Raw genomic sequence first — 72089 nt, forward strand, 5'->3', positions numbered from 1 at the left:
AAATTTTTACAAAGTACACGTTTCCATGTACTTTACTTAATTTATATTATTAATGTAAAACGATATTGGATGGTCTTTGCTAATTTAGTTTGCATTCTTCCTTTAGCTTTATCTTCTAATTTACTATTCTAATTTAGTAAATGTTAGTTAAATATAATTTTGATTTCTATCTCTTCCCCTATGTCATAGCCTCCATTCTTGCTCTCCCTTCCTCATGTTAGTCCATCTCTCTTTCTCTCTCTCTGTAATGATAACCCCTCTATCAATCTTTTCTCCATCAACTCATGATATGTTCCTCCTCTTCTCCTTCTCGTTCATCATCACAATCATCATCATCATCTCAAAACTGTATTAATCAATCTATAAGACTCTTTAGATTGATCAATACAGTTCTTATAACATATGACCTTTATGTACAAACAATAAACCAAATGGTCACAATCATTCAATAAAAAGTGGTAAGAACAATTATTCCAACTCTATGGGCAACAACGTAATCTCCATTTTCTCCTCCTCGTTCAAATATTAGCTTCTTTTTCATTCTTTACTCGTGTTACTTCTCTATCTCTCTGACTATACTCACAAGAAAGTAGAATCAACAGTTTGACATGAAACAGTCTAGAAAATGAACTAAATTTATTCAAGTATCAAATGATTTTGAATTACAGACAGCTTTCTCCAACGAGATGAAAAAAAATATCTCCCTAACCAGAAACTGGCAAAATAACTAAATGCCTTTCCCTCTTTGTAGTCTCTCATTCTTCCCTCTAGTGATGGAGGGTCCTTATCTACTAGGTACACACAAATGTCTTATACATAGTAGACGACCAGCTCTGCAGTCTGCATGCCTTTCTCCCCCCCTCCCCCCCCCCCCCCCCCCCCCCCCCCCCCCCCCCCCCCCCCCCGCCCCCTCTCCATCCATCGTCCAGTTTATCTCTACCTCGGATGGCTGAACAGTACCCCCAGAGTCAAGGCAGAGAACACCCATAAAATAATGACTACCGGTACTCGATTTCCAAGCTTGAGTCCCCTCCTTGTAGAAAGTCACGTAACACTTCTGTTGTCCATTGTGAAATGAGCTCTCTCGTAGCATCTACGTTATCTTCTGATTCATGGGTCATAGTGTTCGATGATGCTGCAACTGATAAATAAAAGGGAAAAGAAAATCAAATTTAAGTTTGTGACCAAAGAACCCTCATCACTTCTTCAACACTAGATCATGTAGCAGACGTGTATGCAGGGGGGAGGGAGTTTCGGGGGTTGAACCCCCCCCCCCTCCTCCAATTTTGTTTAGACTATGTGTGTGTGTGTTTTTGAGGAACCCCCCCCCCCTCACTTTTTTAATAACAAAAATAAATTAAACATTTTTTGTGCTAAAGGGTGACCCAAAAAGGTGACCTTACCCCCCACCAACTGAACAAATATCGGTCTCCCAAATTTCATATTTTCGGGGAAAAAAAGAAGGAAAAAAAAAGGTGCTCTTACCACCCCCGGCTTATTCACCGGCTGGCCGAGTCGTTGTGAAATTGACTGCGTGATTTTCAAATTTTACCCCCCCCCCCCCCCCCCCCCCTCCCCTCGAAAAAATCCTCCGTACGCCCCCGTCATGTAGATCCTCAAGTAGAGCTCATTGATATCAGACTATTATATTCAGATCCAGATCGAAAAAATCTATCGTTTTCATGGCCTCTTTTACTTTCTTAATCTTAGTCTTACATTTATAATTTCTAATTGCAATCACTTTCTAGCCTAACTGTCGGCCATTCTAGTAGACCCTATTCCATTATCAATTATAGGATCTAGAAAGTCTATTCATATTTCATGAGACATAAATCTCATATTACTGTACATTTCTACCTAAAACACGAGACGAGTGTACTTGAGCAGCTTAAAAGACAATCAGTCTACTTAAAATGCACACACATTTGAACATACGGGACTAGATCTAGGCCTACATTTACTAAAGTTGGATCTCGGCCCACTCTCATTACGTCGTATTATCAGCTTTATTAGTCATAAAAATGAATAACCACAAACTTTGGTTTTCTTACCGTACAAATGATACTGGATTGGAAGAAAATCACTGCAGAATAGCGGACTATGTACAAGATTATGATGTTGATTCGATAAGAATCCCGTTGTTTGCAACAGGACAGCTGATCACGGCGAAGGTGAAAATGGACTAGAATTATGTCCCGGCATGCTTTGCGATGAAACAACCGTGAAGGCACGTATTATTGGGGTTTTGTCCGATTTGAACGACGGTTTTGGAGGGTCAATGAATATTCATGAGCAATGACGTAAAAAATACGCCAACTACTGTTCGTTGATTGGCCATCGACAAAACGTTTTATGTATTAGGTCATGCATAAACATTTTTTTCATTCCCAGAATTCCCTACGATTTGAGCACGAAAATGGCGGTTGTATGAACTGCGACTTTCAAGTTATTCAATTACGAACAATGAAACATTTTTCTTTTAAGTGAATTTCTATTATAATAGAAGTTTGTCAAGTACATCTTACTTCTTAGTGAAGCAGAAAATCTTCAGGCGAACATTGACATCGAAGTGATACCCTATGATATCAAGAAAAGTAAGTAAAGATCCATTTTGTTTGAAGGTCTCTGAAATTATTGTGATGTGTTCGTCATTGCAGTGAGCGGCTCCCCGCATTGTCACAACGTATTACCCGGTTAACCCCCTACCCCATCCTCTTTTCTTTCTTCTGACCAAAGAATATTAACTGATTGAATGAACTCTAATTTAAGTAATATTTTAGAAACAATCAGGATTTTACCGTAGGTTATTTCATTAGAGCGCATCTCATAATTTTAAGTTCCGTTCATAGCTTGATTACCGATAGTAATCGGTCGTAGATGTGGATCTGTTGACGTTGTAGACTGCGCAAATGGCTCATTGCTAGTCCAAGCCGATGAGATCTCGTCGAGCAGAATGTGATTTTCAATCCGCCGGTGCTAGCCGGCTGAAACACCAAGAAGCGACTGCGTTTCCTGAGCTGGCGCGGCTATGACTTTACAGTGTGTTAGTGTTACAGTAAAGCCTAGATCTAGACTAGTATTCATAGCATATTCTAGCCTGAATTTTCTGTCTCTTTCGTTCGTTAGCCTCTGATTTGGGTAGGGTCGGCTCCTCTCTTTAGCCGACCCTACCCAAATCGGAGGCTAACGAACGAAAGAGACAGAAAAATTCGGGCTATGCAGGCCTAACTTTAGATCTAGCAGTTGCACTGTCTTAAGTAGATCTAGAAGTCTATAGAATTCTAGACCTAAACAGCATTTAACCCCGAATCTAGTATAGATCTAGGCCTAGATCTAGGGCTAGATTCTAGGCCTAATGTACTCTAACAAAAAATTCTAAATAGATCTAAATGCCTGATGTAGATTTCCTCTAGATCTAGGTGGATCAATGTGGAAGTTTAATATGGAGGGGGGGGGGGGGGGGGGGGTGCACAATCATTCTGTGCCCCCTTTTTAAGATGTGGCATAGCCATAGGGACGGGTCTAGATCTAGGTCCAGAGCCACCTACTAATAATATTAAAAATAGGCAATTAGATCTAGATCTATAGCTTGTAGCAAAGACTTCCAAAGCCATGGGTTTAGGCTCGTTTTTGATTCACTAGACTAGACTAGTCGTGCACATGTGTCATTATTGTGATCCAGGTCCAGATTCAGCTTAGTTTGAATGTAGATCTAGGCTAGATCTACCAACGACAACAAAAACAAAACAAAAAAGGTGTCTCTCCCCCCCCCCCCCCCTCCCCACCTCCCACTTCCCCTGATTTCGCTCTTAGTTATGTCATTGTGCCTTGTTTGAAATAATTAGTTTATTTTCAGGATTTTATGCCACTCCTTAGTTTTATGTTGGTGAGAATTCTGGATCCAACCCTACATATGACATGGATATTTCTTTCTCTAAAGGACATGAACAAAGTTATAAACAGATAACTTATGCATGCATTATGATATTAGCAGGAACCTTACTAAGTTTCTGTTTTCTTTTAATTGTAGATGCTATGGAACAAAGAAGCAGATAATGATCACAGAAGTGCAACAAAGAGCACCAGGACCTGATCAACAAATGTATCTAATCAGGAACAGGACACCTAAGACCTAAGTTGAACTTTGGCAAGGTATGTTTGTATGAAGTTCGAAAATATTCAGGCTGTAGAGTAAAGTACCCGGTAATCGGTCAGCTCCGGTTTTCGGCCAATTGGTTGGATACATGGTAAAATCACTTTAAAATACATCGCATAATAGCATAACACATATCCCACACATACCATACCATGCCAGTGTCACTGAAGAACCACATTTGCAATGAAAAATATATCCTAAAATATCACATTTTAGCGATGTAATCGGCGGTCCCGCTACCCAAATCTGAAAAATCGAGTTTCTTACGCGTGTATGTAAGAAATATGGGTACCATAAAATGAGCTTTATTTCAAGTATTTTTCAGATATAGAGCCCGATTTTGTGCTGGTCGCAAGCTCAAAAGTATCTCATCGCATGTATTAAATCAATGCAGCCGCACACCGCGACGCACACACGATATGTCTGTCTAATTCAGATTCCAACTTCCGATCACCGCTGTGCCTGTATTCGGTCAGGCGAGCACCCGGGAGCTCCGGCGTGGGATACCTGCTCCGCCCGCTTGTGCTATACATCAGCGCAGAAACGCACGGCGCGCGCGAGCGCTTCCTATTGACTTTGTACATGCGGCCGTAAACTGAAACGCTCGGCCGATAACCGGCTCCAAAACAGTGAAAATTGAAATGAATATTGTCATGGCAATTCGTGATTTTTTTTGGGATTCTTTTTTTGTTTAAATAATAATAATATTTGCTTCATGATTTGAACAAGAAATGATAATAAATAGGAAGTAAAGAGTCCAATAAATAGGATTTTGTCTTAAGTGGCCGAAAACCGGGTACTTTACTCTATATTATCTAAGCCCATGCGAACACCACACTCGACTTGGACTATATACAAAGATTTGGGGAACTGTCATCTTGTGTTGCATTATATCTTGTAATTCTCAATTATTCTCTAGCTTTTTATTTAGGTGACAAACTATGGTGTTGCTACAGTTTATTCTCTCAGCATATTAAAAGATGTACTCAAAGGTACTTTTCCTAAATATTACATTATATCTAACAAACTTTTGTTCACAAAAGTCTAGCAAATAATAACTTAAAATAAATTGGAAATTACTTTTAAAATAATTGGAAATACATTTAAACCTTTACTCTTCTCTTCAAAAAAGGCCCTATCAGATAGACATAAGTTTATCATTTTTTAATAAAATTAAAATGCAACACCACTTGTAATCTTTAGTATAGGATTTCTCGGTCACTTTCGTAAGTTGGCCACACAAATTCATTTTATGTTCATTCAATTTCGCCGATTCTGTCACCGCAGCTGTTATTTTTCGTTCAAATTCGTTTTTTAGCATTTAAATTCCTAAAACGATCATTCAAAAACATTTCATTTTCATTCGAATTAAAACGTGTTTCTTTTTCGTAAAATTTTCATTCAATTTAAAGCGGAACGATTCGCGATTACGTAATAGCGTCTTCCGTGAATTCAAATTCGTTTCTTTGCATACAGTTTCACACGTTTTGCAGACAAATTAAACATGTAAATCTTACCCAGTATGATTATATAGAACCCCGCAAGCTTAGTTCCATGCTAAATCCATTTCAAATTGTATGGGTTGGTAAGCAACAAACATGTTATTTGTCCTCACTATGGGTGTATAATTATGTATACCCTCTAAATCATCACCATTTAGCAACTGAACGATCATGTGTTAAGTAGATAAAAACCTAGCCACATCAATATAGAATAAGCATGGAACTATAAGCAAGAGTGTCTTTTTATGAATATGCAATGATATAAGTGCATGCATAGTGTGTGTTTACAGACTACGGTTGTATTTATTGGAGTGGCGTACCATAATGGTGGGGGGGGGGGGCAGGTATAAATGCTCTATACATTGATTTATTTGTAATGTTTTTTTTTTTTTTTTTTTGGATAATTTATTCGATGTTCGTAATATCTTTGAAGCCATTTATATTTGTGTTATTATATTTAGTCTGTATTGAACATGTTAAGAACAATCTATGAGTATCAGTTAAATCACACTCATAATCACATCAAAATCTGAATCACCATCACACTGAATCACAATCACGATCGTGATCACAGTCACAATTACCATCTCAGTCACAATCGTAATCACCATCTCAATTACAATCACGATCACGCTACACAATCATTAATGAGTTTGATACATTGTATTCTCACTGCGCGCACATCTCAATAACTCATGTCATGTGGACATAAACTAAAGAATACACGTATACAATATGAAATCTTGATTTGGTTATAATGTTAATGATCATAGTTACATCATGCATTACATTACCATGTTCGTCTACGTAATATCACTTCCAAAAGATGACCGAGTACGATAAAGTCCGTGATGAGAACATCAGTAAGATGATGTCCAATCTTATATCTAGAGTTGTTTAACCCTCTACATGTTGACGGGCAAGACATCTAGGCATGTTATATAACTCATTTGTTTAATTTAGATGAGAAACATGTGCATATACCATGTTTACCATAGGTTTCTAAATATAGGCGAATATGAATGAAAACTTTGTTATTTAGAATGACCCAAAGTGAAATTGAATGGTACGGACGTCCGATTTGCCATTGTTGACGAAAATGAATGCAAACTGCGCATTTGTAAGCGGTTGTTAAATTGAACGAAAAAAGTGCTAAATCCATTGACCGAATAAGTAAATCAAATGAAAAAAGTGTTATTTTGAATGTAATTAACACGCCGGCAGCTTTATTTCGCGAATTTGAATGAACTTTGTATCAAAACGAATGAAAAGCTTACGAAAGTGACCGAGAAATCCTATATTAGTTCATCTTCGTGAAAGGCTACAACGCCTTTTGAAGATTACCAGAAGAATAAGAAGAAGATATATCGAGGATCATGAAAGTAATCATATCTTCTTTTAAATGCGTGTACATGGAATATAGTTTTTTGATATTTAATCTTAAGTCAAGTTCTGACAAAAATATTAGGGATGCTGTACTGGATAGTAAATTGAAGGGGGGGGGGGGGGTTATAAAATTATGTAGTTCAATAGTAATACTGTAGTAATATAATTATACACTATCGCTCATAAAGTTGGAATATTTTTGTTTTACCCTAATTTATGGAATTATTTTAAATATAATTTAAAAATAATAGATCTAAATAATAATATACATTCTCAGATCTTATTTTTAAATTATTTATAAAATAATTCCATAAATTGGGGTAAAACAAAAATATTCCAACTAATAGTAACAATAATGACAATGATCATGATAATAGTAGTAATAATAATGATAATACAGATAGTAGTAAAAACAACAACAATAATGTCCAATGTAAGATAAAGTACTCATAAAACTCAGTATATACCTGTTCTTTACATAATAAAATAGCATGTTGATATTATTGAATATTTTTTTCAAAATCTACAGTAAACTTTTACAACTGAAAAATTTGAATTCAAGAGACAGCCCCCCCCCCCCCCCCCCCCCCCCCCCCATCCATTTGCCATCCTTTTGTTGATGTCATGTTGGATTTAAAAAGATCTTTATAGAAACAAAAAAAAATAAAAAAAAATAAATGAGTTCATAAATGTTAATAAATTAGTTGATACTGCTTAATTCTGTTCTTTTCATTTTCTTATTTTGTGAAATATATGTGATGATGCTGGTGATTATGATGATGTAGGCACTCTGTAATGATAATGCTGTATGACTGAGGTGAGATGGGGTCTGATGCAGTCTTGTGTAGAATTGAGTATGGTGTTCGACCTTTTGATGTTTGTTTATATCTGGTATCAGCGAGATAGATTTAACCATCTTTCCTAATGAGAGAAAGTGGAAATGTAACAAGAGAGTGGGCAAGACTAATGTATAAATACAGTATAAAAAATGGTTTACAATAAAGATGAGGGGGGGGGGGGGGGGGTTAAATAAAGAATAAGTCAATGCCAAAATGATGAAAGCATATAGGTAATTGGGGTGTGGATGGGGGAGGGAGGTTAATAGAGCCTATGGAAATGTCAATATTGGAAGGGGTCCCTGTATTGAAAATGTTACTGTTGGGGGGGGGGGGGGGCAAATTTCCCCAAAATCAGTGACGACGAATGCAAAAATTTAAATTTCATTGGGGATGGGGCACAATATGAAGAACATTGAAGTCGAGGTAAGAATGATTCATTATTTGGACACTTAAAATATTAATATATCACTTGTTAAGTCGGCTAAATGATCAGTGCAGTTTTTCTGATTTAAAAACTATTTAAGTTAATAAAAAAAAAAAAAAAAAGGGGTAAAAAATGAATTGAGGTACAACAGTGAAATGGGGTCATTATTTTTGCCTTTTAACTGAACTGAATTTTTAAAAATGTACTTTCCATCCTGGTGACAGTGAAGTTTGTGGCCCTAACTAAGTCAACCATTTAAAAGTTTATTACCCCCCCCCCCCCCCCCCCCCCCCCCCCCCAACACACACACCTCCACAACTCTGCATGACCTTTGTTCTACATTTATCCGGCCCAATTATAGCCTTTAGTCAAGGCACTCGTGCTGTATTTCCCTAAACGCGCCTGAATACATAGACTAATCGCGCGACGACTGTGATCTGTGGGACGAGGTGCGTCAGCAGCTCGGCCTTTACTAACCTGAGTGGTTGTTGTAGTTTATTTCTTTTGTTTTGTATTATATTTCCGCTCCCGAATCAGGAGATAATTAGATGCAAAGTATCTTACCAGAAAACCGGCCAAACCGCCCCTTCCAATCCGACGCACCAATCAGAGTAGACGATTCGAGAAAACTTCATGCATATTCATTATCAACATGTATAATCATAAATACATTTTTGAGCGGTTACAGAACGACGAAGGAGATCTCTTATCAAAGAGCCTTGAATATGCGGTCGAAAGGTTGAAATTATCATCTTTTAAGGAGTTACAATCAAAAGCTATAAAATCAGCAGTGAAAGGGGAAGATGTATTTGTTAATCTTCCAACGGGTTATGGCAAATCTGCGATTTTCAAGCCATTTCACTCCCAAGACGAAAATCCAATTGAATCCCCATTGAATGTCCCCATTGAATCCAATTTGGAGTAAATGGAAAGTGAAACAATGGGTACCCATTGAAACCAATGGGGACCAATTGCCAATTGGTTCCAATGGGGACCAATTGCCAATTGGTTCCAATGGGGACCAATTGCCAATTGGTTTCAATGGGTACCCATTGTTTCACTTTCCATTTACTCCAAATTGGGGACCAATTGCCAATTGGTTCCAATGGGGACCAATCGCCAATTGGTTTCAATGGGTACCCATTGTTTCACTTTCCATTTACTCCAAATTGCCAATTGGTATTGAATTGGGATTCAATGGGGGCATTCAATGGGGATTTTTTTTTTTTTTTTAAGGTCAGTTTTTATTCTTTTCTCTCTTGAAACAAATTATAATCATAGTACAAATTACAATCATCATATGTAACTCTCACTGCAAATGTGATGACATTATAAATCAGTATAAATGTTTGTCTTACAAACGGCTTCAAAAGAAACTTACATAGTTAGTTCCTATACATCATATTTGAAACAAAAATTCATATTTTCAAAGAAAACATATGCAGTTGTATAATCCAATTTTTTTTTGTTTTAACAATGTAGCAACTTATACTTCTTTTTATACTGTTGTCCTGAGAGAAAAGTTTTCTCTTTTTGTTAACCCTACCCTACCCGACCTTTCCCTTATCCCCATCCCCCCCACCCCCTCTTAACCGGTGGACGACTGGCTCTGGGTTCCATTATTGTTTGTCTAATACTCGGGTTTTCCCATTTAGAAAAATGAATAGTGAGAGTTCCCCTCATTGCTGCCAATTTCCTTTCTTCTACTTTATCCCCTATTATACTATTCTTTATTTCATTAAAAGAGGGTGATTTTTTAAGTTCTCTATTTCTATAAATCAGATATTTAACAAGAATTAAAACATGATTCATTAATTGATATTTTCCTTTATTTCTCTCCTCTTTCCCATACAGAATTTCCTCCAAACTACAGTTATGTATTTCAAAGTCTAAAAATCTCGTGCACATTTCCCACACTGATTGTGCAAATTCACAAGTATAGAATAAATGTTTATATGTTTCTTCATCTTTTTCGCAAAATGAGCATAAGTTAGTCGAGACAAGACCAAAACGGAAGAGGTGATGGTTTGTATATAATATATTATGTATAAGTTTGAACTGAAACTCTCTTAATCGACTGTTAAGTGTACACTGTCTTAGTCTTAAAAATATGTTTTCTATTTCCTTACAGGAAAAACCATAGTTCCTTCCAATTGTCTCAAAAACCAAAGGTTTAAAATCATCTTTATTAATTGTACATAAATTTGTTTTGATTTTAAATCAGCTATATTAGTTGTTTTCTTCCCCAAAGTGAAATCAGTTCCAGAATTATTTTTTTCTTCTCCCTTTCTAAAATTATTTTTCCAACAAACTGGTAAACAGGCATAAAAGTGCTTGATCTTTTCAATTTCATTTACTTCAACACCTAAATCGATAAAATGCCTGTCACTTTTTAGTTTACCTTGTTTTCCAGAATATGTTTTAATTTGTAAATTCCTTTGTCATACAACCTCTTATCGTATATACAACTTCCTTTATATCGAATAAGTTTATTATTAAAAATTACCACATCACCAATGTCTATACTCCTTATATGTCTCGTATTCACCCAATCTTCTAATAAATCCATATAAAATTGTGGAGCTGTCACTTTTAATAAACTTGGTATATAGTCACATGAAAATATCAAATCTCCACCCACGTGTTCAGTGACAAAGTTAAAATATTGTTTCCATTTCATGTCTTCATCTTTGTTTAGAAGTTTTTGAATCCACATAATTCGCTGCGATTTAACTTGTGCAGAAAAATTTAACATCTTTAACCCCCTTGGTTATAGTCTAAGAACATGGTGTTTCTATTGATTTTATCTGTTTTTCCTTTCCATATGAAATCAAAAGTTAATTCATCCAGTGAATCATAAACCCATTTTGGAACAGGAGTAAGTGACGCCCGATAAAGAACTTTAGAATAAATGTGCACTTTCAATAGTTGAATCTTACCCATGAGTGTTAAATCCCTTTGCTTCCAAAAATTTAAAAGTGTTTTTATTTTACTTAAGATTTCTTTATAATTTAGATCTTCTTTCTTGTGTTCATCGAGGGAAAAGAAAATCCCTAAAACCTTAAGAAAGTCAACTATTTCGCCAAAAGCAAAATCACAATCTAAACGTTGACATGAACCTAACCTTAATATTTTAGTCTTGTCGTTGTTTATTTTCAGTCCAGAAATTTTTTCGAAATCTGCAAATAATACTTTTAACCTATTAATTGATTTTTTATTGCGAACAAAAATTGTCATATCATCCGCATAAAGTACTAGTTTAGTTTCCTTATCTCCAAAATTAATTCCGTCCACCAATTTATCTATTCGTAATTTGTGTGCCATTACTTCAATACACAAGATAAAGAGGTACGGAGAAAGAGGGTCTCCCTGTCTTACTCCCCTTTCTACTTTGAAATAACCAGTGGACCCTCCTTCATTTAATACACAACTTAGAGTGTTCATGTATAAAACTTTAACCCACTTTTGAAAAGACGGACCAAAACCAAATGACGACAGAACTTTTTGAAGAAATTGATGTGAAATTGAGTCAAAAGCTTTTTCGAAGTCTACAGCTAACAAAAAACCAGATAAATTGTAACGGGATGTATGAAAAATAATATCATCTATAATGCGAATGGCCTCACCAATATTCCTCCCTTTCATGTAGCCCACCTGATCTCCCATAATGATCTCATTTAATACTTTCTTGATTCGCTTAGCCAAAATTTTTGTTAAGATTTTATAATCGACATTAAGAAGGGAAATGGGTCTATAATTTTTCAGTGAAAAGGGATCTTTCCCATCTTTAGCGATTAACGTAATTACAGCTTGTTTTTGAGACGATGCTAATTCTCCTAATCTATATGCTTCATTCAAGGCATCTTTAACTAAATCTCCAATATTCGGCCAAAAGGTACGATAAAATTCTGAAGAAAAACCGTCATTTCCAGGTGATTTATTCTGTTTTAATTCTTTTAAGATTTCTAGGCATTCTTTATTACTTATAGATCCTTCACAGTATTCTCGAGATTTTTCAGTCAATTTCGGTAAACCTTGAAAGAAACTATTATAACAATTATCCGAGCACTCGTACTCTACTTTACTGTACAACATGCTGTAAAACTTCCGGATTTCTTCAGTTATCCTTTTTTCATCGCAGCAAATAGCACCATCTGAGGTTTTAATTTTTTTAATAGTACTCTTTCTTTTGTTATTTTGCATTAATTGATTGAAATAACGCGAATCCCTTTCTCCGCTTTCGTACCACGAGGCTCGTGATCGAATCCTAATTCCTTCATTTACATAGCTATAAACTTCCTTTAATTTCTTTTTTGTATTTTCCAATTTTTCTAAAGTATCTGCATTAGTGCTTTCCGTCAATTGTTGTTCTAAACATTGTATTTCTTTTTCTAAATCTGTTCTTATTGTTCTTCTTTGATCAGCCAATTTTTTTGAAAATTTTTGTGTAAAGCTCCGAATTTTCATTTTTAAAAAATCCCATAACAACCTTTTGTCTTTTATTTTAGTTTGCAGTTCGTTTTTTAATTGACAAATTTTCTTTTTTAACTCTCTAACATAATCTTCATTTTCACATAAACTATTATTGAATTTCCAATATGACCCTTTTCTTCCATTCGTTTTATTGACTGTTTTGTCAAATAAACGTAAAAATATTGAATGATGATCAGGGGCAACAGATGGAATTATATCGCACTTCATAACCATTTCCTCTAGACATTCTGATATTATCCAGTAATCTAGTCTACTTTGCATAAAGGGATTGTTTTGCATACAAGTGTATTGCCTTTTTAAAGAATGCCTACATCTCCAAATATCCAAAAGCTGCAAATCTTCCATGAATTTTTCAAATTCTCGATTAAATCTTTTCGAAATCCTGTTTGAAGATTTCCCGTTATAATCAAATTCAATGTCCCTAATCATGTTAAAATCACCACCTATTATAACCGGGTAGTTATCTTTATTTAACTTAGCCAGATTATTACGTAATTTTCGAAGAAATTGCAATTGATCACTCTCAAAATTTCTTGTTGGAAAATACACATTGCCTAAAATCAACCTAACACCTTGAAACTTACAGTCTATAAAAATATATCTACCCTCACTGTCTTTTAAGACTTGCAATATCTCAATATCTATCCTCGGCGCAATCAAAACGAGAACTCCTTTACTGTGATTAGAACCATGACTAAAATAAGTAGGGATTCAATTGGTAAATCGATCCAGTTAGAAGAACCAGTGATAAATCATTGATACTTCATAATCGATATTGGCAACTGTCCACCAATTTATATTCCAATCTCATTTGCATTAACTTCATCTCAAAGATCATTTGAAGTGAATTTAAGAGTTTCATTTACAGTGATATTGGCTCGTACAAATATATATACTAAATATGTATATTGTTTTTTGGTTAGTAATCATTTAATCAATATATAAATCAATATATCTATTGCTAAAACGTGAATGTAATTGTAACATGATCAGACAAAATAATCTATTGGTTAATAATTGCTGAAGGAATAAAGAAATCACAAAATTGATGTGCATTGTCATAATTTGCTTAACAAATCATGATAAATTTATTTTTCTGTGACACGTGTAAAGTGATAATGAATATTCATGAGATGCCTAGATTTGTTGGTTTCAATTGGCCAATTGGTTTCAATGGGACCAATTGAAGTCCAAATTAAGGCCAATTGGTCCAATTGAAACTAATTGGGGACCCATTAAAGTCTAATGGGGCCTAGGCCAATGGGTCCAATTTGTCCAATGGGGCCAATCCGGACCAATTGAAACCAATTGGGGACCCATTAAAGTCTAATGGGGCCTAGGCCAATGGGGCCAATGGGGCCAATTTGTCCAATGGGGCCAATCCGGACCAATTGAAACCAATTGGGGACCCATTAAAGTCTAATGGGGCCTAGGCCAATGGGGCCAATGGGGCCAATCTGGACCAATTGAAAACATCTGAGGTCCCATTGAAACCTGTTAAAACCTATTGAGACCTATTGAGACCAATTGAAACCAATTGAAACCAATTGAAATTTCAATTGGTGTTCAATTGGTTTCAATTGGATTTTCGTCTTGGGATAGAAAGATTAGGAAACCATCGAGGGGAGACAAGATCGAGAGGAAGATATAGAGAAAGAGAGGGAAGAGAGAAAAAAAGGATAAAGAAGAAATTAAATTAAAGGGAACACATAGGAAGACCATATAGGAGAGCTAGAGAGAGAGAGGTAGAGATCGAGAGACAGACAGACTAGAGAGAGAGAGAGAGAGAGAGGAGAGAGAGAGAGAGAGAGAGAGAGCTGAGAGAGAGAAGGAGAAGAAGAAGATCGATGTAGGCCTAGATCTATATTGGATAGAGAAGGAAGAGGAACTAGAAGAGGAACTAAAGAAAAATTGAGAGTGAAGGGGTACCGCGCTTCTTAATTCCTCCCAACAATTTGAGCGGGAACTTGATTTGAGCAGACGGTCAAACAAATTTTTTGAGATTCGAGCTACCTTGGATACGGGGGCTCGTTTGCATGGGACATTTTATTTCTTTCTGAAACGTGTGCTGTTTGCTGACTTTTGTGCACTGCACAAGTACGTTCTACTAACTGCGCCGGTGCGCTAAGAGCGGCCTGCCAAAAGCAGGCAATCAGAATTCGCTTGCATGCTAACAGACCCGAGTTGGAAGCCTTCATTTGCGCACCGACCATTATTTGCAAAGAGTGGCTAGTTAAGTTAAGTTGTCCGCGTGATTTATCTTCTCTTGACGAGCTTCAATGAAGTTGCCGGTATGTATATGCCCTAAATAATTACAAAAAGAGTGAAAATTACTGGTTTAAAATGGTAAAACAAATGTACAAAGGCGCTAACAAGAATAAATCTAGCTCGTTACTTATACTATAGGCCTACTTCTCATTCCAGTCCCATTAACGTCATTTCGTGTCAAGTTTTTTTTATTTTATAGCTGAGACTGTGAGTATGACTGTGAGAGTGAGACGAGTGAGTCTGAAATTTGAGTGAACAAGTCATGAGACTCGTGTCCCGCAGAGTTAACACCATTAGGACCTGTGAGTGCCAGTAGGCCTAGACTCCTAGTCTAGACCTAGTAGGCCTAGTATTGAAGTAGACTTGGGCATAGATTTTAGAGTTAAACTTAGAGTTAGAGTAAGACCGGGGATCTTCGAAATAGGGGTGCGCCTTATAGTTATAGGGTAGCGCGCCCAGTATTCGGTCTATTCCCAGTATTCGGTCAGACAGCCGTTTCAACAGCTGTAACAATTTAAAAAATAATTTATGAGCCACGAAACTTGCACAAATCAGGCAGCTGAACAACTTTTCTTAACTCTCAAAATTAAATCAGATTTAATCTAGGGCCCCGGAAAGATCTCCAACTTAGCTTGAAATTGGTCAGTGTCGCACAACTTTCCGCACTATCGCGTTCTCTTAGCACATGCGCTAACATGCATAGCCATATGTAGAAGTCTATTGCGAAACAACTACGTGTGCTGTCACAATGAATTTAGTATGTGTGTGAAGAGAATCACTTCCGTGTTCGCTCCATCGCAGCGAATTTGCAAATGACGCACTTGCCGATGTGCAAGAGGTATTTATACGATACCCTTGCCATGCGGTATCGCTCAGCCAGTATTCGGTCAACGCATTGACATTCAGTGCTTTATCGCGCAATTGTGTGAAAATAGTGCGCAAATACGCCACGCTCCTTTGCAACGGAGATACCACGCACAAATCGCGTGACCGAATTCTAGTCGGCGCGACCGAATTCTGGGCAGAAAAATGCTCCGTCTTCTTTCGGAAGTCTTTTGCTTATCGTTATTCTATATTTTCAGTGACTATAAAATCCTGTTAGAGGAATAAATTTCTTTTCTTTTGATGGGTAGATTGCCCAATGAAAGAGGTAAGAATTCAAAATATTAGTGATTTCCCCTTAAGTGACCGAATACTGAGTACTTTACCCTACTTATAGTTTTGTGATTTGCTTCCTAGTATTGCGATGATGTTTAGTTGTACGCTTTAAATTTAGACATGTTCATCATTGAAAATGGTCATGGAAATTTACATTATCCTGCTCTGGAAAGTCATGGAAAGTCATGGAATTTTTTAAATGTGTAGATCTAGTCTAAGTGTACGAACCCTGAATCAGATCTTCAGTGTCACTTTCTTTGCACTCAATGTCCACATTTTTTATTTTCCCTAGATTTGAAACTTGTTGGTAAACCAATCTCTGCTCACATTGGAGACAACGACCAAACAAGATGACTCCAACAAACACCATTTCATAGCACCGGAGGAGGATGGAGGATGGTTACTATGGCTACAACCCTAAACAGACCATCAGCGAACAGATCCAGGGTCAAGCCAAAGTTCTGCAGGCCCTGAAAGCTACCAACCCTGACCTCGGGGGTCAACGCAGGTCACGCCACCTGACCTCCAGTGGAGGGTCCCTCAAAGGGGATGCAGCCAGGCCAAGAAAATGGATCAGTGAGTTTTTAATATGATGGTCATAATACAAGTTTAAAAAATAAGGGGAGGGAAAGTAGGGACATGCCTTGGGTAAAATTTACCCTCAAAATGGTTAAAAGAAAGATAAAGTAACTCATAGTGATGTATTTTTATTGGGGGGGGGGGGGCGCAAAGGCAAGGCCCAGAGACAAAGTTATCCTCAAAATGCTACAAAGAGCCATAGTGACATAGTGCATATGAATGAATTAGTCTACACATTCCATATCTACTTTGAACATAGTTAATGTAGTCCTTGTAAAATATCATTCATTTTGTAGTTCGTGTCACATGTATGGACTCCATATTGTCTTGGTTACCAACTCAACTGGTATATCTGTCAAAAGACCAGGGGGGTGTTTCACAAAGATTCTAAGTCAAACTTAAATCTAAGTTGGACTTAAAAATTATCGAGAGCCATTTGTAGCCTTGAAATAAAATATATTCAAAAGCAAAAATTGAAGTATTTTAGACTTTTCATAAATTCCACATCAAGAACATGAAATCTTTCATAATGATAGAAAATATGATTGATTTGAATCAACATTTTATGGCTTTTAAAATAATTGTTACAAAATATTTTCAATGATGCTAACAGCTTTCCATAATTGTTAAGTTCAACTTAGAGATTAGTTCAACTTAGGATCTTTGTGAAACACCCCCCAGGATTAGAAACAGTTTGAAAAGAAATTGTGGAAACACTGACCACTATGAAAACTATGAAATAAATAATTTCCATTACATTTCAATATTCTATGTACAGTGCCACAGACGCCCGACCTGAGCTCCAAGCAGAACGACCTGAAGTTGGAAAGGCAACTGGTCCAGAGGCAAGAGTCTTACGCCAAAGAGCAGGCATGGACCAAGAAACAGATCGAGAAGCTGACCAAAGAAAGACTCAAGCTCGAGGAGGAGGAACAGAAGCTGGAGGAAGCAAGGAAAAGATGGAACATCCCGTCACCTCCTTTACGTGAGTTAAATTTGCTCAAGCATGGGTATATCTAGAGGGCAGCACATGTACGTACGCCCGGGAGCGTAATACCCGTTAGCTCAGTGTTATGTAGTGATCTCCAAGTTGCCTACCTCACGAACGACTATATATACCCACGCATGAACATCTTTAAGATTCAAATGTCATACTGATTGATGAGTGTCATTCATATTGTGCTGAAAATGCCCAATCAGAACAATTCTTTGGGATCTTTATTGTGATTGCTAATTTTGTTTTACTGAATTCCACAATCCAGTGACAGTTGCTTCGCAGTCAATTTCCAAACCAACCAATTTCTGAACTATGATTAAACCTGGACCTAATACCATACCAATCTCCAACCCTAAGCCTAACCTCAAGTGTTAAGTGCAGCCTAAACACTAAACTTATACCTTTGTTGACATGAAGCCATGATGAAATGTCTGGTGACTTTGCTTAGGGTATCATGGATAAAAACTGTGTCCTCTTGTTAATTTATGCTCTGTTCCTGCATGGAAACCAGTGGTGAACCTTGTGGAAACATAAACGTATAGGGCCTAAATAAATAATGAAAGATAAACTATCGCTCACGCTGCTACAAATCTTGAATCTTTATCAAACCAGATCCGATCCACACGCCCACCTCCTCGTCCTCGCGAGTTGACGATCACGAAGAAACTCCTGAAGAGATGCAGCAACGCATTCTTGCAAACCTGAGAAAAATGAGGTAAGCTACAGTAAGGCCTTTGTACTAGCTACAGTCAAACCTGCTTTAGCGACCACCTGTCTATAAAGACCACATTTATTGTTTCTCTTGAAAATATTTTGTCATTGAAACCTGTACTGAATGAACCTGTACATAAAGACCCCCTACCTATAAAGACCACTTTTCATGTTTCACTTAACTTAAGCGATCTTTATATGTACAGGTTTCACTGTGTTATTATCTGGCCTATGATGCATAAGTTCTAGTGATTACCATCACAATCTTGTATCTTTCTCAAGAATATATTTCATGAAATTGCTTTTAAAGTAAGTGTGTTGCCCCAGGAAATTGATTATGGGAGGAAATGTTGATATTTTATTCAGAATAATTTACTTCCATTGTCGTGACAAGCAGCGTAAAAATTCTGATCTAATGGCTTATCTTTGCTCTAACAATTGAATTGAAGCTATCAAACTAAACACAAAGTGTTCAAATTTTCCAAGAATGGCTCCATCACATCGGCAAACCCAACTCCAAAACGATTTCACACCAAACAATTTTTGGCCATTAGAGGGTAATATATTATGTGTTGGTCTGGTGTCGGTCACATCGGTTTAACTGGGATATTAGCAATAGATCTTAATTTATTAGAGACATATTCTATCTAGTAATCAATTTTATTCATAGATGTCCTATTTGGCCATGGAAATCCTTAGAATTTCTTCATAAGGGTTAGGGTATTTCCCTCTTATTTCTTCTCTTTTAATCATCTAGAAATGACCTTGAGAGAGACAAGAGGGAGTTGGACACAGCTGTCTCACAGTCTTCCAAGCGTTCTTATGAAACAACACAGGCGATACAGTACTATATGGTGAATTCAGTTTACAATATTTTGCTATTAGATGTGATGTGTTAAGAGAAACATTGTTTTAGTGAAGGCTTTACTTGATCACATTTGTGCAAATTTTTTTTTTTATTAACTATGTATAAAGGTACTTGTTGACAGTTTTGTTTCTGGTAACCTTTTAAAGAGTGGAGAAATGTTGAGTAGTATTCTTTTTCTTGTTCTTTCCTGTTTGGGAGGGGGAGGGGGGGGGGGGCTGATGCTAGCAATAGAAGAGGGGTTAACAATTGATTTTACCCAGGAAAAATTAAATACTCTTTTGATACATGAAGCATTTTGTTCATCCAGTAATGAGTAGGACACCTGATTTTTTTTTTCTTAGAAAAAACGAGTGTAATAACTACTAAAACCTCTTTATTACTGAAAATGGTTTTGTTTTTGATTTTTCAGATCAGGGATATTCTTGTAGATGTGGTGAATGAAGTAGTGGATAAGTGCAGCGACAGGGCAAAGTCAAAGAAGAAAAATGATATCACGAGGTGAGTGCATGCTTCAACAATTTTGATCGGAATATGAATTTAAGTAGTTGAGTTTTAATAAGGATGATAATTTGAAAATCAAATGCTCAAGGCACTTGTTGAATAAGTTTGTAAAACCTAAACATCGACAGGAAGTTGAATGCAGAGGAAAGAGACATGGAGAGTAGAGATTCACTTTTGCTACCGTGCTACAACTGGACAACTATCTTCCACCCTCCAAACTACAATAAACCCCAGGACAAACTTTCTGATCACTTCCGCCTTTCGGAACCTGCAAAGGGAACATGTGTTTTGTCTGACAATGATTTTCTTAGGGGGTAGTTGTCTAAGAAGTATCTGGAGTTTCTTGGAGTGATAGTTCACAGTAGTTCTAAAGTCCCGCATGAAATACAATATGTCTTTCCCTTTTGTTATTTTAGATTGCTGCCTTGCTTTTTGTAATCTTGAATATTATTTAATATGACATCTCTTATCTCCACCTATTGTTTGCATTCAGGTTGCTTCTAGCAGCAGCAGAGAAAGACTATGATTCATCGCAGAATTTCCAGAGCAAGGAGAGAGCCATGCAACTCATATCAGAGGAGATATTCCTTCAGGTAATCAAGATTCTCACCAGAAGTTTGTTATCTTTGATTCAATTTGAGTGAAAGTTGCAATTGGAGCATCCTAGGGGGCGGTTTAGGGCAACCAAAGCAGTTTGGTTCATTTGCTCATTTATGTCCAATGTCAGTACCCATGTCAGCAATAATCTGACTGTATAATTTTACTGTAAGGCAGCATGATGGCTCAGAGTTGGAGCAGCGGTCTCTCTAGAAGGTCCTTGGCTAGAAACAATCTTGTGCCCTTTGGTATAAAGGCAGTAGCCCTCATTACCAAGTTCCACAGATAGGACTTAATTCAGAGGTCCCCTAAGCATCATTTTATGAAACCATGATAAGTACAAGTTCACCAACATACAATTGAATCATGTTTGATGCATTTCAATCGGTTTTCGGCCAACTTATGACTGTTTTGTGAAACACTGCCCTGGTTGCATGCTTATCTACAAATATACACTTACTTCCTTTGCAGTCAGGTAAACTAAACCATTAATCAATCAATCAAGCCCCAAAGCTATATTATCTTTGTTCGACACTGGTGAGAAGCCTGATTACATACACATGTACATGTATGATTTCTGCTTTGACAGATGACGGCTAAGATGTGCCTGGAGACGGTGCAGGAATGGGTCAGCACAGAGGACTATGTGAAATCTTCAATTCAGAGACTCATCATCAACTCAGCGGAGGTAACACTAAATCCAGATTTGTATTACCATTCACATTCAGAAAAACGTATGATTTGAGGCTTGTTAACACATGACACAGTTAACTGTTGTTAAATGAATAGCATAGGGGACCGGGAGGCAGTGGTCTGTTAACCAGGAGGTCCCAGGTTCAAAACTAAGTCGATGCGCTAGTGCCTTTTGGTAAGGCTTAAATCCTCATTACCAAGTCCTACGGAGAGGACCTTAATCCGTTGGTCCCCTGGTTGCTTCCCTACAAGCATACCCATGCTTTTTTTAGCAGTCAGGTACAACAAAGAAGATATAAGATACAAGATATTTGATTTGGTCTTTGCAAACAAGTTACATGGAAATTTGTTTTCCACTGGCTTTACAGTAATATTCAAGAAAATACATGATTAAAAGATGTAAATACATCACGTTTATAGAATGAAATAGATGAAATAAGGAACAAATACATGCAAAAGATAATGAAGCGACAAAAATGGTCATTGGTACTTCAAATCACGAGTTTCAAAATTAAACCTTGGTCATTGGTATTTCAAATCATAATAGTTTCAGTATTAATTAATTTCCGACGCAGAAGTTTAACGTTTAACCTGTGAGTTGAATTTAAGAACAGAGTCGGGTACAAATGAATATCTGAATCGTGGAAGGCGGGTGGGGGTAAGGCGAAGTCGGATACCAGAACGATTAAATGAATAGAATAAAATAAAACATACATGCATTGAATGGCAATGAATGAAACATACTTACAGTTACTTGTGTTGTAAGATATAAGAATGTAAGGTGGGGTACTCTTTAATAATTTTTCCAGTAATTTCCTTCACTACAAAGTTTGTGTGGGCATAAAGTGATTGAGGAAATTTATATTTAAATGTTCCCCGGATTTCACCTTTACGAAATGAATAATTTTCCATGATCATTAAATAGTCAATTTTGTTTCTGATAGACTATCGCCACAAATAATCAAGCAGGCAGAAAGGACGATGACCCTGCCTATGACCTTATCACAGCGACCTACTTCCACATGTGCAAGGAGAGACGAAAGAAAAGGTAAGGCAATTGTCTGATCTGAAATTTGCTGCAGGCTTTATTTCTTCAAAGATAGAGGATTAGGGGTGCACTTGGGTCTTAGGCCAATTAAGTTTAGGGTAAGGGTGACGTACAGTGTTTGGTCCAGGGTTGGAAGTTAGGAATGTGGTTAGTGTAGGGAATTGACCGCAGAGCACTTGCCACAGGGGCACAGTAAACAGAAGTATGTATAATACAACTATCCTCTTATTCAAATTTGGAATTACAATTTCTGAAATGTATTGAAATAACATTATCTGTCACTGGTTTCCTTTATTACAGGTCCACTGTTTGGAAGCATACCCAAACTGTTCACTACGTAGACTCAGAGAATGACAGTGTCATGTAAGTATTTAATAATAATATATGAGATTTATAAGATGCCGAATCCACTTGAAATCAAATGCTCAAGGTGCACTTGTGACACACAAACAAAAAAGAGATCATATAAAAAGCATCTACATTAAAAACAACGAACAGAAGTAAGATAGAACATACAAAAAAAAAAAAAAAAAATTATTTGTGAGATGGAAAAACTGTTTTGATTGGTGAACTACAATAAATATTTAAAATAGCAACAAAAACAGACACACTATAGCTTTTTGTCTTGCCCTCATGAGAGTAAATCGCATGAATAACAAAAAGCCAAAACCAGACAATATAAGTGGATCGAGGCTTATTTAGCAACTAACTTGGATGAGCAAGACAAGATGCTTATAGTATGTTTGTTTTCTTTGGTATCTCTTGATTTTGTAGTACCAATCATCTCCTTAATAACTACTCACATTAAATCTCCTAGGTCTGGGATTACCGCTGACCATGATAGCACCAAGCTCAGCATGGCCAGACTGGTTCCTGTCCAGCTCTGGACGGAGAAACGATTCACACCTTCGCTCAAGAACTACATCAAACGGGAGAAAGAACACTGGCAGGTAGAATCTATATCATGTTTGTCAGGGGTAACAGGGGAGGTTGCTGAAGAAACATTGTTGTAGTAGAGTCCTTGTTGATATCAGGGCCCCTTCTTATTTGCGATGATCCAAGTCAATCATAAGTCCTCCAATCAATCGCAAGTTTGCAGTCTCTTATATCTTATGTACATAGTTGCGATTGATATCGATTGCAAAAATCGCAAATAAGTTGTGATTAATATCAACTGTTTATAAGACGGGCCCCAGGAGTATACTACAGCAGTTTTAGAAGTGAAACGGGAGAAAGAACATTTACAGGTAGAATTTTATCATGGTTGTCAGGGGAAACGGGGGTTTGCTAAAGAGACAGTGTTGTAGTCAAGGCCTTGTGTTGATATAAGGAGTACACTTTATCAGTTTCAGAAGAGATACAACAGTAAATGATGGAGATCAGTATGCAAAGGAAAGATATTGATATCTTCCCTCTCTATGGGAGTCAAAGAAAATACTGAAAACTTTGTCCGTTTATCATGTTATGACATCTATCTATGCCATGTGTCTATGTATGGTATGTTTTATAAAGTTGAATGCAAAATGCAAACTATTCCAACTTTATGGGCAACAGTGTAGTTTGATTTCAGGTGGTATATCTGAGTATAGGACCATTTTAATTCTTTAGCAATTTGAGAGCAATATAAAAATGTAAATGCCCCAAAACACATGACTGATTTCAGGACTTTACATTATACTGACTGAGCATACTGACTGAGCATTAATTTGTTTCCATTTTTCTTTCTTTTTGTTTATTGTCCTGTGAACTAGCCTGATCTCATGACGATTCATCCATTCATCATGAATGTGACGAAAAGAGTGTCTGGTGTCTTAACGATGGCAGTCTCCCCTACGCAGAGAATGATAGCTATGGGTACCGTCAGAGGTAGGTTTAAAGGGGAAGTCGACCCAGATGCCTGTTTGATTTTAATAAAAAGCAGGAAACTGTGAGGACAGCCCCATTCCCCCTCCCTTAGTCCTTTGACTTTTTGACAAGTTATGAATACAACCTTATTTGAATCTTGACCATTCATCCTTCCATCATGCATGTGTCATGTGACAAAAAGAATTTTTTGGTCTTAAGTATGATAGTCTCCCCTACGCAGAGAATGATAGCTATAGGTACTGTCAGAGGTCAACCCTGACATCGGGTTGCTTTTGATTTTAAAAATTAGGGAAGGAAACTTCTTTTCATTTTACAATATCTTCAGTACCGGGTACATAACATTGAGTGAATAACAATACCTTGCATCATTAAAAGGGGCTTAAAGCCTATCAACGCTAGTTTGGCCAGGAGTTTTAGACCTCCCTGCATGGTCACTGACAGGTGGTTATCTCGTCAAATCAGTTCTCAATTAACATAAGAAAAGGGGACCATGGGGGACCAACAGTCACCGCTTAGGCATTGTTTGCTATATAGAGGGCGCAAGTAGCTACAAGTAGTGCAGTGGGGATTTAAAACTTCCTACTTTTATCTAATTATGTAAAAGCATGGTCATAGAAGAGAAATCCTTTGAGAAGACAGCATTGCTCCCTCTTGGTAAAATCAAACAATTTGAAAGTACAATAATAATAAGAATAATAATAATAATACTCAGTTTTTATATAGCGCCTATTAGAATCACTAAGTGCTTCCAAACTTCGGAGATAATAACCCCGGCTTTAGCTATGCTGCCATTACGTCACTCTAGCATTTCAAAGAATTAATTCCTGCCAGGTACCCAGATACATCACCTGGGTGGAGTGTGGCAAATGTAGATCAATGTCTTGCCAAAGGACATTAGTGCTGCGGCGGGTCTCGAACTGCGGACCTTGTGATCGACAGTCCGGCGACTTAACACTCGACCACGGCACCTCAATAATTGGAGGTTTGAATGTAATTTCCTGTGCTTGCTCATCCCATCCCCAGGTGATATATTTATCTTTGATCTTTGGTACGACTCCTCCAATCCTGTCCGCTACATAAAGAACGAGGGCGCCTCATCAGATGGAGTCATGCAGATCTCATGGAGCCTCGACAGTAATCGAATCATCAGTCTCAATGAATCGGTAGGTTTTGAAATATGATTGGTTATGCTACCCTACTCTTTTCCATGTAGTTTTCAGATTGCATTGTAAGATGTCCGCTAACTCTGTTTTCCCCCTATTTTATGGACATTGTATTTTCCATGTGCAGTTGAATTATCGAGAAATTGCCATTTGCATGATCTAAGCTGCAGCAGCAAAAGTTCGACTCCCACCAAAAGTTTCTACAAAAGACTTGTAAACCATTCTGTCATCCTTGGGGTCCTGAAATAGTGATGATGAATTTTCCTTACCGACTTCTATTTTGAAGTGGATGGAGGATGTGTGTGTTCCAAAAGACCTGTCGGCCGTAAAAGTAAATATCTGTTAAGGCTGCTTTAGATATGACGCAGTAGACTGATGCAAAAAACTCCCCCAAAACCTTCGCTTTTTATTGCGTGTGTATGCATGGCAACTGCATGCAACAAAGGTCCTATGTGCATTCACAGAGCTCTGTGTTACAGGATGCAGATATATGAAGCATATAACACTTGGTCATCATAAGAAAACTGCCATGGTTTACAGCTTCATATCTGTCATACATCAGAAATTCTTTTTCCATTGGTTGAACAATAATAAAGATCATGTCACAGCAGAATTATACATAGCAAAGAAGTGTAGAATGAAAAATGTACGTTAAGTGATCACAAAACAGAAGAAAATGCAAAAAATGTTGTGGCTATAACACCCAGTAAATAAGATTTGATTGATCGATCTGTGATTTAAACATATTTGTGGCTAACACCCAGTTAAACAATTTAATTCTCTCCCAGGAAGCATTACATTTATAAAACAAATGCTATTTTGGGGTAAATAGCCAGAGCTTGTCAAATCCTCATGAAAACCAACAAATATGTGTCTTAGGTGACCTTGTTCTTTGATCTCTCTGTTGGTTTGTTTGACAGGGGTCTGTCTTCATGTGGTCATTACACCCTGGTGGCTCCAACACCAAAGACAGCAGGAGTCTTGATTTTAAAGACTCTAACGATGAGATAGTGCCCTCGCAGTTGACCCTCCTTCTAGCCCTTGACCCTGATGCAGAAGACTTCGACTTCCAAGAAGGTGAGGGCACTTTTGCTTGAGAAGAATAGGTGTGCTGACTAAAAGTAATTCAGTGTGTCGGTGCATTATTCAGAGTTTAGAGGAACAGTTATTGCATTATAAAGATACTGCTGGTAGAATAGGCAAGTTTACATAGAAATGTTCAGATGTTCTTTCTCTTGTATATTTGAAAGGGCATATTCATGGACATAGGGTTTGGATACCTTGGTCATTGCTGTATTTATGTCAGGGAAAGCCTGCAAAGAGTTTTCTGCGTTGCTCTACTTCCCCTAATATAAATTCTGTCTTTCTTTTCATCTGTCCAATTCTCTTATTATTTTGCTTTGAATTCCATCTTTTCTTCTCTCCTTTTCCTTTTGTATGTATCATCCATCTCTCTCTCTCTCTCTCCCTCTTTTTATTTTTCTTCCTCTCCCCCCCCCCCCCCCAATTCTCTCCTCTTTCCCTCTTTCTCCTCCTTTCTCTCCTTTTCCCCCTCTCCCTCTCTACCTTTCCTCCTCTCCTTCTCATTTCTCTACCTCCTTCTCACATGTCCTTCATCTTCTTACAACCCGTATCACCATACCTTCACAGGTCCTCTAGCCCGCAGTGTAGCTCAGACAGAGTCCCAGACACCCATAGTGACTGCCTTCCATCCCTCACACACTCTCATCGGATCACAGGTAAATGGAAGAGATCATTTCATCTACTTGGAGCAACAAGGGCTTTCTTTAACTCTGTTTTAAAGTGTATGATTTAAAGCCTTTATTGCTCCAAACTGATAATCTGTTTAAAAAGTGATTAAATGGGAGTAGTAAGTGCAGGGGCACATGCCTCCGGGCAACATTGTTCCATTTTACTTTTGTGCACCCTGACCTACTTTCTGCTCCCACTTCTTTAATTATTTCATATATTTATTATGTATTTGTCCACTGCTTTAAATTAAGTGTATTATTTAAAGCTTTTATTGCTCCAAACTGATAATTTGTTTGTATAGTAGATCAATTATATGTGTCTAAAGCCTTGTACTTACATGATCTTAAAAAGACAGCTACATTCAAACATAAACTATATGTTATGTGTAAATGAGATATGATTGGCACATGCTGTTGAAAAGAAAGATACATAAAACAAAGGCCCCAAAGCATAATATCTGTGTGCTGTAATATACAGAAATGTAATACAACTATGCTCATGTTGTTTATTTGCAGTGGTATTTCTTTCTAAGTGATTTACTGTGTCATATACAGCTTAATGATTGGCTGCAGAGATGCAAACTAAACACGCTCTGCAGGAACAATATCACATTAAAATAGCGTGACCCCCCAAAACCAGTATACAGACATATTGCGGTAAAAGAAAATATATTAAAAAGTTTTGACCTCTCTTTGAGATCATCAACATGACCCCTGTTTGACCTAACACTGATAGGTTACATGTCTATAGCATTTATCTTTCCTTTCAATTAAATGTATGAAAAAATAACAAAAATGTACCTTAACTGTTCTCTTGCTGGGTACTCTGTGATATATCGATAACAAATATATTATATGTATGATTCCTTTTCTACAGAATAGTCTCGTCGTGAGCTTTGAGAGTGGAGACATTTACAAGTGCAATATAGAACATCAGATAACAGAGACTTCAGAAAGCTTTGAGAATACAGAGAATGTCATGTTTCCTACAGTGAGTATGGAATTTAGTTTAGTATATGATGCTTCTATAAGTACAATGCAGAACATTACAGAGACGGAACAAATTTAGGAGTAAGGAGATCATCGTGTTTCCTACTCCAAATTTGAGGTGAAATGGTATTCTTTATGCCTGCAATTTTGTAAATGAAATGTATACTTTACTTTGTTAACGGTAAATTTAAAAGTGGTTTGGGGGGGGGGGGAAATGGCTATGGTTATGCATAAATATATTGCTTTAGAGAAATATTTTATATATGAGTGTTTATTATTCTTAGTAATCCTGCTGTCTTTAACCCTGTGAACTGATTACTTTGTCCATTGCCCCAAATTATTAATGTTACCTATGATTAATGGGCAATCCAACCTTTGTAACAAGTTCATTTGTACGAAAGTAGAAAATAAGAGAAACAGAATGGCGGATGATTGAAATAAATCAAAACGTATTCATGCACAACTCCCCTGTTTGTCGTGTAAAAAATATGTCAATAATTTCTGTTTTTCTCCCAAGCGCCCACATACAGTGTACTTCACTGATGGGTATGTCTCTTCTGAATACAGGTTGATATCCCCAAACATCTTATCATAACATGATGTGTGCTCTACAAGAGCAGAATATTATTATGTATTACAGTGAAACCTGCTTTAGCGACCACCTGTATTTAAAGACCATATTTTTTGTTTCCCTTGACAATCTTTTCTCATAGAAACCTGTTGTTAAGGAACCTGAAGATTAAGACCTCCTGCATACAAGGACCACTTTCCTTATCACCCTTGAGTGGTCTTTATATGCAGGTTATATAATGTACATAAACGAACGCTATTTTTCTGTATTGTCATAATGTTACAGATTTATTTACTATGTTTTGTAATGCTATATACATATGCTATATGCTATATATGCTATATACCTTTGTAAATTGACCCTTTCAGCCTTGTGCTGCTGGTCGATCATTATATACCAATAAATAAATAAAATAAATACAATTATTATTCTTTCTTTGTGACCTAGGTTCAAGGAGCAGGGGATACGATCGGTCAAGACATCTCTGTGGAACTCTTCAGGGCACACAAGCATGCCGTCATCTACCTGGGCTACGTCGGTAACTATGGCAACATGATTTCTGTGGATGTTAAAGGTTATATCTTCATCTGGAAATACACCAGGTGAGAAGAAGAAGGAAAAATTGTATTGTTTAATTGGTAAATTTCCTTTTGATATAGTCTATTGAGTGTCACATGATAGCTTCATTGCTATTAAGATGCTATCTGTAAAAATACCCTATTTTTATGTAATGTGATATAAAATTTTACAAAATTATGATCATTAAAGGTAAAGACCAGTTTTGGAAATACCCCCCTCTCAAAAATGAAATGGAAGCTCTTATTACCAATCATGTGAATAATGCTGAGAAACCACCTACTAATTGATATATTTGGTAAATTATTATATTTATTTGGACCTGATAGATATCGCGCACGTTTCGCGTAGTCCCATATACATCTTTCTGTGTACAGTGCTTGTAACTTTACCAAGACTGGGCCAAATTTCTTATCATTTTGATGATTCCAGAACCTTGCAGTACACACCAATACTTATATGCTAGATGATCAACCTTTTCTGATCGAATCTTTCACAATGCAATCGCACGACCATAACTGATCTTTACCTTTAATGTTTATGCTGTATTATGTTTTACAGGAGGAAAATCAGTCACTATGGTTGGTTTGAACCGATAGAGAAATACTGGTTAGAAATGGCAAATGAGATGTACTCGACAATGAACAATGAAACACCAGAGGTAAATATATTCATGAAAAAAATGTTTTTTGTTTTTATGCCTCCGCTACAAAGTAGCCGGAGGCATTATGTTTTCGGGTTGTCCGTACGTCCCGTTCTCGTGATCGCCTTATCTCAAGAATCAATTGATGGATTCCCCTAAAAGTTTTGCCACATGTGTGCAGATACATTTAGATGTGGCGGCATGGACTCCATACCACTGAGTACTTTGCTCACTTAGAGTATCCTCATTCCAAAAATATTATGACTATATTTTGACCATATTATTAAAAAAGCACTTGAAATCCATCGATTACGAATTTCAATTCTAAAGGCCGAACAAATGATAATGATGATGATAATAAGAATAGTAACAATAATGATAACGATAATAATAATGATGATAAATAAGAATAGTAACAATAACTAGCAGGACCCGTGGAAAATCCACGGGATTCTAGGGGAGGGGGCCAAATAGATAGATAGAGGCCTATGTGCTATCCAAAAAAAATTTAGATTATCTTTATATAGAGAATTTTTATAATATATGCTGTTTGACCATGAATGGCGCATCGTAAAACAAACTATGTCAGATAGGATCTCGATAATTACTATTTATTTGCATTATTATTGTCGTGATTTCAATGTAGTTTCATGAAAAGACTACATATGCAGAGGCTTGGATTATGATTATGTTGGCATTGTTCACAAAATGTGTATAATTACTTTCAAAGTAAAGATTTTACGCGAAAAAATCGGACGGTTTGTGCACAAATTGACTCGCCTGTGTGTGGGATTGTGAGCGTAGAATCCAGTGAAAGATTTTTTTTTTTCGGGGACTCGATCTATATCAAATTTTTGGAAAATTTTGGGGGGCTACTTTTTTTTATCTTTCGGGGGCTCATTTTTCTTGGGCTAATTTTTCATTAATTCATTTAAAGATGCAGTTTGTTTAGTATAGTAGCGTAGTGTTACGTAAAAAAAGGCGTACCTTCTGCGTCAAGTTTCTACGCCGAAAGTACGCGAATTTTGTTAAATATATTAAATTGTTTGCGTCCATCTTGCGTACTTTTTTGCGTCCCTCAGGGTATAGTAACGTAGGCCAGCGTACTCTCAGCTCAGCGTAGTTGGTACGCAACTCTACTATGGACCCCACGCCAATTAGTGATCGACCTGCCAGTGTCACAAATAAGGCATTAAAAATATGCTCATCTGACCGTAATTAAATGCCTAAAACCCCTGAGCTTTCGGGGGTTCAGCCCTTTGTACCCGTGGACACCACGCCTGCACTCAAATCGCTTGGAGTTACCTCACCACCCTCCCCCCCATACTTTAAAAATTGATTTGATGCAAGAACTGTATCATACTAAAAGTATTATCATGTTTTTAAACGACCATGACGACCGTCTGATTTTCTTGTGAAAACTTGTGAAACTATACATGGCCAGAATAATCACAATCCAAGCCCAGGTTTCATACATCTATTCACGAAACTATTTTGAAATCGGGGCAATAATAGCAATTTCAAAGTGTTGTTTAGACTCTCCTTACACCACGGACAGACCTGGCTACTCCGGTCACCGCTACTCCATGCTCACACACTCCGACAGCACCGCCGACAGCAGCGCTCAGCTGCCGTGGCAATACACTGTGGACTCAAGGCAGTTTGCAACTGAACTGTCACGTGAAGGCGTACTATCACAGATCTATTTGCGCTATTCTTGTTGTGATTTCGATGTAGTTTTCATGAAAAGACCAATAAAACAGAAGCTTGGACTATGATTATGTTGGCATAGATCAGAGTAAAGATTTTACGTGAAAATAGGTCCATGGTTTGCGCCAGTTGTCGCAATCGCCTCGACTCGAATCGACTGTGGTGTGTGCATGTGTGTGACCTGAGAGCGTGTAATACACGTACACTGGGCGCCTGGCCTACAAAGCATGTCCTATAGAAAGACGCATAGCACGGGTCAGCTCAACCCGTTGACCGTACATAATGGCTACATCCCATCACCCGGGTGAGTCATCTGTTAATGTGTGTTTCTCTTACATGCTACAAAGCGAATCCTATAGCAAGAGGCCTTACTCGAAATACGCCGCAATCTTTACAATGAGACTTGCTACACCCGTTGGCGCGAGTGGATTCTCGTCCATCGTGTGTCTCTTCGTCTCTCTTTGATAATTAGACAGAGGGCGGGTGCACGCCTTGTCGACTCGCTCTCGCGGGTTCGTCGCGTCCTCGCAATCCACGACGCCCGCCGTGCTCTCGCCCGCCCGTCCTCCCCGGCACCCCGAAACCGCGTTTAACGGCATGGACGTCGATCGCGGGGTCGAGGTGGCACGCGGGTTACGGGAGACAGGCCTCGTGGAATTGTGCCGCCCTCCCCGCGCCACGGCGGAGGCGGGCGGGGTCGAGGAAAGACGTTTTTGAGGAACCGTTTTGTACCCGTTTGGACCCCCCGCGGCGATTAGTGGTATTAGTAGTATAGATAATGATGATAATAATAGATAAAATTTTGTACGCTTCTCTACTAACCACCCCCACCCCTTCAATCTCTAGATATATTTCAGTGATGACTATGCCTGTTTGCCCTGGAGAAGGAGAACATGATAATAATAATGATGATGATAATGATAATAATAGTAACAATAATAATAAGATGTTATATGTTTTCTTTTCTACCCCCTCCCCCTAAATTCTCTAGATATATTTCAGTGATGACTATGCCCTTGAGAAGAAGAAGATGAAGGGAAAGAACAAGGATAGAATGATGATTGAGCTGGAGGAGGACAGGAAAGATGCAGAGATTGAGTGGAGCAATATGAAGATCAATCAAGTTTGGTTCACAGACTTCAATAAGAAACAGGACAGGGAGGTAGGTCACATTCTTCTTTTGTTTTCCCCTTTGAATTCCCTCTTCTCTCCTCTCCTTTTCCTTTTGTATGTACTATCCATCTCTCTCAGGCTCTCTCTCTCCCTCTTTTTATTTTCTTCCTCTCTCTCTCACCCCCCCCCCCCCTCTTTCTCTCCTCTTTATAACATTTCATGTGACGTAATCCCTTTATTTATTTATTTTGTTTTATTTACCCAGGGTGACCCCATCAGTGAGTAAAACACTGTTATACTTTGGGTCCCTGTAAATAGTACAACAAAATTACAAACATATACATGAATACAAAACAACAAATATTACAAAGATATCAGACCTGCAGGAAATAGTAAGCTAAAAAAAATATTTAAAAATATGGCCCTGTCGAGGGCCTGACAATGTCTGGCTCCATTTTATCAGCTGGCACCGGGCATGGTAATTCTTGGGTTTATCAAGGGGTGAATAATATGTACCTATCACCGAAACATGTTTCACTCTTTGATGTAATGTCTTTTATATGGCTATTTCAAAATGTAAGCTTCAACTATTACTTCCACAAAGAGATATTGCATTTGAATTACCTTTCATTGAACAGTAGAACGTCAAATTAAATAAGACGTACTCGCTTAATAAAGAGCTTTCAAGGAACCTAAGGTCGACTCGGGTTCCACACTTGAGCCCATTATTCTCAATGATCAGTGTGTTAAAATCACATGTATATGTATGTGTTCCCTCTCGGTATCATCCAGACATGTTCTCCTTTCTCTTTTTCTTAGATGTATATGTATACAGACTGGGCCCTGGATGAAAGATGAGGTCACCATTCCACATTTCATTTTCTTTTGTCTGAGTTTCAATCCTAACCTATATCTAAAATGTTCTCTTTTCTCTCGTTCCAGACCACTGTATACAGACCAGACACTAGATGCAAAAGCGTCGCCATCCCACTTTTCATTATCCCTTAGAATTAATGAGAGTTTTAACCCTAATCTCTCTCAAATTCCTCCTGACATGTTCCCCTTTCTCTGGTTTCAGACTACTGTATACAGACCAGACACTGTTGACGCAAAGGGGTCACCATTCCACATCATCATGAGGCAGAAGACTACAGGGCTACTGTTGAAACACTACAGTCAGCTCCACAAACCTGTACAGGTGAATATGACATACAAGTGTACACAGCAAATATGTATTGTATACATACTTTGTCAGCTGCTGTCAGAAGGCTGTAATAGCTATGTATTGTCAGTGGCAGGAGCTGCCATTTTGCTGGCAGCCAAGGACTTGCAATCTGTTGCTTTAAATGAATATGGACTAATAATACTTTATAAGATTTATAATATAGCCCTTACCGGCCTGTCGCAATAATTGCAATTACGGCATGTATCCAACAACTTGCAAACTTTTGCTTTTAAACAAATATATATGGACTAATAAAACTTAATGAGATTTTGAAAAAAAAGCCCTTTCTACTTAAATAGCAATAATTGCAATAACAGTATTAAGTCTGTGTCAAAGTATATGAGGAACGCCCTTCTGGATTCAACTAGATGATGTCTTCTTTAGTATTTTTGTTTTATTTGAAACTTTCCTTTGTGTATGTTATGATATTCTGGATCAATTGTCACAAATAGTCGAAGATGTACTAGGAGAAGTGACAGCATTTCTTTTTTCTTTTTAAATTGTTCACATTATTCACATCATGATACAGCCTATACCATACTTTTTTTTTTGGGGGGGGGGGATATAAACCTACAGTTTGCCAGCCATGTAAAAGGGTGTAAGAATATAATCCTTTTGTGCAACTTGCAACAGATAATTATTGTGTTGAACAATTTTGTTTGGACTAAAAAATGCTGTGAAGTTTACATCAACAGAATATATTTTTTGCCCAATTTATCATTAAAACAAAGTTTTTACTCTTGAAGGTTACCATTTGACAGCAATTCTAGAAGGGGGTTGGTGATTCCATTTTAACTTCATTTTACCTTTGTTTCTCTTCATTTGTAGCATTCTGCAAGTCGATTTCTGGCATGTCACCCATCGGCTACGGGGAGAGAACTGGTTTTCATGCTCCTGTTTTCACCCTTCCCTCCTAAATGTGAGTACATCTTGTTTTATTCTTGTGTAAACTGTGTGAATTAACATACATTAACAGACATGATGTTTTGTTTTGTTTGTTTTTTGTTTCGTTTTGAGCTATATAGCCTTCATACTTAAATAAACTACCTCATCAGATTGATATGGTAGCCAAGTGCATTCTTCTTTTGACTCCCAAGAAATATGAATAAAAAAATGATGAGAATAAAACATTTCCTGACTACTTTTGCTCTTGGTCATTTCTGAACAGCTGGTCGCATCACCTTTGTCATTGTAAAGCTTGATGGCCGGCTTGAAGTAGTGGACAGGCGTATTGATGTCATCCTGACCTCTGAGGAATATGAGCGATGCTTCAAGGATGATGTCTGCTCATTTCAGGTGTGTAGAAAGAAAAAAACAGAGAGATATAGGCTAGTATTCATGAAGGCAAATTAAATTTAAACTGAATCCTGAAGAAAACGGGCGATGCTTTAGGGATCATGTCTGCTCGTTTCAGGTGTGTAGAAAAATAGAACAAAAAAAAATGATAGATAAATAATAGGCTGGTATTCATAAAGACAGACTAAATTTAAACTGAATGCTGAAAATACAAGCTATGCTTCAGGGATGATGTCTGCTCGGTTTAGGTGTGTAGGAAAAAAAAACAGGAAAAAACATAGATAGAGGCTAGTATTCATGAAGGCATACTAAATTCAAATTGAATCCTGAAGAATATGAGCAGTGCTTCAGGGAAAATGTCTGCTCATTTCAGGTGTGTAGAAAGAAAAATAAAATAGATAGAGGCTACTATTTATGAAGGCGGTCTAAATTTAAACCCTGTCTAATAATAATACTGATAATAATTTAATATTTATAAAGAGCCATTTTATGAGATACAAAGTGCATAAATCAGAAATACTTACAAACAACAAAAAATAACATTATCATAGAAAGTTTACATTAATTACAAACACAGAGGAATATGAAAACAAATTAGAAAAGACATGTTTTCAGACACTTCTTGAAAGCTGTGAGTATGCATGGCCATTCTTTAGTACAGGGGTAAGGGGTTTGGTTTGAGGGCAAAATAGCCGTAATGTCCTCGGTATAATCGGCTCTCGGTCTTCACCTACAAACTTAGTCTGATTGGATCCAGGTTTGCAACTGAGTCGCGTCTTTCACATGGGGATGTTGAAGTTCGGTTCCCAGACATAAATAATCATATCTGATTGATACATGTCTGTCAAATCCAAATCACACACACCTCTAAAACCAAATTTGTTGTATTACTAGATTAATGGAGACATGTGCAACTGATGTAACAATTTTTTTTACTGATATGTCACAACATGTTCTTTGTTCAAATCTAGTGTTTTGTTCTTGCTCAGGAATGATTAAAAAATACAAATTTTCTTTGGAAAATAAAAGAAATTAAGAAATAAGTTTTGCGCATGTTTCATATACTTCATTGAGTACGCACAAAAATTCATTGATATACTAATATTCTGTGCCCTATTCTTCCCCCATCCCCTTTTTAGATGAGCAACACCGTTGATGCTATTGGCTCAAGCTACATCTACCTGACCCTCATGGGGGCGCTAATGGTCTTCTCGGTCAACACCGGCACCCTGGTCCTTTCCACCCGTAAGGGGGACACCCCTGCCCCTATCCAGTGGACCCCCAGGTCCCCCACCAAACTCTATTTCAACGCATCCATGGCTCTGTCCCAGACCCGAGGTGGCACATATGTAATGCTGTATGCTGAGGTGAGTTGGTGTGATGTGGTCTAGTGGTTTGACCTTCTGGGAGTAGAGCACAAAGGTTATGGGTTCAAAGCCCAAGGCAACATGTGTGTTTAATCCTGAATGTTGGTGTGATGTAGTGTAATGGTTTCATCCCTGGGATGTAGAGTTTAAATGTTGCCAACCATTCCTCTTATGGAGCAATGATTCCCATTTTTTCCCCTTCATCGTAGTCATATGAATTTCAGATTACTACCTTTTTCTTAAGACTTCTGTGTAAATTCATATAATAATAATATATGAGATTTATTTAAATTATTTAAACATATTTGTAGCTTACACCCAGTAAATAAGATATTATACAAATAAATGAGACTTGTGAGGCGCTGAATCCACTTAAAATCAAATGCTTAACGTGATCTTGTGGCAAAAAATGCATTCCCTATTCTGCTTTTTATGCCTCCGCCACCGAAGGTGGTGCCGGAGTCATCATGTTTTCGGGTTGTCCGTCCGTACGTCCGTCCGTCCGTCCCGTTTGACCGTTATCACAATATCTCAAGAACCATTTAAGATTTAAACTTAAGACTCGGGAATAGTATTTATCACCATAGGAAGACAATCTGATTAGATTTTGGAGTACGTAGGTCAAAGGTCACAGGTCACAGAGGTCAACTTATGAAATTCCTTGTATTGAGTTTGTTAGCGCGATATCTCAAGAACCATTTGAGATTTAAACTTCAAACTTAAGGATAGTATGTATCACCATAGGAAGACGATCTGATTAGATTTTGGAGCATGTATGTCAAAGGTCAAGGGTCACAGAGGTCAACTTATGAAATTCCATACATTGAGATTGTTATCATGATATCTCAAGAACCACTGGAGATTTAAACTTCAAACTTAGTGATAGTGTGTATCACTATAGGAAAACAATCTGATTAGATTTTGGAGCACGTATGTCAAAGGTCAAGGGTCACAGAGGTCAACTTATGAAATTCCATACATTGAGATTGTTATCATGATATCTCAAGAACCACTGGAGATTTAAACTTCAAACTTAGTGATAGTGTGTATCACCATAGGAAGACGATCTGATTAGATTTTGGAGCACGTAGGTCAAAGGTCAAAGGCCACAGCGCACATTATGAATGCAAAAACAGCTTGTGATCGCGTTATCTCAAGAACCGATTGATGGATTCATGCCAAAATTAGGTCATGTTTGTTACTTGCAGAGCCAATGAACTGAGTAGATTCTTGGTTCATAAGGTCAAAGGTCAAAGGTCATGGGCCCATTATGTATGCAAAAATAGCTTGTGAACGCATTCTCATTAGAACTGACAGATGGATTACTATTTAACTCAGAACATCTTGCAGAGCCAATGAACTGAGTAGATTTTATGGTCATGAGGTCAAAGATCAAAGGGTCATATATGTATATGAGAAATTGCTTGTAATCTCAATATTCTGAGAACCTGTCAATGGATTACCATTGAACGTGAATTCAATTTTTTTTTTCTGTTTTGGTTTGTAAAATTGCTCTTTAACGGAGGCATCATTTTCGACTGCGGGCAGTCGAATTCCATCTAGTTTTTTAATGTGAGCGATCCCTAATATTTGCTGTGGATGGTTGACACGTATGGGTTCATATTTTGAGCAAAAAAAATAACTTCTTTGATATTCATTTTTTTTGGGGGGGGGGTGGGGGCAATTTTTTTTTTTATTAAAGACGGTAAAGTACCTCTTTCTCTCTTCGTCCTGATTTCCCTATGTATACAATGTATACAAATTATCAATATCTTCCATATTTCATTGTCTTCACAGAACCAGACTTCAGTTCATGTCATCAAAGTGACAGACAGAAACACAAAGGGAAAGAGAATGGCTGTCAACAAAGCATTCAAGTTGTGGTAAGTAAATTGAGTGAGTGAGTTAGAATGAGAGAGAGAGACAGAGAAAGAAAGAGAGACATGTTGTACCGAAATAGAAGATCGAATAGTAATCAACTTCCAAAACGATTGGATACATTTATAACATTTTATGTGACATAATGCCTTGATTTATTCTATGAAATATAGCTGGTTATTATAAATCTTCCTTTTCCAGATTATAAATGCTCTTTGATTATTAGTTTCTAACCAAAGAGGGAAAGATTTGCTTTTATGATACAAAACTAAACTTAGGCCGAGTTCATCCATCTCCACTTCATTCCTTTGATGACAAAAATTTCAACACGTTTAAAATAAATCCCTGTAAGTTAACTTCTTCATATCTGAATAGAGTGGTGAAGTGTAACGTCATCAAAAAATCTTTTTTAGAATTTCTCAATTTTTTCTTCATTTTCCGAAAGACCATCAAAAATAATGTCCAAATATCGAAAACCAATTGATAATGTTATGAACCAGAGCAATATAACACTGAGCTCCTATAGGAAATCTATTCATTCAGATGGTCATATCTCAGCCAATACTTAACATTTTCAACTGGTTTTCCACATTTGGACATTATTTTTGATGCTCTTTCGGAAAATGAAGAAAAAAAATGAGAAATTCTAAAATAGATTTTTATGTCACAGCTTCAGTACTCTCAAAAAAACACTTGCTTCTCTGTGCAACATCTGAGAATCTCTAGTCTCTATCCACGCAGGAACAGCACTAGTCCAAGCCCTGGTCCAGGTCCTGCTCCCGAACAGACTATCCGACGACAGGAATGGGCCCTGAAACGGGATCCATTTGGTCATGTGGCCCTCTACGTTCGTGGTCTCATTCTGGGGCTGGTGGATGATGCAGTCCAGAAGGTAGATGGAGAGTTCTCTGAGGAGGATAGGAAGATACACGCAGAGCAGGGCAGGAGGCTAGCTCATCAGTACTTTGGGCTGAGATTAAAGGTGAGTACATCTTTTGTAAGAGCCTGTGTGAGTCTTTAAGTTGCTCAAGCTTGGGTATATAGAGGGCAGCACACTGAGCCAATGGGTATTACGCTTCTGTGCGTACAAACCCAAGCTTCAGCAACTTTAACTGTCTTTATATCTTTATTTAGTCTTTATTGTCTTTAATGATTGTAAATGTATACTTGTTGTTTTAGCTGACGGAAATAAATACAATACAATACAACTATAGTGTATTGATATGATTTGAAACCTTTAGTCTTGCTACTTCTCAACAGAGGAGATTTATTAATTACGCATCATGCATCGTTGCACTGGGTAGGTCTGGAAGATAGCATTTTGGGGCGAGACTGAAGATTACAAGAATGGTCAATTTTGCAGTTTTGTGACACATATTCGTACAAAAATGGAATTCATACTTAAACCATGGAGCAAACCTCACGAAATCGCAATCACAACCCTGACCTTAACCCAATATAGACCCTGAAGCAAATTTTGCACTACACTTTGGTGTCCGCGTATATTGAAACCTGCCAAAATATAAGCATGACTTCTTATGTGTGTTTTGAATGGGCTGAATTGAGTGCAAAGCGAATTTAAGAACCTACGAATATGTTTAGGGGTCTCTCAGCGCGAAAAATTAATCGCGCGAAAATAACAGCCTTTACAGTATGTCACAGCATCAATGTTGTAGAGTCATGCAAGACATTCTGATACACAAATGAACTTTGACATTCCTCATGATGAGATTAAAAACAAATTGAAAACATTCTTCTCCCACCTCAGGGGCCTGGAGCTGCAGAAGAACAACCTACAGAGCAGAGGGAAGAGGGCAAGGGTGACTTGGACCAGAATGATCACAGGGTTCAGCCTCCAGTCCAAGGGGATGATCTCAGGGATGATGAAGCAGAGGAACATCCTACCGTCTAGGAGCCCTCTGGCGGTTTGTGACCGATGAGCAGTTCCTCATGGAATACTGTCTGAATTCTTATTTATAACTTGATTGAACATACATGAATTTTTCGAGAGATATGTAATGTATTTGGGGCTTTGATGTGAAATAAGTCTAGATTGTAATGAACGGCAAGATAACTAGGAAAAATAAAAGCCAAGTGAAATCTTGCATGCTTGCTGCGCCTTTAGTACAATGCACTCATCCATTGTACACTGCTCGTATTGGTTGTGCAGCCGGGTCCAGACCTGCTGGCGCGCAGAATTTGTATGACATTTCTACTGTAAATTGGAGTAGTGAGCATGTAAAACAACATATTGCTGTTTACGTTGTTTTGCAAGGTCTAGCTAGTTATAGAATCTACAAATAAGTAGTAAGAATTTTTAGTCATTTCATCTAACTGGTGAGAACAAATTGCTCCTTCTAACACTCAAGGGCCGTGACAGGTGCCTCAGTGATCGAGGCATCCTCGTCGAATAGATCGTTTATCTGGACAAAGTCCATCGGACACATCTCCTTTATCTTGCCATCTTGCTCATCGATGATGGCTCGCCTGGTAGATCGAGGCCCCCTGTCTTCTGCGTCTCTGCTCTTTATTGGTGGAACTCCTTCTTGACCTTGACTTAGTGACCTGAAATTCTACTCACATGATTGGGGATACTTGATAACCCTCTCTCTTTCCTTTCCTCTTCCTTTCTATGAACCTTCCATACCTCTTCCTCGTCTCTGCTCTATATTGGTGGAACTCCTTCTTGATCTCAACTTAGTGACCTGAAATTCTACTCGCATGATTGGGGATACTTGGGGATAAGCTTCTCTCTTTCCTTCCCTCTTCCTTTCTATCAACCCTTTCCTACTTCTTTGTTGCTTTTCTTCTGTCTCCTCTCCTCTCCATCTCGCCTTTTAAAAAAATCTAATCGAGGCCACATTACACCTATTGTATTTTGTCTCTTTCCCGGTCATGTTATGCTGCCTTCTTTAATGCCGAATTAATGACTCCTCCTCCTCATTCTCATAATCGCACTTCTTACATTTGTACGTCAGATCTGAATCATGCCTGTCTTGCATGTGTGCCTTAATTAACTCCAGAAAAGTATAAAGCTCCTCTCTGCACTTGCGGCAACGGTGCATGTCAGGGCCCTGGTCTTCAACTCCTGCCATTTCTTCCGTACATCTTTCCACTCGCGCTGGCATCCACCAGGAGCTCTCAGCAAAGCCTCGCACTCCTCCCATGCCTTCTGCTTCCGTTCCTCCACCTGAGCCATTCAAAATATATTAATAGACAAATGATTTGATCAATGTAACTAAATCATATTCCAAAAATTACCCATTGACCAGAAACGATTTATTGGTTGGGGTGATTAAGAAACCCTGACATTTTCTCACATTGAGACTCAGTCCCGTCATGTTGAGGAACTCTACAGTTAGTTCTAGGTTGGCAGTCATGTCTAAGTGGCTGGACGAGACGAGTGTTGTGTCATCTGCATAGGCCAGGCTGACGAATGAGTGTCCCATGATCTCAACATCTTTCCTTTTCTGCTCGAGCGTAGCTAGTAGCGGGTCGAGGGCCAAGTTGAATAGTGTCGGCGATAGAGAGTCCCCCTGCTTGACTCCACTTCGGATTGTGATGTGGTCAGTGGTGCCATCATCTGTTGTGAAAGACGTATACCCCCCTTCGTAGAGGTCCATTATGATGCTGATGCGGTGTTCGTGTACTCGATGCCTCCTCAGGGTCTTGATGATGAGATCATGGGAAACGGTGTCGAAAGCCCTGGCTAAGTCAAAAAGTACCACTGCAAGACATTCTTTGTTTCTCTTGCTATTCATGATAAGTTGCCGTAGGATAAGCGTATTATCTTCAATACTTGCTCTTTGAGTGAAGCCTCTCTGGCTTGGACAGACACTTACCGCCCGGTCCAGCCGCCTAGTCAAGATCTTGGAATATAATCTGCTGATTACATTGGCAAGTGTTAACGGACGAAAATTGTTGATGTCTGTGGGATCTCCTTTTCCCTTGGGAATTAGAATCGATCTATATGCCTCTGCAGGGACCTTCCCCATAGCTAACCATGTATTATACATTATTAACAAATATAGCTGGCAGTTTCCATAGGCCTTTAGGGCATCATAGGTGACCTCGTCCGGTCCAGGTGCAAATCCCTTCTTCGTGGTAGAGATGGCCCTTTCTATTTCAACCTTGCTGATGGGGTCCACTATCCCTTCCTTATCCTCCATAGTCTCGGGATCGACATAGGCTCCTATGTCAATTACCTCTTTATTCTCTCTTGAGAACCTGTCCGTATAGGTTCTTTGAATCACTTCTCTTCATCGTTCCCATCAAGAAGTTTTTCAAAGAGTCTATGGGGATTCTTCTTGTACAGGGTTTGTGTTTCGGAGAAAACCCTCTTTTTCTCCTTGGCCTTGGCCTTTGCTTGGTTTTCCTCAAATTTTAGATCTTGTTGCTCTGTTCGCCAGCAGTTTGAGGATATGGAATCCCACAGCACATTACTCACAAGAGCTCTAACAATCCAAGCTTAAACAAAACCTATGATAAGTAATTGAGTGCCTGTACCACCCACCTGATTGATCTACGAACAATTACACTATTGTACTGGCTTATAGTGTGTCAATCACATCTATGCTGGCCTCAACCTGTGATCCACAGATTCCATCTGGGCACTGGGGGTTCAAAACCTCCAACACCCTTTCAAAGATGACACTCATCTGGGGTGCTGGTCCTCCTCCTGAAAGAAGTAATCAACCATTAACAACAACAAAATCTCTTGCCACTTCTTCCTTACATCCTTCCACTCTCGCTGGCTTCCCCCAGCAGAAACCAAGTTTGTTTGAAAATTGAAAACAAAGGTCCAAAAGAGAATCAGATCTTTGTTCTACTCTGCTTTTGTCTTCCCTTTTGACCTTTTGACTTCCGCTACATATTGAACGGTGCAGGATGCAGTATTGCGTTCTACACGTGTGTGGTTGCGGTGTTGTCCAAAACTGCACCAGTGGCAAAATAATTTAGAGCTACAAAAATCTGTAACTGTAGTGGTAGTGCCTTACTTCTTTTGGTCTTGTGACTCAATTTGGGTGTTAAAATTTCTATCAAGGTTATGCACCCTTCTCTTGTAAATCTATACTTTCTTTCGAGATCATTATCTCCGAATTCAAGGGGCTGTGTTCTATCTTGCCTTGCTCCTTTGGGTCTTGTGGCTCTGTTTGGGAGTTAACAAGTCTATCAATGTAATACAGCCTTCTCTAGTGAATCTGTACTTTCTTTCAAGATCTCTATCTCCGAACTCAAGGGGCTGCGTTCTATCTTTAAATACTCTGGGGATTCTTCTCTACAGATCCTTTTGTAGAGTGCAGAAGATCTTGCATCCTACTGTCCACACTTTCTCAGTTTCTTCATCTCGTTTCACGACGTGGAGGAGCTTGGCGCGTGATGAGGCCAAATGCTCTCCCAGGATAACATCCTTGTACTCGGTATCCCGCAGCTGTCTCTTCTTCCGCAGTAAAGCGGTGCGAGTATCCCTTTTCACCTGCTTCTCTTTTCTTGTCCTCCCCTCTTCTCTTGCTCGTCTCTGCTCTACTTCTTTTGCCTTCTCCTCTGTCTCCTTTTTGTCCTGGTATCTGGGTCCTGCTAATGTGTACCCCAGAAAATCCACTTGAATTAGCTCTTCCTTGTGAAGCTGTTTGTAATGATTTAGCATTAACATTCGCTCCTCTCCCTCGAACGGGCACACTCCACACTTTAAAGTTAATAACGGTCCATGTACCTTTCGCAAATGGTAATTATACTCTGGGTAGCTTCTGAAGGCTCGTTTGCACTGATTACAGGGTACGACCATGGTCTGTAAAAAGAGACAATAGAGGAAAAATGGAAGAAAAAAATATATATATATGTGAAGAAAATGGGCTAGGAACGTGAGACGTAGCTGTACTTAACAATTTTATTACGAGCTTTCGGCTTGTGGGGCCTTTTATATGTATATATATATATATATATATATATATAATGTAAAAATAAATGGTTCTGCGTCGGTGCATAAAATGAATAGGACACAAGGTAGATAAATAAAAACACCGGAGAAGTGAATATTCCACTGACGTTTCGGGCATAGCCCTTTATCGAAGTGATTCAAGCACGAACAACAATATACAAAATAAAAAATATATAGGCGACGCTTGGTAGTCAAGATGCAAAGGCGCGTGAGAGTACGCGAAAGAAGAGAAAAAGAGAAACGTCACAAAGCTCAAAAGTTGGACCATTGTGACGTGAGAAAATAGGAGAAAATTAGAAATATAGGGAGCGTTAGAAGAGCGTATCTCCAGGGGAGATACGCGGAAAGCAAAAGAAAAGGAAAAGAAGAGGCGCACAAAAAGATAAATAAGCAATTGAAAAAGCATTATGACGTAATAAAGATATTAAAGTTCAACAAAGTTCAGTGTGAGTTAGGGAAAGATCTGAAAGTGGCGTTCATCCCGTCCGGGTGGAGAGTGCCAAGTTTGAAGATTATCCTCTCCTCCATCAGCTTCCTTTCTTTCTCATCTCGGCAAGATTTCAGCACACATAGTTGAAGGTCATCAGCATTATGATCTCCGATGTTGAAGTGGTGAGCTACAGGTAGTCCAGCTGTCTTCAGGCGTATGGAACGCAGATGCTCCGTGATTCTATCGGCTAGGCGTCTCTTTGTCTCCCCGATGTACACCATGGAACAGCGGGTACATGTCAATCCGTAAATGACATTAGTGGTGGTACATGTGAATTCTCCTCTGATATATGCCAAGTTCCTCTGGGGACCACCACATCATGGGATGAGACATGGGTGCAGGTCTTGCAACGAGGACGCTTACACCGAGTGGTACCAGGATTAGTGATGCTGTGGGGTATCTGACTGGGAAGTCTTGAGCAGACAAGTTCGTTTTTGATGTTCTTCCCCCTCCGGTACGCCGTGATGAATGGGTTGGCCCCAAATACACTAAGAGTCGTCTCGTCAGCCCGGAGGATGTTGATGTTTTCACGTACGGCCTTAGCAATTCGCTGAGATGTATGGTTGTACGTGAGTACAAGAGGGGTGCGGGAATTAGAATCCTTACGTCTCTTAGTCAGAGCGTCATGTTGTGTGATTCGGCTAGCCTTCATCATTCCCCCTTCGACGATCTTGTCGGGATAGCCTCTGTCAGAGAAGAAAGTTCTCATCTCCTTCGCTCTTGACTTGAAATTAGTGTCGTCGCTGCAAATTCGTCTTAGTCTCAGAAATTGTGAAAAGGGGATGGCCTTCTTACATGATGGGGGATGACAAGAGTCGAACCTGAGATATGAATGCGAGTCCGTAGGTTTGTAGTGAATATCAGTCGCAAGAGTGTCACCCTCCACACTGACTGTAACATCGAGAAATGTTATAGACTCATCTGAGATGTCTTATATATATATATATATATATACAAGGAGAGCATAAGAGGTTAATACTGTCACTCTACTGTATACAGGTCTCTTACAATGATTCTGACCTATCGGTACCACTTTTAATGGGAGAGGCCGATTGCCTAGGACTTGGGTTTCAGCAGATCCCTGATAATTTAGAGAGTATGAAAATTAATTAACATCCAATTCATATAATCACTTACCATTGCAATTACCAAATCCATCTTCATTATCTTCAGGAATCAATCATTGACTTTGTCATATTCAGCAGTTGGTTATTCCCCTTTATGGCAAGGGTTATGAGATCGGTTTGCTCATTTTTTAACTTGAATGGTAACTATTTCTGATACGACATCTGATATTGCCCTTTGGATATCCATTATGCTCGTTACATGACAGTTCAACAAGTGCGTTTGTTTCTTCATGAAACTATCCCAAGTATGGCTAGAGTCACTCTTCGTTTTGTCCTCAATGTTGTTGATATGTGTGGATGCCATGGATGGATGCAGCTAGTGCAAGCCATCACAGAGCCATTAGCTTTGAAATGTAATGCCACAAAAACTTGGAGACTGGGGGGCAGTGCGTAATTCCTTCGTGTTTCATGGCCGATTCTCACTGATTGGCGGTTAATAAGTGAAGGCATCCTTGCCTGCTGATCTTATTCAATTTGAATATTTGTTCATCACTGTATAGGTCTAAGGGATGCCTTCTCTCTCTTCACTAGTATACTATTAGGCTTATACACGTCATGAAGTAGAATATTTACATAGAATAAACTCACTCATACACCACCTCGTGCTACATAATCCAGCAATGTCGTCAACATCTGCTCTGATTTCGCGATACCGCGGAGCCCCGCCCCCCTCCACGCATTGAATTCGGTTCCCAGCTCTATGATCTGCCTTTCGTCAAGGCGAAGATAACTTTTCGTCGATTCCTCCGTAGAGCACAGCTTCCTTATTTTGTTCGGCTCTCTCTCTCTGTATATCATACAGGAATATGTTTTCACCGTTGGCAAGATTGGTTGAAAAGCAACATGATCTTATTTCCCAGGACATTACTGCTTCAGATTTTCCTTTCAGCATTATGATTAAAGCATCGATCTGCTCAAACTCTGTTTAATTTAGTAAGATATTCGTGTGACATGTAAATCAACCAAACGTCCTGCAACTTCATCATGGTGATGTAGGCCAACATTGATCTTCATCCTCCGGCCTCTTCCAAAGCATCCAGTCCTGTTAGTCGAGCTCTCTTCAAGTAATGGATACGTTCCACTAAATTGCACAGGCAACAATGAGGGGAAATACTATATTCAGATGAACACTTAGAATGAGGCGATGCTTCCAAATGCTGAATGTCCGCTCAATAATACACCTTCCTCCCTTGTGAGCAAAATTCCCTATTGACTGACAAACTTACTTACACAATTGCAGTCTATTACATGGAAATGATTTAGGGTGTAACTTGTAAGGGAGTCAGGGAGGAGTATGTAATGTAATGGGCAATTTGAATTCATATTCGTACTATGATATTGTATTGTAGGGTTTAATTTCAATTTACATTAATTTGAATTTAAAGTACCTCAGTCTGAATGGTTCATCTTCGTAGTCCTCTAACAGGTTGCCCCTATCCCGGAGGCCTCAGGCCGGTTGTACATCAAGTGCTGCTTGCTCCAGCTCCTCATCCAGCTGCTCCAGCTCAAGGTTGTGCTGAAGCAGCCGCAAATTGTGCAGCATTTCAGCCATATTTACATTTTACTGGAGTGAATATAAAATAAAACAAATGTTAAAACAATATTTGTTTTTTTTTCAAGCATAAATCAACTTCTAAATAATTATTTTTTTCTTTTTCTTCAATTACGTATAATTTCAAGTATACGCCATTAGTATTTCCTCTAGTTTTTGAAATTTTTTAGCACTATGTTAAGGTTGTAAGTGTTATCAATACGTTGAAACACAGCTAAGATGAATGCGTTCCTTACATTGTTTGGATGGAGTAGTTTGGATGCCTCGTTAATGTATCTGGAGATACATTTTATTTAAAAATTGTACATCTCCCTGCTCTGCTCTGTCTAGAAAAGAGGGGCTGGGCTCAGGGAATCGTTGTCCTCACCTCATCTCCAAAATACGACATGCTGGAATCCCGATCAATCATGATGTTCTCTAACTCAGCAGCGGTCAACTGAGGGAGCTGACTCCTCAACAGGTACTTTGATAGTAAGTTTGGGGCATTTAACTGCAAGATCACGTTCCCTGACGGCTATCTCTTGGAGTTGTAGGTAGGGGATCAATCAGAGTTGTTGGTGGGGGATCAATCGGAGTGGTATGGAGTTGGACGGGAGACGTCACTAGAGAATCGTCCTCGCCGCAGTCGTCAACAAAAAGATGACATGCTGCAGTTCAAGTCTATCGCCAAGTCCTGTAACTCTTTCATGGTCAACTTGATTGGGGCTGCACATTGGGGCTGGACAGGAACTTTAATTGTGAGTTTGGGGCATTTAACAGCCAGTTCCTGCTCCCTAACTGCTATCTCCTCCCCCTCCCTGTTGTTCCTACGTTTCCTTTCCTTCTCTTCTCCCTTCTTGATTTTCTCTTGGTAAGCAATTGTTGCCTCCCTAAAGAGGCAGGATCTGGTCTCCGAGGCTGCCCTTCTCTCCTTGCGGGTGTAGTGCCTCTTCAATGCCCCAAAAGACATACTCTCATAGCTACAATACTCGCACTTGTGGGTTAACTGTATCCTGTGAGTGTTCTCTAAGTGGATATGTAAGCTTGACTTGGTAGTGAAACCATTCCGGCACAACTGGCATAGGTGCATCATCCTGAAAATTTATATAAAAGAAACATTGGTTGAAAACAGCAATAAGAACTAACATCATCATTCCAGGTATCTGTGGGGTGTATGCTTAGTTTGTGGTGGATTCATTCGTCTAGTTTGCAGCCAGTTTCTCGGTGCTTCTCCGTTATACCTCTTCAACCTATCATAGTGAACTACCTTGAGTTTGGACTTCTCAGACTTTTGAATACGGTAGACAAAATCAGATGGCCTGTGAATAACCAAGTACGGCGCTTCCCATTTGTACACTAACTCAGGGCAGATTCCTTTCTTCCTGTATATTCCAGACAACCAGACCCGATCTCCTACACTGAATTTGTTTAATACTGCATTTTGTAGTAGGAGATGGCCTTTTAAGTAAAAGGTCAATTGATTTGAAGGAACATCCCCCTTGATCTCTGCCAAACTTGAGCCATATTTCATCTTTAGGGATTCTTCCATTGTGAGAAGCAGACTGATGTCATTCTGATATTTTTTTCCATCTTCTTCTCCCTTTAATTTCAATTTATTTTTTGATACCTCCCCCCCCCCCCCCCAATCCATCCATCGCCCAGTTCCTCTCTACCTCGGATGCCTGAACAGCTACCCCCAGCGTCAGGGCAGAGAACATCCATGCAATAATGACTCCTCGATTTCCAAGCTTGAGTCTCCTTGTAGAAAGTCACGTAGCACTTCTGTTGTCCATTGTGAAATGAGCTCTCTCATAGCATCTACGTCATCTTGTGATTCATCGGCCATCGTGTTCGATGATGCTGCAACTGATAAATAAATGGAAAAAGACAATCATATTTAAGTTTGTGACCACAAGAATAACTAACAAAAGAACCCTTATCATTTCTTCAACACTAGATCATGTAGATGCTCAAGTTCAGCTCATCGATATCAGACTATCATATCCAGATCGACAAATCTATCGTTTTCATGGCCTCTTTTACTTTTTACATTTATGATTTAATTGCAATCACTAACTGTCGGCCATTCTAGTATTCCATTATCAATCATGTATATATTCATATTTCCTGAGACATAAGTCTCATTTTACTGTACATTTGGTTAACTTCTACCTAAAACACAAGTGTTTAGCAGCTTTAAAGGCAATCAGTCGACCTAAAATGCACACACATTTGAACATACAGGACTAGGCCTACATTTACTAAATTTGGACCCACTCTCATTAGACATTAGCCCACTTTACATCGTATTATCAGCTTTATTTGTCAAAAAAATAAATAACCACAAACTTTGGTTTCTTACCATACAAATGATACTGGATTGAAAGAAAATCACTGCAGAATAGCGGATTCTGTACAAGATTGTGATGTTGATTCGACAGGATAAGAATCCCATTGTTTGCAATGGAACAGCTGATCACGGCGAAAGGTGAAAATTTACTCCGGTTGATCCCTAGCGATTTCATGCGCATCTCTATTTCTATCTCAACTTGGTTGGGATGGTTTCTGGTGTAATGTCTGGCCACCCACCTCCGGCCGTCCCTTTCAAACTGACAGTATAAACAGGTTAATGTCAGCTCTGTCTTATATTGGAGGGCCGTGTGCCATACCATTAGCCCTCTCTTTCGCACAGTGGAACATCTCCTTGGCCATAAGGCCTAAAATAAAAACTTGTTGTATTGCCCTTTGCGACCGACCCAAAAATCTGAAAATCTACGGTCGGCATTTAAAAAAAAAAAAAATTTAAACCGTTTTTTTAGATTTTTAAAAAAATTAATTAATAAAATAACATGTATATTGTTTGTTTAAATGGGATATAAATGCATAAAATCAAATTATTCCAAAATTCTCACTCGTGCAACCCATGGATAATTATGAGATAAAAAAGATATCAATTGAATGATGACGAGAAAAAAAAAAGGGGGGAAATATCAGCCAAAAGAGGGCGGGGAAAAAAGAAGAAAAAAACAGCAATAACATTCAAATCTGAAAAATATTGGCCCAAAGAGGGCGACAAAAAAAAACTTTAAAAAAAAACAAACTTTTTCCCACCGACCGACCCACGTTTTGGCACCCAAAGGGCAATACAACGAATTTTAGGCCTAAGGGTGAGGCGATGCAATATCTTGCTGTTCATAGTCCTTTGGATGGATTTCTGCATGAAAGCCCCCCAAATTTATGTTATAAATGCTACTTGTAAGAGATTCATTTACTTTACAATGTGGATGAGATAATTGATTTTGTGAAGGCATTTTTGTACTTGTGATTATTCAAACAAAAATGCATGACATATGTTTTTTTTTTGCTGATACACATTGATGTGATTTATTGAGAGGTATATGTAATGTCATTTGGTTTGATATGAAAAGTATGACCTTTTATACATGTAATTGCAAATGAGAATCAAATATCAAAAAAGAAAGGGGGATATAGAAAAGGTACATTGATAGACCTCTGCCGCACACATTGCAATCAGTGGCCTTATTAATGTCCATTCCGCAATTCACCAAGTAAGACATATTTTTTTTACATGTAATGATCTTATCTCTCTGTGCAAATGAAGTAAACATGTTTTTGATTTTGATATGTGATTGTCTGTCTAGAGCCAGAAGGGCGTGAACTCATACACTTTATAATGCAGAGTTAAAGTCCTTTTGGCCCTCAACAGGTTACATAACAGGTTACCTATCTGTTTCTGCTTAATAAATGTGTTAATATATTTCATGAGTTTTGTCTGGGGCTGTCGTATTATCAAGCAATCTCTTTACAATGACAGTCCTTCTTCCACAAATAATTTATAATGTTTGAGGAAATTTAGTATTTATGACAGTTTATCATTTTGTTTTTGAAAATAACAATTTATATTTATATGTATTTGCTTATTTATGATTCATTGTCAGAAAAATACTTATTGTACTTTATATTATTATTGTTATCGAAAAACTGTATGCTTATATGAATGCAGAAGAAATTACATTCAAATCAAAATCAAATAATTCTCGTCCTTAATAATAACAACTTGAATTGCAGTGCAATGTTTTCTAGATATCCTTGTGTATATATTTATTGAATTTTCTTTTACAAATCATTGATTCCATGTTTTATACATCTCGTTTTCTGTATGTTGATCTAGTTCAAGGATTTTGAATGTAAATAATTGAATTATTTATATCTTTATACTTCATTTTTGTGTACATTTGCTTTCAAATATTGTTTTTCATGAACAATACAATCCGTCCATGTGTGATATTTCTTCTACATTGATGTCTTTACTCTCTAATCGAGAGTATTTTGCTAATTGTCTCTGTCCAATAAAGAAAAATATATTAGTAATGCATTCTTTTGTTTTCTGTTGTCCTTATTTAACTTACATCTTTACCTGTGTAAAACTGTTTATTTGTAATCTCATGTATCATCTGTTTGGAGCCAACTGGGCATTACTTCATGTACTTAAATTCAATTCTAATTCTTCTTTTTTCTTATTTTCATTTCAATTTGGTTTATTAAAAATACAAATTAGTAGAACAGAGACTAATTGCACAATATTTATAATTTTAAATTGGACTTAAAATAGGATCATTGATTAAAACAAAAAAGAAAATTAATTAGAAATCGAAACAACTGTGCACAGTTAAGATCATTTTGGCTTTGCACAGATTTTTTATTTTTTGAATTTTACCTGGAAAGCAAACAAAGGAAAGGAAAGAATTAACAGAAACTATATTCCAAACATGCCATGTTTAAATTTGTCAAATGTGAGAGGGGGTAAAAGCAGTTGACAATGTTTGATAATAAAATACTGTTTCAAATTTATATCGTAATGATCAAACTTTATTGAATCTAAATTGAGTTCATCTGTTCAGACTACTAAACCAACTCCAGTGCGACCGGTATTTGACAACATCTGTTTGCCATTCCATTCAGATATGTTTTTGCTTGTTTGTCTGCTATCTGTCTAGCTGTTGGTCTTGTAGACCTGACAGGTTTTATAGCCCGTCTGTACTAGTTTGGCCAGGGGGATTAGACCTCCCTGCAAGGTCACTGACAGGTGGTTATCTCATCAAATCAGCTCTCAATTAACATAAGAAAAAGAGGATCATGGGGGACCAACAGGCACTGATTAAGCATTGTTTGCTATATAGAGGGAGCAAGTAGCTATAAGTAGTGCAGTTAAAGGTACTATGTCCCATTTGCAGGCCCAAAAAATGAAAAGGGTAAATTCCAATGACATTTGAAAGATAATACTAATTTAGAACTCCCCTTAAAAAAGGGGGGCTTGAAAATGTCTTTAAGTGGGAAAATAACGACGATTAGTTGTCAATTCGACTTAGGAGCTATAGAGCCAATAGGTAATAGTCTTGATTTTCAAACCGTTGTACCGCATGGTCGTACGTATTATGCTGCGCAAAGATTCAATCATTTTAATTTTGGCCATTACAAGAAGTGGGTTATAGACGAATCCTTCACAGCTCATTTTATGTATGTTACTACCAAAGAAGAAAAAAGCCAACCAGTCACTCAATACTGACAATAGTGTCTGACAGTGAAGTCTAGCAAGTAAACGGGTTTCCTTGCATAATTTGAATATTAGGACACTGCTAACTGTTAAATACATACATGACATATTCATAATTCCTGCAAAGTTCTATAGAATTTGAGGTTGGCTGGAAATGGGACATAGTATCTTTAATGAATGAGTGAATTCAATTGTAAGCATATGCAGTCTTGGAGGGAAGTCAAAAAATTGTTATTGCAATAGCGCCAGCTCAGTTCACTTTCGTGTAGTGTATTTAGAGTTCAGTGAGTATGAAGCTGTAAAACATTGTCATTAATAAGTTTATTTGAGAGCAGGGGAGAGAGTATTAGAAAGAGAGAGAGATGCACACACAAAAAGGTCACATATAGGCATAACAAAATTGGATTGGATCAGCTACAAAAGGGGACAGATTAGAATATGGGGAATATCTGAATCGAAGTGACAGACAAGGGGAGACGAGAGATGGCCCACATGATTGTATTCAATTGTTTTATTTTCTTGATAGATATGAAACTAATACTCCCCCCCCCCCCCCTCCTCCCGAGAAGAAATCAAAGGCCGTTATCAACATCTCAAAATATTGATATCTAGTTTGCATCTTTGAAAATTGTGATTTATATTTTGGGTTGTTTTTTAAATGGTAAAGATATTTTTCTTCAAACTCTTTGATGGTGTGAACAAGATATTTTTACTCGATAAATAGAACGGATGGTTCATTTCCGATGGGTTAGTAATAGTTTCCCCTTATGATCAGTATTTGGAAAAGTCCTTCCGGTGAATTTCCAAGTTTCGTGTGATGTTTCGTGAAAGTTCTTGAAACTTGTTACAGCATAATCGTCAAGTGTTGGTCTACTTATAGACTTTGTTTCCCACTCAATACATCGGAAGTCTAAACAACCACCATTATTCAAAATATAATTCATGTGACATTTAGAAAGAATACCCCTCCCCCTGCCCCTGAAAGAAAAGCAAAAATTAAATCGTCCTTTCTTTCATGAAATGCAACAGGACAAGCAGCTTGTTTCCGCAGATTAACTTCTAATAAGTCACTAACTACTAATCCCCTAATTAGACCACCAATGACTAATAAAAAGAAGATTGAAAATAAGGAATGTGGAAGAGAAAAAGCCCACCCTTGAAGCCCTGAAGATCCTATAAATCCTATTCAATAGTTTCGAAGCGATTTCGCTGATGACTAAAAGAGAAAGCGAGAGCAGCTGAGGTTATTTTAATTATTTCGCGCTACACGATTAACTACAAAAGACGCCCCCTATAGAGAGTTGAGCCTAGCCCAAGTTGGTCTTTGTAGTGTGATGGGTCCAGGATAGGCCCCGGATAGGCCTGCATGAACACTTGGACCAGATCTTTGTTAGGGCTTGTAACATGGCTCCATTGCTCGTGCAACCCCAAACCGAAGAATAATGGAAGTTTTAAGTTCCATTCCAACCTAACTGGCGTATAATTAGCACTTCCAAAAGCGCCTAATTAAGCCATTAAATGCGGTACGATTGAGAGACGAAAGTAGTGATAAAAAGAACAAAAAAGGGGGCACGATAGAGCTAATGGGTCATGTCTCGGGGTTTGTATTGTCCCCCTTCCTATCTGGAGGCAGTGGACAATGCTTACCCCACTCCAAAGCCCTGCAATGACGTATTTGATAAGTCTATCATGTTTAAGAAAGGAAATTAAATTCAAAAGAATTGAAGAAATTGGAGGGTGATGGGGCGAAGGAAAGAAAGTCATTACAATATTCCAATTTAGATGTAACGAAACACGCCTCGACACGAAAATGGACGGAAGGAGCATTCTTGTACAGTAATGTTATTGTTATCTCGAAATTGAAGAAATTACCTTTTATTGCGCAATAACTTTTATTGACAATGTTATTTGAATAATCGTGTCTCCGTTTAGAAGATCGGTAATAATTGAAATTACAATTACCATGATGAATTATTGTCAAGTCGAGTGGAAGATGAACAACTTCACCCGTTCAAAGCATTTTCCAGACGTTTTTCCATTTTAAACACCAATAACAGTTATAATCGTTAATACAAGTTTAGTTCTTTAGTACATAATAATTTTAATTATATTTTCGTTCCATTTTGACAAAATAGCACATTCTTTTAAAGAACTGTTCGAGTGCATAAAAGAACAGAAAATAACATATAAGAAAATACCTTTATTGTTTCAGATCACAAAGCGTAGATAAGTATTTAACCTAAAAATCTTTTGCTAAATACAATTTGTAAATCTCAATATGTGAAGAGATCTGGTATTTTAAATCACTTACTTAATGAACATTTTACAATTACTTCAAGACTTTTAGTTATTGATCTGATTAAATTTAAACCAATCATAAACGAAAATAGAATAAGAACAATAACATGCTGATGACATGCCTATTTTTAAAGCACTGAAGTCTCCATGACAATTTAAAAAAACGAGCCTTTAAATTATCTGTCCTTTTCTACCCCTTTTTCATTCTTTCTTTCTTTCTCTCTCAATTCCTCGCCTTGTTTCTCTTTATCTAATTTTGTAAACGAATAATCATCATTAAGAGGCATTGTGGTATCGCTTGAGAACGACAAAGCCCGCGAGAAAGTAGGAAATAGTAATTAAGCAACTGAATAAACCCGGATCGAAGAACGAGAAGCTTTAATATCGATTTCAGAAAACGAAGCATGTCTTCGACAAGTAGCTCATGGCATGCAGTATAACGGGTTGATTTTTATTATCTATCAATCAATAATGGATTAGACGAGTTCATTATTTGAAGGGTTCTTTCAAAACTTTACAAAGTTGATGAACACACTTGGAAGAATCAAAATGGTCATTGAAACGATGCATATGATTAAAGAAGTTGAATAGAAACAATACCACATCATTGAGATTTGAACAAAAGCAGTGTTTTCCGAGAAAGATTTACACCATTATTACATTTAGTCGAGACCGCGAACAGTATCCCCCTACTTTTCAAGTGGTATAATCTTTATTGAGTGGTTTCATCGCGGGGATCGCGACTCAATGGACCGTGAATTCTTCTAACAACAAAAGCTGCCGACGACCAGCGGCGTGCAATGTAGGATATCAAGCAGATGCTTTCAAAGACCCGACGAACGCAACGCATCGATCTCTACTCTATTCCGGTCTAAAGTTTGTTGAAGCGATCAGCCAAACTGGAACTTTTACTTTTTATCAGTCAACTTGAGCTCTTGAAATGTTATCCTTTATGTCATTCATGAAATGATGTCGTCTTATCAGACCAGCTATAAATCATCGTGAAGTTTTCCGAGAGGTTTTGAAGCCCACACGAACTTTCCTGTAGTAATTCTGTCATCGGTCTTGGAAGTGGATTGCCTGAAAATGGATCGCTTGGGACTCATAATCGTAACAATTTTAACTCTTATTTCCACAAGACTGAATATTGGGAGAGCAAATACCTTGACAACATGCACTAATGTATATTCAGAACTCAGTCGACTTCAGTTTAGATATTACACGGAAATACCTCAAAACCCTGTAAATGGTAAGTAACTTCTACTTTTTATCTCGTCTAGTTTCAGTCCACTCCGGTAGCGGGAGGCAATCGGCCTCGCCGCGACCCCGCATACATCGGCTTTCAAAACACCAAGGCGCCCGTGTAAAGAGCCTCGGAATGAAAGTTGACACAAGAACAAGCGTGAAAGCGATCGGGCAGCCGTGGGGGTTTCGCTTCTCTCCGCCCGCCTCGTCACTCGCCGCCGTCCGGCCCCTCTTGGTCTGATTTTACCATTACTTCAAGCCAACCCCTGACGTTAGATTACATGCGATGATAGCTTTTTGAGGGTTGTTGTAAAGGTGTAGACTGACATGCATTTGTAGTGGTATTTTCACATTATAAACCCCGCTTTCTTCCATGATCAAGTGAACACAACTTCTGCCACCCAGATTTTCAGCTTCGACTTTTCCCCCTCTTTTAGTTGAGGAATTCAAGTATTTAACATTTTACAATTATGAAGACATCTGTTTTTATTTTATCTCAGGGCAAAATTGATACTTGTGTTTGGATGTACTTTTTGGAAAGGTATTTTGAAACTTAGCTTGCTAACAAGCGAGAGAGTTACATGTATCTAGAAAGTAGGCCTATTGTTTGATGAGTTCATAACTTTTACTTTACTTTACTTACTTTACTTTAATCCATCGATGCTTGTAGGGCAAACTTTTAATGATAGACACTGTATAAAATGGAAATGGAAAATAAAATTCCCTTCAAAGTAGGTGTAGGCTTAAAACAAGTAAATATTGAAGAAAACTTGGAGAATATTTTGGGACTGATGTAACCGGAAGGAGAATGTGAGACTGTGTGAGATAAGGAAAATTAAAGTAGGTAGCCTGCCCATTCAATAGAAGATACAACAAGGGGATATACCTCAACATATTTTCTGCCTTTAGTAATTCTGACATTTGGTTATCAGATGTATTTCTGTGAAAGTACCTGCGTTGAGCCACAGACTCTCTCCTGAAGAAGAGAACAAGGAAAACATAATTGAGTAAATTCTCACCAGCCCAACAATGTATGGTTTCAATTATAAGATTTTCATATGTGGTTTACCGTTTTACCTCACTTAATACACCATGGATATAGAGGAAGGGAGGGAGATGGGGAGACAGAGAGAGAGAGGGAGGAAGTGATAGAGAGGAGAAAGGGAGGGAGATGGGGAGACAGAGATAAAGAGGGATGAAGAGATAGAGAGAAGGAGGGAGGGAGAGATAGAGAGAAAGAGAGAGGGAGAGATAGAGAGAAGGAGGGAGGGAGAGATAGAGAGAAGGAGGGAGGGAGAGATAGAGAGAAAGAGAGGGAGAGTTAGAGAGAAGGAGGGAGGGAGAGATAGAGAGAAGGAGGGAGGGAGAGGTAGAGAGAAAGAGGGAGGGAGAGATAGAGAGAAGGAGGGAGGGAGAGAGAGAGGGGGGGGGGGGGCTGGAGAGGGATTTGCTTAGAAAAGAGGGAAGACATGGGACGTAGTCTGAAAAAAACTCATAATACCCCAAATCTTGTTTGAATGGAAATTTCCTGAAACGTTTATTGGTGATCCACATGATTTTGTTCTGATGATCTCTTAATAGTAGGATGAACTTCTTTTCCTGTTGACACTTACATTAAAGGTAAACCACATTGTTAGATAAACTTTTAGAATTTCCTCTTTGTTGTTATGTTAATCAACTGAGGGTACTTAATAATGTAATCATTATGTAGTTTGTCCTGAAAATCACTTTTGTATTTCAAACTTTGTTTAACCCTTCTGAGTTTAATCATGATTAATTACAAAATATTGCCCTTTTCTGCATTGTTGAAGTTCAATACGAAAATGAGTTTATCCACCCATAATGACAGAGGTTCATAAAATGTAGGCTACCTGTAGAATGTTTACCAAATTTCTTTGAAACTTAACCTATCTGGCCAAAACTTCACATTTTTCTGTAAGAGTGATCAAAAAACATATTCCCATCTTCAATTCTGGACTTGGATTTTACTTCTGTAAGACTAGAGAATCTTCTAGTTTTATCATACTTTCTCTATAAGAGTGATAGAGGCCATCCATACTATTTTAATAGTATAACCATGGTTAGCTCTCTGAGCTCATTCATTTTTATAACTTCATAAAGTTACAGAATTCTAGGTCATCTGTAATTCTGTATAGAACCTGTATTGTCTCTAATCCAAATTCAAACCCTTTAAAATCTTTTGTCTCTCACTAAACATTATAAACTGCTGAAGGGTCGACACAACTTTCATACTGGCCCACATCTGTTTGAAATCAAGTGGGAATGTCTAGTCCTTGGTTGTGTTGCGACCAGACCGGTTTTCCTCTCTTGCTTTTGTTCCGCCCCCATCTGGAAGTTTGTATTTTTAGTTCATTAACTGCAGTTTCCTACGTTTCTGCCCACAGACTTTGTTTTATGTTTAAAATAATCATTTTTTAAAGAGCAGACGTTGATACAATGGAAGTGTGGTTGATTTCACATGACGTTGTGTTTCAATTTCCTTGAAAAAGCTGTCTGCATGCAGCAGATACCAGCAGTTTGAAACAATTTTGAGTAAAACATGTTATTCTTATTACTCATACCTTCATGATACAGTGTAATTGTACTTTTATGCATATTTATTTATTCAATTTATTTATTTTGTTTTATTTCAACATATCCCATCAAGAACTGATTTTTCTTTGTAGCTGCAGCACATGTAAGAAAGAGCATAGGAAAATGTTGCCTATTGGAGCCAATGTGTGCAGCAGATACCCTAATTTCAAATATTTTTGGAATTGTTTGAAGCTACATTGTATATTATTTTACTCAAATATCCATGACGAGGCATGTATAATGTACATGTACTTGTCACTCATAAGTTCTTTGTATTTTTTTGATGCATTTCAAATGAAAAGAGATGACTTTTCGAGCTGCTACACATAAAAAGTGCAACATCATTCTGGGTACCAGTAAACTTGTAAAACTGAAAACCTGTCAAACTTCATGTGAGATAGTTTTACAAAAGAGACTTGTGAAGTTGTGAACATACAATCCATGCAACATTCTTTGATCTAACAATCAAATTGAAAAGAGAAAAATCCTGTCATTCTTTTGCTGCCACTGCCCAAAATCCAAGACCAAAAATTTCCCAGCATTTGCTTGCACGCTCCCAAGGTGTAGATCTTTGTGACCGACTTTTTATAGATCTGTCAGCGACTCCTGTGACAGAAATAACTTTAAATGCATTAATTTGTGAACAAATTGACAAATGTATTCTTGTCAACGTCAATTCAAGTTAGCGGGACTGTTGTGAGAAATATTGAATAGGTAGGATCTTTGCTCAACACACTTCGTGATAACAATGCAATGATGGATGCGAGCCATCAGAATTCGGCATTGACAAGCAGGTGAGAAGTCTGCCACAAAAGGGGCCCAAAAAATGAAAAATAAGTTTGTTTGAATTCGCTAGAACCTGCCTCAAGGTGAACTCAGCTTAGAATTTATGGTGTCAGGAGCTTATTCACATTGATGAAAATTTGGCTTTGCGTTTTTATGAAGAAAATAGAGAAATTGTACAAAAAATAACAGGACTTTTAGCAGAAAGATATATAATTTATTACTCATTCATCACTCATTCGCAATAACTTTTCTTGCAAATCAAATTTGTCTTTTTTTGGTCAGATCTTTATCTTTGATTTAATACAATTGCTGTTTCTTTAGGATGATACCAAATAGAATTATTTTTTGGTTTGATGGGAACAAATTTATATAACTTTGGTAAATTCAAAAGCACAATTCATAATATTTGTCAGGGGTATTCAATTTGTCTTTGAAAAGCCTTTACAACCTGATCTTTGTACATAATTATATAAAGTTAACTATACAAAAAGTATCAAAAATATTAATCCCTAGATTTATGAGATTCTTTGGAGTTTTTGACACATTCCCTATGACAATTTCCATCATCCTACTTTTCCCCTGTTCTCTATTCCTTCTAATTCTCTTTTGAAATATGTTTCTTTGCTTTTACAGTTTGTATCCCTTCCATCTTTCTTCTCATAGTTCCACCTCTTTATCTTACAGCCTCTCTCTCTGTTTCTCTCTCTCTTTCACTCTGTATCTCTTCTCTCCCTTTCTATCTCTTCTCTCTCTTTCTCTCTCTCTCTCTCCCTCTTTCTAACTCTCTTTCTCTCTCTCTCCCTCTTTCTAACTCTCTTTCTCTCTCTCTCTCTCTCTCTCTCTCTACACTCATCTCCCTCTCTTTTCTTTGATACTTCATCCCCTGGTGCCTTTCTCTATTTCTCCCCATGTCTCTCTCTCTCTCACCCTCTTTTCTTCAATGACACACTGAAGATGTTCTGTTTGATTTTCTGGTGTCTAAATACTTCCCTTGCAAACACATTATCACATGACTGTCAATATAAGAAAAGGTAATGAAGTTTGCATTCATACCCATTTCAGTATTACCCCCCTCTCTCTCCAGTCTCTATGTATTTACCCCATATTTCAGCCCATTTAAGGGCCACTTCTCTCACTTTACTATACCATAGCCTTGCAGTGCACAATGGGCTTTGATGAATGTCCTCGCCGGTAAGCAGCCCGGAGGGAGCGTCTTGGTTAGCCCCATCCATTGGAGCTCTCTTTCATGAAGACAAATGCCCATTTATCATACCTTCTCTCATTTTTCAAAAGGAATGTCATACGCTTGCCCACTTTAAATGACAGAATGTACATTAGGCTTGATCTCTGTCCCATTCTAGGCATCCTGTTGGTAAATGGAGGCAATTGCGGAGAAGAGTGGAATTGATGCTGTACGGCCAGCAGCACGATCCATGGCCCAATGTTCAATTTCAGTGAATGTGTATAGGATGGGATGACATAGCTACTGCGGTGGGGGAGGGGGGGGGGGGGAATGATGCCCCTCCCCCAATCAAGTGGTGAAAACAAATAAAATTAAAAAAAGAAAGGAAAAAGGAACATGATAAGATAAATAACAACACACGGAGCACCTCCTAGTCCTACACCCTCTCCCAACCAGCGACTTTATAAATTTATTTTCAATTTGCGAGGAAGTGGTCCCACAATGGGTGGACTTGCATTACATGTATGCCACTGAGAGTATGCATCAATAAGTCCATGAGAATTGCAGTCGGTAATGAATGTACATGAACAGTAAATGACACAAGGAAGTCTGACTGGTTGCACTTATGAAGTTGTAGCAGGCGACCAGGCGCCATACATATTTACATGTCAGCATTTATATATATTTATTTTCATCTGGATAAAAATGGACAGAGGAGAGAAGGGGGGGGGGTTATAGGGTCAGGGACCCCTTTTTTTGTGATTGTCATATGTTTGGTGTGTTGGTGCCCCCCCCCCCCTCTCTCTCTCTCCTTTTCTTTTTTTTTTTTTTGGTTTGAAAAGTGAAAACCTTATAATTCTTTTCAGAGAGTTTTGCTGTTCCCAAATCTGATGACCCTTTTCTTTTTGTTTGTCAATTTTTTTTTGGAATTGGACCCCCTCTTTTTTAAACAAAATTCTAGAGCTGCCGAGATAAGTGTTCAAGGGAATGAGAAATGAAATGTAATTCATTTGTAGACCTACACGAATATTACAGAGTTTCAATACATTAAACTTCATGCTAGTGTAATATTTAAAGCAAACTTCAAAATTCACTACTGGAAATTCACAAAGAATAGGAATTGCTTGGTTTTTGTTTTGCTTTATCTTTCAGTCTGCATTCTTTTTATCTGGGTATTTCCTAATGACAACATTCTTGGCATCAGAAACCCATTGCACTTTGAAACTTCAATAAAGTAATGAGCTTTTTATGACACTGAAAATGCAGGATATTTGACATTGGTTTAGGGCTAATGAGCATTGTATTTGGCCAGTAAATATTGCTTGATAACAGGACTCTGTTGAACTTACATGCCGTTCCTAGCCAACGTAGTAAGATTTGCAACTTGTGTGAACAGTTGCACTCTGTCTGTTTACCACAATATTGGTAAGAGAGATGGCCAGAGGCTTCCTTTCCGATGTAACCATGCACAGTAATGTAGGCTTACATGGCTTAGTTTGTCACTGATTGGAATAAAATTGATTTGCCTCTTGCATATAAATTATACAATATACAATATAAATTAATATTCAGATGGAATACGAAATGTACAGCTCTCATTATTACATACAGCTCAAATGCAAAGATGAGAGCGAAAAAATGAAGGGGGTGTATTCAAACAAATGTTAGACAGGGGTTAGCAAGTTGATTTGAGTTTGTATCTCTTTTAATATAACATGTCCTTATAAAATGTTGAATATTGAAAATGTATGCTTCATGTAAAGCCTTACATGTGTATATATGTACTGAATTATTCATAACGCAATATTGGTGAATTGTACATTTCAACATTGTACCATAGAAAGTTGAGGGATGACATCACCCTTTAAGAAATGTCTTAATGAGTTGGTAATGTGACCTCGAGTCTTTCACGGAACAACTTCTAAGCTTCCTTTTGAATTTACTCACCGGTTTCTCTTTTACAATCTTCGTTACTTCCCATTGAGAATAAAAATAGTTCATTATTGTCCACGAGATACCAACTCCTACACAAAATCCAATAACTTTGGTGGCCCATGACTCACCCAACCCCAGAATGCAGGACTTTTTGTATCCAAGTATTGATTTGCTGTGAAGTGAAATTCTATTGGGATTAGAGCAGCGATTAAAACAGGTTATTAAGTCAGCAAGTGTCATGTGCAAGACAAAAACAACTCGCCGGGTTATGCCCCAGTTTCGATTTCAGCCGCGGAGAAAGTAAAGCGGGGTAGCAATCAATACATACCTGTGCTCATCATTGCTGGCTTGGAAAATTGAGCATTGTGACGAGATCGCTGCTCAAGATTGACTTCTTATTAAACCAGCAATCATATTAAGGGAATTTGTGAAATCCCATTGTGGGAGCTGTTGTGGGGGTGTGAAGCAGCGACCCAAAAGCTTTCCTCAGTTTTAATCAAAGAGTCTTATCACAGGAACTCTTTGCTTATGCTATGGTCACATTACCCAAAAGTTGCCTGCTCGGCGGCCGAGCGGCGAGTTTTTAACCAATTCTGCCCGGCGGCTGCTCGGCCACCGAGCAGCGGCCGCCCAGGCATCGCTCGTTTTTAGGGCATCGCTCGGTCGCCGCTGAAGTTTTAGCGCGGAGTTAAAATTTGGGCGGCGCCTGCTCACTTTTCACTCGCCGCCCAAAATACGCTCGGTGCCTGGGCGGTCGCCGGCCGGCACCGACCTAATTGCTGGGCGATGCCTTAATTCCAGCAGCGACCGAGCAGGCTACTGATCGGTCGGTCGCTGCTCAGATTTGTGACCATAGCATTAGGGAGAACTAAAGAAACTTTGTTACCCCAATCCCTGATGGTCCTGTCTGTATAGTATAGCTTACCTCTCCTTTCTCACTTCATCCTCCTTCTCTTTTTCACCTTCCCTCGCTCTCTTTCTCTTTCACTTATACCTTCCCCTATCATAGAGGCCATACCCTATGCTGAACAACCATTTTTTCATTACACTGTGGTTTTGTTTTCTTTTTGAGGCTTGTATTTCTATTAATCCGTCAAGACCTGGTAGGGGTGTATTCTTTGCCCCTTTTGTTGTCCATACTTGGTTCCAGCTACCCTCACCTCTCCCTCAACCCCCTGCATGGCTGCTTACCAGTATACAGGTCTATTCACTCTGTTTAGAGACACATTCTGCGTTGCCTGTTTAGCCGCAGCCTGCATGGAGTCTCCACGAGGACAGAAAAGGCAGAGCATGGATTCTTTTCCACGTTTTGAAAAGGCGATGGGCACCGACCGAGAAGAGAAATAAAAGACAAGATAAATGAGGAAATTCTTCTGATCCTTCCTAATCCCATACTGGCATACTTCCCTTGCTTGCTCTTTTATTGTAAGTTTTCAGAGCTCAGAGAGAAAAAAAACCAGACCTGTAAGGTTGTTTTTATTAGTCATTTTGTTCCCTCTTTCTTACTCTTATGGTCTTCTTAATCCAGCCCCCACCCCCACCCCCTCCCCCTCCCCCCCCCAAAAAAAAAATGGTCATCATCTACTTAATGATCAAAGAAGACTGCAGAAACAGTGGAGAGCACATGCATACAAAAAGGCCTACTGTATAACCATAACCATTTCTTATGCGTGTTTGTGTAGCTTCTTCATAATAGTTGCTGAGAACCAGAAGGGTATATTGCCTGATGTAAAATGCTACTTACATGTACATGAACAACTTTTTAGTCCGAAAAGGCATTAATTCTGTGTTATTGTATATGAGTTAGAAATCCTTTTGGTTCCAAACAAACCCATGTACAACTACATGTACACTGTAGCTCTGTAGTCTTCTTCTTTTTTTGGGGGGGGGGGGGGGGGGGTTGATATTTGCCTTTCATCGATTCATGAGGGATATTCTCAAAGTAATGATTGCTGGTAAGTTAATCTTAAAGAACATACTATTTACTCACATAAATGAAGCTATACATTTGAGAAAGGAGCTTTGTTGCACAGAATGTTCCTCAAACAAAATCTCATGGACACTGAATAGATACTAGTGTACTAAAATCCCCCTGTATGGTCGGACAATTGTTTATGTCCTTTTGTCACTGGATAAGAAATCTCTCTCGGCCAGCTCAGGAAGAAAGAAAGAAACGGACAAGTGTCAGGATTTGAAGAAAAAAAGGAATTTCTCTTTTGTCAAATCCCTTTCTTTCTTCTCGGTATTAGCTTTTAGCTTTTCTTTACCAATTGTACTTCTACACTTCCAATCAACTCCCCTTGGATATTATACAAACAAAACATTATTCTCCATTGAATAATAGGATCCAACAATAATCATGCTCATAGCAGAAATTCTTTCCCTTTTTGGCACTTCCTAATCCCCATTTACAGGGGGAAACTCAGGGGGGCAAGCCTGACCCCGTTTGTATCTTCTAAATAAAGAGCCTTGTCTTCTCCACAATAGAGCAAGACAAGAAGATGGTTAGCAAATAAGGATGGTATTGTTGGTTGGGAATCAGCTTAAAGCTTGATTTTGTATTTTTCAATATAGGGTGGGGGCATGTTGTGCTTCCTTCACATTACATAGCAGACAGGAGGTACATTCACATTGCATTCTGGCAACAACAAAAGTTGTGTTGCCTTTTTGAGGCTGATCTACTTATAATCAAACATACATGTACATGTACATTTAGCCCCTACAATTCCAATATTTTGTCAGCACCTTCCTTCTTAAAACCATTTGAAAAAGAACTCATACATTTATGATTATCCCAGTAGATTTTTGTTTTTATTGTTTTCTTTACTTTACCATATTTGGTGCTGTGACTTAGAAATATTCACACATTCGTATGATAGAAAATAAAAGGCATTTATAATTTTGTATCGTGGTAATTTGTTTTGACATCTTTTAGCATTGACATGATCCTTTATTTGTATCACTCATTTAGAGATAAGTTTATATACCTTATCTGCAATTCACCTCTTATCCCTTGAAAATTATGAACTGTACCTTTTAATTTATTAGAAGTTTAAAATTCAAGAAATCATTTGTAGGAAACCTTCCCAGGTGAAAATCATTGTGAGTGGATGTGTTCCAATACTGCATTCTTTCTTTAAAAATGGAGTTTTGAGGGAGCTTTTTCTTGGCCAGGTTTCTGTAACCTTGCCATTCTGATCTGATGAATATATACTGTGCATAATTAAGTAGGACGTAGTTTAATATTGCAATATCAGACTCTTACATGTGCATGGAATATTTGAGTGGTTTAGATTTGCGAAATAATTGGATCACTATCGACACAACCCTGAATCGCTATTCAAACTATACATATTTTGTTGAGAAGTGCTGATCGCTAATTGGTTTAATATCCGAAACTTAAGCTAATGGAAAAGCGACTCTCGAGTTGTAAATCCCGCTTCTGTCCATCTCCTGCTGGTTTCAATGGGCAGGTTACCTGTTTTCACACCCACCTCCATGTGAACATATCCGTTTCATTAAAAATTGACACTTTAGAGCTTCGCAGAGGAATGTTATTTCATTTCTATTGTAGCCATCCAAATTGGACTCGCCTGGTGACAAAGGGCAAACGCTTTTACTCGTAGTGATAAAGTGATAATGTGTTCTCTTTCTCCCGCTCTCTTTCTCTCTCTCTCTCTCTCTCTCTCTCTCTCTCTCAATATTCATGATGCCCACAAATCATACATGAAAGGATTATGTATATTGTAGATATAAGATAAATAATTATGTGTAAAACCCTACACCGTATTTCCTTTTGATTGTATACTCCAATTCTATCCAATAAATAATATCTCCGTAAATGAATGTACATATCTGCCAACTTTTCTTCCGCATGTACATATTCTTTGTCTTACAAGTTACAGAGTGCTTTTAAATAGCCAGGTTTACTTGCATGTTCAAATTTATGGATGTTTCTTTCCTGGGGACCTAGTGAGGAGGTAAACATTAACCTGTTCTTAATGAATGAGCTGCAATACTTGGAATCCAGTCTGCATACATAACTTGTTGCTTTGTCAGGCAAGCCTTGGGTAAGCCTTCAGGTTGTCAACAACGTTTGTTTAAAAAATATGCGTAAAATTTGAATATGTGTTAGTATTTTACCATTGTTTTGTACATAAACATACTTTCAAATATCATTGTGATGGTTATCATTTTAATGTTACCATTTTCATGTTCATTTTGTATTTCTCTCTCTCTCTCTTCTTCAGCTCAAGATTTAAAAGTCTGCAGGACGGGGATGTCCTGTTGTACTGCGTCCCTGGAGAGGGAGCTCATCAACCAAGCAAAGCTAGACTTCCATACCAGTCTTCAAACATCCACCATGTTCCTCAAGTATACCCTGGCGACCAGTGCAGTAGATTTCAGAAGTAAGCATTTACAGTTTTACTCTTCGTTGATAATGTATAGTTATTTCATTTTTCATTTTGTTTCATTTATTTTAATTTCCAATCGTAAATAAAACAATATAACATCATGACATGGGCAGGGTATGGTTGATAATCCCAAACAAAATTAAACAAACTTGCAGTAAATGAATATACAACAAGATATAGATCATAAAGAGCCAAGAATTATGTAATTTTTTCCATAATGTACAAGAAATTGCATTATTTTGTTTTCCCTTCTATTACCAAACACTGGAACAAACAACTTACATTTACATTGTGCACATTTTCATCCCAGACATGTCAAAAGATGGTCAAGAACTCAAGATACTTTCAAAGTATCATTATTATTCAGACTTTAGCTCTGCTGTCCTAAGGCACCCAAAGCATGTTTCTAATGACTTCCTACCAGGTACCCATTTACTACACCTGGGTTTAGAGTGGCAAGTTTAGATCAATACCTTGCCATAGGACTTGTATAAATGTGGGGTTTTAGGCTGCTATACTTTCATGTTTTCCAACCGACTTCCTGTAGCTTACATGTACATGTAGCCTTAGAGTATGTACTTTACTTTTATTTGGGCAAGATCAAGTTTTGAACCCCCAATAGTACCTTCGACTTTTCTTTGAACCGTGAGAAAATAATAATCCAGGAAATACGATACTGGGGGTTATCACGAAGGGAAAATAATAATGCTGTAATATGCAAAGGTTTCTCAGAAAAGAAAAAAAATAGAAAAAGAAAAAGGGTGGGCATAACTTTTGAAGGGTTGGTAGAATTCCCAACCACTATTTCTTCAGAAACATTAAAAGTTGGCCAGTAGTGAAACTTATATTTTATCTGTTCATAGCCAGAAGGACATTTACTCTGTGTTGAAGTACACTGTATATGAGTTAACTTTCTTCTGCCTCCAAAAAGATGATTTTGATGGTTTATTAGTTTGATGGAAGTTGACATCTGTTATATAAATGCTTGGTTAGAAGGAGTTGGAAAACAAATGTGATGGTTCTTGAGCATTTTTATGGTAAATGAGGTCTATAGTGTACCATCTGCTAAGAGCAAGAAATCTTGTTTGATTTGTTAAACAGAGCTAATGCCTTTCTGGCACTCAACATGTTATAACAATTTCCTTCGTGGACATTACATTATGAAGCTCATACCGGTACTCATGAAGTTTTAACCATGATCCCAGTGTAAATCCCAGTGTAAATTTCCACCATTTAGTAAGTGAAATTATAGTTGTTTTTACCTGGCAAAATATATCTCCAGTCCTGAATGAACTTATGCACTTTTGGGACGTCTAATCAAGGAGTTCATTGGTGTAATTGGTTGCTTATTATTAAAACGGCTTATTGACCTAGATGAAAATAATTTTGAAAATATAAATTCTTTGTCACTACAAACATAATAACACTCAATGTAAACTCACATCTATTTTGTGAAAAATGGGATGTTTTCTGCTATTGATTACATGTTTGTATGTGTAAGTTGTAACTAATTTGTTGTTGAACTCAAATTGTTGGTATTTTTATCATTTATCGGCTTCTTTTGATGATGCAAACCCTCATTTAACACTTTATGAATCCCCAAAAGGAAGCCTATAATCACATATTAAACATATTTTCACTTGCTGAATGCATTGTGTTCATCAGTTCATAAACACATCATCTGTGGAGCCAGAAGGCAGTAACTCATATCCTTCAACACTGAGTGAATGCCCTTCTTGCTCTGAACACATATTGTATAAACCTTATCATACATTGTATGATTTTAGCTTGAGCTCTTTGGTGTAGATACCCCAATATTTGCCTGAGGGGAGGAATATTCAGGCCTAAACTTCACCTCTGCATGTGGGTTGTTGTTTATTTAATTTCTAAGGGGGTGATGCTTTGGTAATTCCCTGGGGTATGAATGGTGTTGATGGTTTATTGATTGGATTAAACTATGGATGATTGGATTAACTCTGTTTATCTGTCTGGCTATGTAGACTATACTGATTAAAACCATAACCTCTCTCTCTCTCTCTCTCTCTCTCATTTTACTCTCAATATCTTTCAATATCTTTCTCTCCCTCTCTCTCTCTCTCCCATTCTCTTATCCAATTTTATTTCTTTCATTCTCTCTCCTACCTTTTACTCTCTCTCTCTCTCTCTCTCTCTCTCTCTCGCTCTCTTTCCTCGCATTCTCTCGCCGTTCCCTCCCTCTGTATCTCTGCCCCTACACTTTCTCTTTCTCTCTCATTTACTCTCTCTCCCTTCCATCCCCCACCTCTGCCCTACTTTCTCCTATCTCTTCAATTTCCTCTATATCCCTCAAGGGACTTATTTAGTCTCTTTTTCATGAGCGAAACATTAAGATACACAAGGAAACAGTGTACTTTTTTTTAACCAAAGAAACAAATGATAACTGTATAATAAACAAGATGTACTCATGAGAAAATATGTAAAAAAAACAGTGTAAAACGTGTTGGTAAGGAGAGATAGTGCACAATCGTATACACAGTTCTCAAATGATAGGAAAGGGTTTTGATTTTGAATCTCGATAAGGAACTCTATATAAGAAGTCAATTTGAAAATAATTGAATTCTCTATGAGTGGGGATTTAAAGTCCATCGATAAGTTCTCACTCGCTTCTTTAAGAGGGTGTTGTACCGCAACACAATTTACTTCATTCAAAGTTTCCTCTCCCAACTTCCAAACAATAAGGAGTGCAGTTTTACTGTTACCGAAAAGTTACAAGAAAGGCGACCAGCCGAGAACAATAGATCGGCTCTCAAGGCCTGCCGCGATAATCAACATTTTAGCCCCAAGTAAGAGATTACAATTACTCTCATTTAGGTTGCGTCTTTTCTTCAAACTCAGTAGCTTCTCTTGTGTAATGTTTCCTATTATCACTCTCTATTCATACCCTATTTCAATCCACATACTTTCCTCGCGCTGGCCTCCGGTCATAAAATGTGTCTGGCTCCGGCTTTTCCTTTTCGGAGTGGTCATTTTTCTTTCTTCATATCGATGCATCTATAGCAAACATACCTGTGCCTTCTTACTTTCATAATGTTGAAACCCCTTTGAAACCTCCTACTCTTTTATTATTATCATAGTGTTTGCCTCCAGTTGTCATCGAAAGCTATTCTAAGTCCTTCATGAAGCAGTCTTTGACAGGTTTTATCTATCCCATGGTCACTTGGTAAAGTTAACTGGTTGTTATTTATCCATGTCACTATAATCCCTAATGTCATTCAAGAACCGTCAAACTAGCCGGACATTGCAGACCACTGTGAAATATTGAAAAGAAAACGATGACGCAAAGAACGATGAAAAGGGGGGAAGGAGAACAGTCAACCTCTTTTTTAGGCTTTTGATGAAAAGGTCTGAAACCTCATGGCTGTTGGAAAATATTAATGAACAAAGTCTTTATTGTTCACTTTCCATCTATCATTCGCTCTTTCTCTATCTCTTTCTCTATCTCTTTCTCTATCTCTTTCTCTATCTCTTTTTCTCTGCTTGTGTATCCCTCTCCCTCACTCTTTCTCTTTCTCTCTCTTCTGCCTTCCGGTCTTTTCTCTGTTTATTTTCACTTTCATCAATATTGCCCGTATCATGAATCCTTGTTATTGATGGTCAATTTCCCTGTTCCACTTTCCTTCTCAGTTTCCTTTTATCTTCTACTCTGTGTATAGGCGCGTCTTCATCATCTCGAGATTGCCAAATAGCCCGCTATTTGGGAAATAATCCTGAAGTAACGAATCGCGTCTTCACTATCTCAAGATTCGACCTCGAAACTTGAAACTCGACCTTGAGAAATTAGCTCGAGATATTTTGCTCAGCGTTAGCGCATATTGCGAATCTTCGGTCTAATGAAGACGCACAGGACAAATAGCTGGATATTTTGCCAAATAGTGGGATATTTTGCAAACTATCCCAAGATATCTTAGGATGACAATCCCGACCAAATATCCTTCTAATTGCTACTTCGGTCTGATGAAGGCGCAAATTAGCTGGATAGTTTCCGATCGGGATAGTTCAAACAGCTGGATATTTGGCAATCTCGAGATAGTGACGACAGGCCTACTGTGAGTGTATAAATGTTGTGGCGATGTTTTCATGCCCCCTCCCCCACAAAAACAACAACAAAAACAGTATCCCTTGTGCCCTCCTGCAAAAAGTCCTGGCTCCTTCATGTTGCAATGGTCATAAGTTAACCTATTGCATGCATTATCTTTAACACATCAATATTTTTAATGTACTGTACACCACCTGTATATAAACAACATCTTGAAAGTATTCAGGGGGGAAGAAATTGGAGGGTTGAATGTCAATACATTCTTGACAGAAAAATACACAAGAAGATTTAGAGTTCTGAAAAAGAAATACACAGGTTATACTTTTTAAAATTACTAGGCCTCTGCATGAACTGCAGGCATATCTTAGTTACTGATATGAGAAGAGGTGTAAAGATTTCTTCAAAAAAGAAAATAAATAAGTTATACCTTTGAACATGACCTTTCACAGTATGGTATGTTTTCAGTCAGGAAGGGATTATTTTTTATCAAAGTCTTGGCTCTGCCTTGATCTCCTTATTGAGGTGA

At 38.0% G+C, this 72089-nt stretch overlaps 1 protein-coding gene and 1 long non-coding RNA gene across 2 annotated transcripts; one reads left to right on the forward strand and one right to left on the reverse strand.

Moving 5' to 3' along the window:
• Window positions 1-884: 884 nt before the first annotated feature.
• On the reverse strand, window positions 885-2102 carry LOC115922881. The gene is made up of 2 exons (XR_004063650.1): window positions 2052-2102; window positions 885-1141 (listed from the first exon to the last, which is right to left on the reverse strand). It is a non-coding gene; the product is annotated as an uncharacterized LOC115922881 (long non-coding RNA).
• A 14436-nt stretch (window positions 2103-16538) lies between these two features.
• Window positions 16539-42912, forward strand: LOC100892417. Its single transcript, XM_030982389.1, has 25 exons — window positions 16539-16803; window positions 17585-17791; window positions 18416-18518; window positions 19272-19368; window positions 19792-19880; window positions 20377-20476; window positions 21070-21168; window positions 22118-22221; window positions 22522-22584; window positions 23039-23171; window positions 23973-24087; window positions 25111-25250; window positions 26171-26327; window positions 26901-26989; window positions 27879-27992; window positions 29010-29164; window positions 29700-29799; window positions 32483-32653; window positions 33683-33802; window positions 34658-34748; window positions 34998-35125; window positions 36265-36492; window positions 38290-38375; window positions 39112-39352; window positions 40139-42912. The coding sequence occupies exons 1-25, from the start codon at window positions 16617-16619 to the stop codon at window positions 40280-40282; spliced, it is 3261 nt and encodes a 1086-aa protein (XP_030838249.1). The 5' UTR covers window positions 16539-16616; the 3' UTR covers window positions 40283-42912.
• The last annotated feature ends 29177 nt before the right edge of the window (window positions 42913-72089 follow it).

Source organism: Strongylocentrotus purpuratus, unplaced genomic scaffold (assembly GCF_000002235.5).
Source record: "Strongylocentrotus purpuratus isolate Spur 01 unplaced genomic scaffold, Spur_5.0 spur5_scaffold_12, whole genome shotgun sequence".
NCBI classification, from domain to species: Eukaryota; Metazoa; Echinodermata; class Echinoidea; order Camarodonta; family Strongylocentrotidae; genus Strongylocentrotus; species Strongylocentrotus purpuratus.

What these genes read in the sequence shown, in the direction of transcription:
- LOC100892417 (XM_030982389.1), top strand. Translation starts at nt 16,617, where the DNA reads ATGGAGGATGGTTACTATGGCTACAACCCTAAACAGACCATCAGCGAA. An exon ending in CAGGCCAAGAAAATGGATCA is followed by an intron (nt 16,804 to 17,584) that starts GTGAGTTTTTAA and finishes TTCTATGTACAG; the next exon opens with TGCCACAGACGCCCGACCTG. An exon ending in TCAGAGAATGACAGTGTCAT is followed by an intron (nt 22,585 to 23,038) that starts GTAAGTATTTAA and finishes TAAATCTCCTAG; the next exon opens with GTCTGGGATTACCGCTGACC.